General features: G+C 44.4%; 5 protein-coding genes across 5 annotated transcripts; 1 reads left to right on the plus strand and 4 right to left on the minus strand.

Moving 5' to 3' along the window:
• Positions 1–2,786: 2,786 nt before the first annotated feature.
• LOC112588173 (uncharacterized) lies at positions 2,787–14,136 on the minus strand. Its single transcript, XM_025297033.1, has 4 exons — positions 14,003–14,136; positions 5,225–5,433; positions 4,054–4,161; positions 2,787–3,902 (listed from the first exon to the last, which is right to left on the minus strand). The coding sequence occupies exons 1-4, from the start codon at positions 14,132–14,134 to the stop codon at positions 3,749–3,751; spliced, it is 603 nt and encodes a 200-aa protein (XP_025152818.1). The 5' UTR covers positions 14,135–14,136; the 3' UTR covers positions 2,787–3,748.
• Positions 14,137–21,624: 7,488 nt separating this feature from the next.
• Positions 21,625–28,669, minus strand: LOC112588175 (uncharacterized; the record flags this gene model as incomplete). The annotated part of the gene is made up of 3 exons (XM_025297037.1): positions 21,625–21,934; positions 25,611–25,730; positions 28,473–28,669. Coding segments are annotated over 3 exons (486 nt in total), but the record flags the coding sequence as incomplete, so codon positions are not given.
• Positions 28,670–34,940: 6,271 nt separating this feature from the next.
• Positions 34,941–47,548, minus strand: LOC105191792 (uncharacterized). Its single transcript, XM_025297038.1, has 5 exons — positions 47,177–47,548; positions 45,217–45,385; positions 44,245–44,397; positions 36,127–36,690; positions 34,941–35,789 (listed from the first exon to the last, which is right to left on the minus strand). The coding sequence occupies exons 1-5, from the start codon at positions 47,340–47,342 to the stop codon at positions 35,633–35,635; spliced, it is 1,209 nt and encodes a 402-aa protein (XP_025152823.1). The 5' UTR covers positions 47,343–47,548; the 3' UTR covers positions 34,941–35,632.
• Positions 47,549–50,337: 2,789 nt separating this feature from the next.
• Positions 50,338–51,736, minus strand: LOC105191788 (trypsin 5G1). The gene is made up of 6 exons (XM_011155442.3): positions 51,673–51,736; positions 51,525–51,610; positions 51,338–51,435; positions 51,003–51,258; positions 50,707–50,871; positions 50,338–50,579 (listed from the first exon to the last, which is right to left on the minus strand). Exons 1-6 carry the CDS (start codon positions 51,713–51,715, stop codon positions 50,430–50,432), a joined length of 798 nt encoding a protein of 265 aa, XP_011153744.1. The 5' UTR covers positions 51,716–51,736; the 3' UTR covers positions 50,338–50,429.
• Positions 51,737–61,672: 9,936 nt separating this feature from the next.
• Positions 61,673–70,898, plus strand: LOC105191787 (uncharacterized). Its single transcript, XM_011155441.3, has 4 exons — positions 61,673–61,787; positions 62,382–62,572; positions 65,204–65,311; positions 70,527–70,898. Exons 1-4 carry the CDS (start codon positions 61,686–61,688, stop codon positions 70,660–70,662), a joined length of 537 nt encoding a protein of 178 aa, XP_011153743.1. The 5' UTR covers positions 61,673–61,685; the 3' UTR covers positions 70,663–70,898.
• The last annotated feature ends 617 nt before the right edge of the window (positions 70,899–71,515 follow it).

Genomic DNA, 71,515 nt, shown 5'->3' on the forward strand with positions numbered 1-71,515 from the left:
TGATTTTCGACCGCGCGGATCTTTCGATTTTTCGGCTCCTACTCGCGTAGAAATGTCTCTGCACTTTCCCGAACACGGCGTATACTCCGATTAGAATTCTCAGATTTGTCTCTGGTTATCAGATTTCGATACCAATTGAGAACCCTATTCTTATTCTAAAAAGTAGCTTCTCTGCTTCTCCTGAAATCGGAGCAGAAATAGGCAAATTGTAGGCAATTTTTTCAGCGTTTTCTTCAGTACATTCGGGCTACATTTTATGATACAAAGGAAAATCCAATTTTGCACACAATTGAGAATTTAAGAGAATAAAAAATAAAAATTAAATTCTAGTGTGGTATAAAGATTAGAGAAGGAAAGTATCGGCAAAACTTGAAGCTTTTCTCTTAGAATCGTATGTTTGAAATGATACACCTCTAACTTGAATCTGTGTAAATTTCGGGAGAAAAATCGAGCTAAGTATCTGTTCTTTTTCGGCTGAACTAGACTACGTCTCTCAGCTTTACGGCAAGATAGTTGACGGCACGATAGATAGTGTGTAATCTAACACTGAAGGCAGAAGGAACGAGCAGTTCTAATCTACTTTTGTACTTCAACGATAACGAGCGTATTTCCTTATCGTTTTTATCGCAGTAATTGTATCTCGTTATACAGTAACTGCGTAGTATTGTTCCACGCGCAAATTATACATTATCAACGTACAGTTTGTTGCTTAATGTTTAAGAAGAGTTCCAAGTTATCATCACATATCTAAATTGCAGTAAGTAGTGCAGGCACGTGCGTAATGTGAGTCAGCACCGGAGTCAGCAATTTCGAGTGAACATGTTTGTTGATGTTTCGAAACCCATTTGTATTTTATCCATTTACTCATTTATATTATAAATTAATAAGTAATTATATGCTTACGTTTGATTACGTATAATTAAGGATATAATTAATGTATAATTAATTGTGTATAATTAAGTAATAACTTGCGTGAAGATTCAATGTAGATGTTTCGCACATTTTCTTTCACTTTCAATGAATTATATCTTATGTTATACATATATCTTAAGTATATTTTAAGAGGAAGAGAGTAAATGTTTCGTGGCGCGACTTTTCGTCGAGCGGTCATTACATCGTCGGATTCTGCGTGCACTCAAGCTTAAATGGGTTATGATTGCTTATACACCGCGTCCAATGCTCTGCGACGCTTCATGTTGCTTAGGACTTTAATTAAAAGAAGTAATTGAAGGAAATTCGTTACGCAAGTAACTCGCAGTCGTTGTAAGCACACCGTCTTTTGCCACCAATTAATTTGAACAACTTTTTTTTCGGACAAAACAACAGAACAACTTTTTTGTTTCGGACAAAAGTTGTTCAAATTAATTGCTAAAAAAGGATGATGTAATAAGAAATTGGGATATCCATTTAAGATTTTTATGTTGATCTTGACTGGACTTTTCAAAGTTATCCCAAGATCAAATTCATAGCGTCAGTAAATAGATCCTTTGAAGCCCAACAACTTTTGTCTGAAATATTTTTCTCTAAAATGTCGCGTTAACGAAAAAATCGGGTGACTCGAGTGGTCTGAAACATCCGTATAGTACAAAATTCATTTTTTTTTAATGATCTGTATATTCTCTTTTTATATTGAGATATCGTAAACTAAATCCTGAAAAAGTTGTTAAATTTTCTTTAAATATAATCCTTAAATATAATTAAAAAATATCTCAAAAAATATTAAGCAAATAAAAAATATTTTAGATAAAAGTTCTCCAAATTAATTGGTAGAAAAAGATGATATAAATATTGGGGTTCACACTTAAGAAAAGGAATGATCAGTGAATATCTCGAAAGTGGTGTCATCTGTAAATAAAATAATATTGTTGCTTTATGCCCCCCTTGAAACCATACAACTGTTGTGCGAAACAGTTGTTCTAAAATGCTTAGTTTTTGAGATCTTTCGCCGTCCCGATATTTTTATACCCTGTATAATATAATAGTAGAGAGAATATACTATATAACATTGAAATGGAGAATATATAATATAATACTGGAAATGGTGATACATCAACGTGTGATCACTCGAAATAAAATACAACGATACAGAATCGTAATAATATCCTATCGGTTATAACTTCATCACTTGCGAATACACACACATACACACAAATTATTGTAACAACAAAATAATTTGGTTAAAATATGTCCAACAAAATTGTTTAGTTCCTGTAAATAAACATCTCGTTTGGTTACGGTTTGTTCGTATAATGTAATACTTTTGTTATAGCAACCAAAAAGTTTTAACTATATGAATTGTGTTAAAAATACTATAATTTTTTCTTAATATATAAAATCTAAATTTTAGTGCACAGAAAGACAAAATAGTATCCATTGGACATTATTTTAGTTTATGTAAAATAATATTTCATTATGTAATTTTTACGGATAAAATAACTAAAATGCTTAATTTTTATATATAAAGTCTAATAACAAAATCATTTGGTCCAGACAACAAAGCAGAAAACTTAGTTGAGACAACTAAATATTTTGTTATACAAAACAAGATGTTTGGTTGCTATTAAAAAATGCCTCAACTACACAGTTTTGTTAAAGATACTAAATTCTTTTTCCTAGTGTATGTGATTTACCAAAGAGAATCGGTGCAAATGTTACAGATTGCGACGCCGTCGCTAATTGGGACATTTATCTTATCTATCTTGTATATATATATATATATTATAAAAGATAAAAATCGTTTGTTTCTTCATAATTTTATTATTATTTCTTCATAATTTTAGACGTCATATAAGTTTTATCGGTTCCCGTATAGCAAGGTAAACGTCAGATGACGTATTAATCACACATGACGTCTCTAATATCGATAAAATGTCATTAATGCGTTATTTGACGTCGTCACGTTTGCTGGACATCTTCTCAATATTAAGACTTATATATGTACATATATCATAAATCATATTTTAGCAGACAAATTTGTCGGAATGCTTCGTCCTGTATTAACGTCCTATATTAAAATATATATTAGTTTTTAACAGCATTATCGCGCGCTGACGATTTTATCCACTCATCCATCTCCATCTGTCCGTCTCCATCTACCTCTCTGATTGATTCTACTTGAATTTACCTGTCGAGATTATTAGAAGACTCGACGGACACGCGATTGTTTCAGGTATATCGAATTGTGCGTCCACGATTGCCGATCGTTTCGATGGTATCGCACGTACGCAGGCAGCTGGAGCTATCTCCAGCGAAAATAGCGCTTCCAGGTCCGCCTTGAATCGTTGCCGCTTCGACTATCCTCTTTATCAGCTTCCACCGTTCCGTGCCAATTAGTGGAAGTGCGGTTAACGCTAAATCCGCGAGATACACCGCTTGCTTAATTTAACTCGGGCGTAACTAAACGCGACAGTTTTCCTGTACGGGTTTTCCCGGAGCACGAGATCGATCGCTGGCTCCGCCCGTCGCGCGCTTCTTCTTCTTCTTCTTCTTCTTCTTCTTCTTCTTCTTCTTCTTTTTCTTCTTCTTCTTCTTCTTCTTCTCTTTCATTCGCGCCTCAGTTCCATTCGATAGCAGCTTCGTTTTCGACCGTTTACCAGCTCGGTAATATGCGACCAGTCGGCAAATCGTCGCTTTCTATTTATCGCTAATCAGTTGGGAAATGTTGGAACTAAACCGCCCCCGTTATTCTGTCGAGAGAAGCGAAACCGTCAACAAGATCAGCTTCCGCTTCAGCCGACGTTTTAACTTTTTACAATATCACGCTCGAGATTTGATCCAGGATCCCCTGACCCGGTAAACACGATCGGTAGATCCGCGAGCAGTCGTGATTACTTCGGCCGAACTCGAACGCTTCTAAATATTCGGAATCTACCGATGAATTCGCTGCTTCCTGGGCCTGAGGCCTGAAATTAACAAAGATTACGCCTCGGAACGAATAATATTTAAAATTGCGACATGATCGAGAGAGAAATGGAGAAAGAGAAAGAGAGAGAGAGCGAGAGAGAGAGAGAGAGAGAGAGAGAGAGAGAGAGAGAGAAATTCGATTTATCCTACGTGAGAAAAAGATGCAACAATTCCCCAACGAGACCTTCGTCCTCCAAAGGCGCCAATGCTGCTTCACAAATAGTCTTTTTCACGCACTCCTTTCCGTCTATTCCTCTCCTGCGAACAATAAAAGAGAAAAGGAACTTTTTTTTTCTTAACTTCAACTCTTTGAATGTGTCGTGCATTTGTGCGGAGCGCTTCAAAGCTGAAAAATCAGCGAGGAGGAGATACATTCTGAGTTTTCGTAAATGAATCGGCGAAAGAAGTAACTTTTTGAAAAGTCGAATGCAACGGACCAAATGAAAGCGAAATCTAATTCTTATTACGAAGATACGCAAACAAACGTGAATATTGTTAGCAATTGTTGCTTCTGTCGAGAGTATAGGCCCAAAAAAGTCATTAGACGTGTTAAAAAATATCCAATAGCCAGCACTCTGCGTATATCAAGAGAAAGGGAGATTTATCCATTATTTATCGATCACTCGTTAATTATTATTCATTTATTAGATATTTACTTATTTACTTTTTGTTACTTATTTTATTGCGTTATTTGCTTCACTTATTTATTTATGGGCGTGACGAAAGTAACAATTATTGTAGCTGAATTTTCCGTTAGCTGGCGAGAAAAAGGCCAACTTACTTTCGAAAATCTAATAGAAAATTCACAATCAGCTAGCCAAAAAAACCACAACATAACAGTTAATATATAGTATATAAATAAAAGTAAATGATTGCTTCGCTATGTGTGTCCGTCATGTTGCACCTGTCATCTTGAATTTTTTTAATCTGACATCAGATTCATAATCAGCAACTCAAAGAACCCTCATAGATACCGAATTTTGCAAAAATTCGTGCGATGAAGCGTTATTAGTGTCATACTTTCTTAGTAGATAGTGACCACTTTGACCCTCTACATCTTTGCAACCAATCGTATGACGTCAACGTAAAACTTTTCTTAGTAATTAATGTCTCATCATGAACTATCTTTTGACAAAATTAAAATTCGCTTCCAAAATCGAGGAAACCGAAAAACGGGCAGAAAATCGACCCTTTTTGCGGAAGTTCTTCCTGCGAGATACTCGCTTTGTCGAAACGCAGCTCTCGCAGACGTGCTACGTCTACGTCTACGAATAACGCGGCGATATCACTTTCGTCCGACATAGAGCTACGAGTTTCCTACCTCTCAAACTCTCCCTCTAACAGTCCGTAGACAGTCATCCTTTCGTCCCGGCTAACGCTCGCACGACGTCGCCGTGACGACGACGCGCCCTCGAAGAACTCCGTGAAGAACGTCGCGTTCGGCGGCAGGGCGTATTGGAACTGAAAGTTTTGCCCGTAAACCAGAATCCTGCCCGAGAGTTCCACCGGCACCGCAAATCCCACGACGAGCTTATCGCAAATTCACAGTAAATGAATACGAGAATATATTTGTCAGTTCCCGAGATTCCGCGGAGAGTAATCGCGTGGCATACACGGCGCCGACATTCACAGACCGATTTACGTTTGCGCCCCTGTCAAAGAGTCCGGCGAGTCTCGCGCTCGATTCGCCAATTAGCCCTTCCGCTGTGATGCGTCGCCATCATGGCTACCCCCTAACCGACTTTAGAACGGAACTGCACATATACATGTGTAGTTTAGTTTTAGTTATACAGTTCAGCTAGAGCGGCAATTTCCTGAAGCTCACAATCGAAAGATCAAAAAGACGAGTACAACAGCCAACGCTGACGCCTCAGCGAAAATAAAGGGAGTTGTTTATATGAACAAAAAACGATACAGATAAAAATAGAAAAAATAGAAAGATTCTCTCGGACATCAAACTTGGCTTTCAAAGCCAAGCCTTTTTTATTCCTCAAATGTCATTGTTTGCTTGGAGTCTTTTTATATTATACAGTTTTCTTGGAACTCTCGCGTTGTGAGAGGTAGTTTATTATTGTAAAATGATCGCTCGGTTTCCCTGACATTCTAGACACAAGTTTTATAAATCTATCGGCAATCATCTCATACCAACTCAGGGATACAATGGATTACAGAGTTTGAAGCTGGTTAACGCTGGTCGTGTGTGTTTTCCAAATGGAACTGTAACTGACCTGATTCGGAAGCTAAGAGCTACTTAACGTAGGAAAATTAAATTTTCTAGCTCGTTGCTATTCGTCAGTGGTTAATTATTCACTGAAATGTAGGATGAATTTCGCGAGAGATCTAGCCATCACATATCAAACGCGATAAAACAGATGGCGCTGTCCACTATCAAATACATGATCTACTTTGACTACCTTGGCGATATGAACCGGCGTTCTCTTTTTGGCGTAAAAAACCTAGCTGCTATAACTAACATTTAATAAAATCGGAGAACACAAATCAAAGTTGAAATTAGGTTACTTTGTAGAATTCTTACAGAGTCAAAAATGAGCATTACGCCATTGCACAATAGGGCGGCCAGATGACATTATTTGGTTGAAAATTCTCTAGAGACCTGAATTTCCAACCGATCATCGACAACAATGGATGAGGTTGATCCTGAATAAATTCCGAAGAGATCTGTCTTGCCAAAATAAAAAAAAAATGTTTTTCTCGAATTACTAGCCCCAAAAGAGGAAAAGTTATCGTTAAACGCGAGAAACTTGTGAAATACTCATTATTCGACACTTATTTCTATTTAATAGCGTATTTAGCGGATTGAAGCTATGAAACCAATCAACAGATACCTCGAGATTTATCGATCTTGAAGCAGAAACCCATTAATTAACCCAAAACTCATATGCCCAAAATGCAAAAACGTCAAATATAGACCCGTTAAGCACAAAACCGAGGGATTTTAATCCTTAATTCTTTCTTAATGTGGGCTGAAATGATGAGCTTTGAAATTCTTCGTTTTCTAAAAGGTGATTATACGTTCTTCTGGGGTCTTGCATTTAGTATCCATAGGCGAACCCATTGAGGTCGAACCCAAAACACTGTACTTTAAACGATAAACTTTTAAGACAAACCCTAAACCCCGGACCGATAATTTTTTTCAAAATTTCGGCTAGACAGATCACTTTGGAATTTATTCAGGATCAACCCCTCATCCATTGGTGTCGATGATCGGTTGGAAATTCAGGTCTCTAGAGAATTTTCAACCAAAAAATGTCATCTGGCCCCACTGTGCGTCGGCTGGCTTCCTCACGCATGAGTGCGGCTTTTCACCCCATGACTGTAGATTTCTTCCATCTAGCTATCAGTTGACTCACTTGTGTAGCCAATAGGGGAAGCGAACATCACGCTACTAACTGGCAGCGATGTTAGACACAAATTTACTGCCTTGTGGCTAAACAGTCAAGTTCAATTTCTATTTGGGTTATCCATTACGCGCGTTCAACGCGGGGAAGCTGTTCGTACGTCACAGCTTCAGGGAGCGGGTTAAGCTGCAGAAGGCGCCTTTATTATTTCAAGGACGTACGTAGGAGCTGCGATGAGCAATTCGCTGCCGGCTGGCCGGAAAAATATAGACCGGAGAGATGCCGGGGATTGATACCGCGCGATTGCCTCGGGAATAGTTCCGGTAAAGGCAAGGGCGAGAAACGGCCGAGGCGATCGCACGGCTGCGAAAGAAACTGATGCTGAGTAATGTCACCGTTGATGCGATCTCGGAGATGCGCGCGCGGTGGACATAAAAATTCATATCCGGCGGTATCTGGTCGTAAAGAAAAGAATCAGCCGCGTACATAGTGGAAGCCCGGCGGGGTAGAACTCGCGAATTCATTTCGGAGATTACGCGCGGCCTCGTAAATCACCCATGAAATGGCGGAAGAAGCGCGGATCCGGCACCAAGCACGGAGGAGCGCCGCGGAGGAGAGGATAGAGCGCGCAAAGTATCAATAATGATATCGACGGCTATATTGAGTGCAAAAATGCGCGTTCGACCAGCCGATGGCCGCCGCAGCCGTCGTGAGCGCGGCGCGTTTAAGGAAAGATTGATGAGTGACGGTTGGAAACGCGAGAGACGAGACAACCAGCCGTTCTAGGGAGTGCTCTCTCTTTTAGGGGAGGCTTCTTTCAGAGGGAAAGTTGATGATATTTATTATGCTGCTCGGGACATTGTTCCCTAAAGCGCGATGATAAAGAGCAAAATGTAGACAAGAGAAATTCAGTGATATTTACATCGTCACCCGGCATGTGAGAAATTAAAATGACGATGAACATGCATAATGAAGAGGAGAGTGGAAATGCAATCAGTGAATGTCTTTTTTAAAAATGGGGAAAAGGAAGGAGATAAAGCGATATTTATTATGTGCTTTGGAAGCGCTTATAGTCCTCTATAAGGGGCGGAGAGAAAAATATATGACACGTAAGAGAAGTCAAGTATCATTTACATAATTTTCCAATATGTGATAAATACAAATGATAATGGAAATTCTTGGTAAAAATGACGATGAACATACAACGAAGGGATGTTCCGGGAAGAGAGATAGCGATATTTTATTATGCGCTGCGGGACATATATATAATCCGCAAGAAGCCAAAAGTGCTAATGAGGAAGATATATACGAAAGAAGTGCCATAAAATTTACATAATTACTCAATATGTGATAAATATAAATGATAGTCTAGAACTACATGATGCAAATAACAATGAAAATATAATTAAGGGAGTGTTTCTGGAAGAGAGATCACGACATTTATGATGCGCTCCAGGACATTGTATCCCCAAAATGCAGAAATAAAAAGAAAGATGTGTACATAATTATCCAATATATAGTAAATAAAAATTATAATCGAAATACATAATACATAATGAAGATTTAATAAAAATTATAATCGAAATATATAATACGCAGAGAGAACGATTTAGTTGAATTGAACAGACGCTTATTTGGAATAGTCCAAATAAATTTTTTGATTGATCGAACGAAGTTTTGTTTGAATATTTTGTCGCGGCTTAGTTCCAACGAAATGTTTTTGTTGCGTCAAACGAAACCTTGTTCGATCAATCAAAAAATTTATTTGGACTATTCCAAATAAGCATTTGTTAGATTCAACTAAATCGTTCTCTCTGTGTACATAGCGAAGATTTAATAAAAGGATGCTGTTTGGAATAGTCCAAATAAATTTTTTGATTGATCGAACGAAGTTTTGTTTGAATATTTTGTCGCGGCTTAGTTCCAACGAAATGTTTTTGTTGCGTCAAACGAAACCTTGTTCGATCAATCAAAAAATTTATTTGGACTATTCCAAATAAGCATTTGTTAGATTCAACTAAATCGTTCTCTCTGTGTACATAGCGAAGATTTAATAAAAGGATGCTGTTTTAGGAAGAGAGGTAGCCTGCCTTGAAGCGCAACAACGAAAGAAAAAAGCGAGTGAGCGATCGCGTGAGTCGAAGGCGTCGTCGTCGAACAGCGAATAGACTTTTTGCGCCTCAGATTGCGCGTCTCATCGGAGGACCTAGGGCTACGCGCGAATCGATGCCGCCACGCCCGTTTCACTAAATTGTTTCCGCGGTTCTCCGTTATTTTCCTTCGCAATTCGCGCAAAATTAATTCGCGCGAGAAAACCCGACGAAAGAAGGAATTAAACGACCGCCGCCCGCGCGCGTTGCTCGCCGTGCCGAGATTCATACGCGCGCCGGAATGCCGTCTCGACCTCGAGGAATCGCGTGTAAGAATCGAGCTAAAAATTCATCACGAAGAGTACGCAAGCTCGTAAAACATCCGCAGGATGAAAGCTCGCAAAACCTGGTCCCGGGAAAATGGAAGCGTTGGCCGCGGCCAAAGGAAGGAAGGAAGGATGATGACGTCGACGGGGTGACGAAAGGGATTGCTTCTTCCTCGAGTCTCCTCGTGTCCGTGTCCAGAGAAATACACACAATGAAGGAGCAATAAGAACATGGCGAACTCTCACGCATCGAAATGCAAGCTCTACACCAATAGAACGATGGACGCGACGGCAAAGCGCGACGGACATGAGCGTCGTGAGGGTTCCGTTTGTGAGAGAGAGAGAGAGAGAGAGAGAAAGAGAGAAAGAAAATTTGCACGAATTAACTTCATATCACTTCGCCGCGATTCAACTAGAATTAAAAGGAAAACGGTATTCAAGAGGAGGTATCCAATCGTCTCGGTGTCAAATTAAATGATTGAGCCAGCCAAAAACACAAGTTAGATACACGCGCGCGTTAAAATACAAAATGAGACGTATAAAACGTGATAGACGAATAAATAGATATTTCTGCGAAGAGACTTGCACGAATTAACTTGCGCGGAGTGGACAATTATTTTCGTGCGCCAATTACGAGATATTTGTATTCGACAGTCAATATAATAAAAAATGTGGTAGGTTTTTCAATCAGAGTAGAGAAACTCTACTGACGATCTATCTCTGCACTGTTGGAAAAGTTCATGGCTGGATAATAACTAATTAATTGGAGAAAAGTTAAAAAATGAAAAAATTAATCGATACAAGTAACTTTCGACTTGGTTTAATTAATTTTAAGAAAGTTAACTGTTTTAACGTAAACACGCCAACGTTAACTTGTTAATTTGCTTGCTAATTGTTTTTTACACGAGTTAAAATAATGGTCAATATTGGAATTATTGCAAGTGTTGCTCGGATTGTACAATAAAAAAAATCAATAATAATTCCAGCAACAATTTTTTCCTCTCTCTCTCTGAACACCAGCGTTCTTCTCTTGGATGGAATTCTAAGCATAAAACAGTGAAGTACGAGTGAGTACTGCTTCGCGCAATAAAATTTTGACTTTTGCACATGTCAACTTAATTGTAAGTTAACCTTCAATTCAGCTAGTTTTCGTTTGTTCAAGTTAATGCTACGGATCCTTAATTTTAAATTTAATTCGGATAAAAAGATAGTAATTTATCCAAGCCTGTATTATTATAAGGAGTGTTAAAAGGAATTAAAAGGAATTTGAGAATGAAGGAAAATTAATATTCGGCGTGCGTGCGTGCATTGTATCCGACAAAAAATATCGAAATTTAAAAAATAGGACCATTTTCTGAAAAGTCGTAATACCGAAATCCCCGAATAGCGCGGCAATCTCCCGACATAGAATTTTACCGAAATATCAGAATTGTGCCATGGCGCTGCCGAGTGCATTGGCATCTTCTCATCCGAGTGCAGCAAGAGTGCACTCGGATGAACAGATATTAATGTGCGTGTGCTGTTTTCGCGACGTTTTAGCCCCTCCTCTCGAAACGTTGTACGCTTCGGGAAAAATGTATCTCCTAGTATCGCCTGGATTTTGGCTCTCAGTATCGCGACATTTCGGAAAATTGCCGCAGTTTACGAACTTACTCATTCTAATTTCTCGCGACACAATGCACACATCCGCCTAATATCCTTCCCGCGCGCGCAAACGTGTCCCCGTTGCGGCGCGACGCGACTGAAAGATTAAGACCGGCTCGTGGCGATTAATGGCAGCCGCTAAAAGTTAATCGAGCACGCGGCGAATCTGCGCAGAATGTCGAGCGCAGCGAGAGGAGACCTCGGAGAGTGTGTTTGCTCGGGGCTGCTGCTCTTTTGTCCTCCTGCCTCTTGAGTCTCTGTAAATTATTTTCACTTTGTTTCTCCGGGCGGCGCGGAAGAGGGGGGGGGAGAGGACCGCCCGGGTTCGCGAATTTACACGTGCAGTGACCCGTACGTGCCCAATCCGTTTTCCCCTTTGCTTGCCTCCGTTTTGAGGCAAACATTCAAATATTTACAATCTCCCCGTCGCTCTTTGGATTAAAGAATCTCTCTGGCTTCCGTGGGAGGGCAATAGACTGCTACGTCGCTATGTTTTAACGCGAACAATCGATGCCTCGCAATTTGCCTCGCCGTGCACATCCGGCGTGCACAGCCGCGCCCCCCGATGCTTTTTCACGGCGCCCGACGCTTTGACCCGGATACATCGAATTTGTCTCCCGCGAAAAGCCGTTTGCAGTCTTAGCTCCACCGCTGCACTTTCGGGCGCGCGGAACTTTTCCATTTTGCATTTTCGCCGGAGCAACGCGCGTAAAAGCGACGGCTCCTTCGTATCGTATCAAATTCACGTCGCGATCGCTCCGCCAAACGCCCCGCCGTACCGTCACGTTCGCAACCGCATTTTGCGACGTAATTTGCGACCGTTAATTAATTACGAACACGGAGAGAGAGAGAGAGAGAGAGAGAGGGAGGGGGGAGGGGGGAATATATGTTACGGCTTTTTTTTTACATAAATTCTTGTCAACTTTTTACCGTGTTTTCTAATACCGATGGACTGTCGCGACTGTCTTGCCGGGGAACATTATGAATATTGTTAAGCGACGCGGTAAGTGAATTGTTTAAAACATCAATATAATGTGTGAGAAACGGCATATTGAAATAGGTTAACTTCTCGATGGCATCGCACAAATATAATTAACGAGCGTGATTAATTAACGCATTAAAATGGCACGTTGATTCTTAAATGGCTTCGCACAAATGTAGTTAATGAATGTAATTAATTAGCATCCTAATATAACACTCCGATAACACACAGACACACACACACTCTCAACGTGTTAATGGTAGATCTCAGTTTCTAAAGTATAAATAGCACGTACGGAACGGAAAGATAATAAATTAAAGCGGGTCGTCGACTAATACCGCTCAGTTACAAAGCTAATAATAAAAAAAAAATTCCAAAATAATAAATGAGGGACATTTTTCTACGATAACTTTTACCGCAAAATGATCTCCGTGTATGATAACGATCCGATATTGACCCACTCGCGTCTCGGCTGATTTGTTTTTCACACAAAACCGGGACATCTCGTTCTCCGAAACGATCGTATCTTAAAATCAAGGGGCATAACGATCGCGGAAGCGATAATGTTATTTATACAAGTGGAGAATAAAGATCACGATCGTAATCCCGACGACGGACGATCGCGCGCGTGCGCGCGAGGGAGAAAAGGGAGAGGAGGCCGCCGATATTCCTCACCATCCTCCGGTTATTGCCACAAACACTTTTAAAAGCGTTTTATTTACACTCCGGTCAGATATCCCGTGAAGTTTTCGTTTAATTTCCCCCTAAGTTTTCCTGCCTTCCGAGAGGGAGTACTAATAACCGAGAATCTCGCTGAGGCAGGCAAAAACCAAGACAAACAACCTATCACGACATCGTCTCATCTGCCGCTCGCGAGCGAGAGCGAGAGCTAGACTAAGAGTTTCCCCGATTTAATTAAAGAATTTCGACGCGACACGGTGGATAAAGCTGCGGTTAATTATCAATCGCGTGTCGCCGGCGAATACCGGGCTGATATACGTCCTCGCCGGTCCAATTCATCTTTTTCGTCTTTTCCGCTCTCTGTTCCCGCGCTGCCGAGAACGTTAACGGCGTTATTTCATTCTGGCTGTAAAAATGTCCCTCGAGAGGGAGGGACGGAGGGAGGGAGAATGAACTCGATGCCTTCTTTGCAAATCGAACCGCACCGAGAAATCTCAAGACTTAATTGCCCCAAGCACCCACGAGGTCAAAGTAAAGACCGTCAGCTTTGTGTTGAATTTAGTGTACGCGGAAAATGTCGCTGTTCAATAAACGCACTTTCACGATTGAGATGTAAACATTGCGATGCCGTGGAAATATCTGATACACTTCGTTGCACATCTATACACGGAGAAAATCGCGTTGCAAAAATTGCGTTAAAATTGCATTTCTTCTTACGATACCTTTCGTCAAATCGGACATTGCTCACCAGACTGACAACAAAAATTTCGCTGTAATCTCAACTATGATATTTTCTCCATGTCCACACGTATCGAAAATTCATTAAGGTAATCGCAAATTATAAAATTATAAAATGTTTATTTCATTCCGAGTACATCCAGATACTCACAAAGGATGACTAAAATGCTCGATGACGTCACTTTCTTTCTATCATCCCTGGCTGTCCAGGTGCAGGTTTTTAACTGAGAGCGAGAACTCGGCCAACGCTGACGGGATTGAACGATATTCAGTCGTTACCTTGAATGTCCCTCCGAACGGGTAGACGATCGGCGGCGGAAGCAGTCCCTGCCTCTTCACTCTGGACGCGCAACTTCCGTCGGCCCGGCAATACAACACGAGACAGATCAGCGTGAGCACCTTGCCCGTCATCGCAGGAATCTAACGAGAGACTAACGATAGAATAAATCTCGAGATCGCGAGGAATTAAACTCTCCGCTTGTTTATCTCGCAAGGACGCGAAGGGCACGAACGAGAGCAAGCCGGCCGAGCGTGTAAACAAAGCGCGAGCGGTTTTACCACAGACATAGTATATCTAGACTGCGCGTTCTCCCAAATTTCGAAAGTGGGGGTATAACTCTCATAGAAAAGGAAGCACTCTGTTTTTACTGTTCGTTCTCTCTCGCACAGCCCCGACGGAAAGGGAATAGGGGCGGTGGTTACTGTACAGCACTGTACAGCAACTGCCTCCTCTATACCCTTTCCATCGGGACTGTGCGAGAGAGAACGAACAGTAGAAACAGAGTATATCCTTTTCTACGTGGAGCTATACCCCCACTCCTCGAACACGCAGTCTAGATATACTATGTCTATGGGTTTTACCTTCGATTTTATGTTAGGAAACGCGGCAATGGACTCGCAGCGGCAACAGGACGCGCGCTCGTCTGGACTCTAACGGTCCACTTCTACTTACGCCTTTTTACAACTTTCCGCGGCCCGGCACGTCTCGCCAGCCTTGTGGGAATTAGCGTGAATTCGTAAAACCACGCTCGAGATCGCTTGCTCAGCGTGTTGACACCCGATAAATTACGGCCGGACTCGCTCGAGTAATTTTTCGCACGTGCACGAAAAAACGGAGTGCGAACGAACGAGCGAGCGGACAGACGAGCCGACGCGGTCGCGACCATAAGTGGGATCGGCAGGGTTATTCTTAACTTAACTTTTAACGACAGCGTTATTATTGTTGCGCAATTTCACTCTGTACTATACTCTTAAAGTACTACGCAAACCGTGCGTTCTTCAGCATTGAATAATTTTCAATATAAAGGACACTCTGTTACTCTGAAATGCTGTAACTATAGCTGGTGTTTCTCAGTTATAAGTTGGATTTCTCGCAGCGTATACAATAAATTTGTCCACAGATTTTGCAGTAAAATTCTACTTGCACTGACCAAGATCGGTGAGATGTAAGACGGAGCAGTAAAATTTGAAAATGTTTTCACTGAAAATCAATGCAAACTGCTTGTCGGCGATATCATTCTTTACTGATTGAATGAAAAAATTTTTACCAATTCACTTTGATTCGGCACTAAACTCTTTGTTGTCGGAAGTTAAATCGACCTGGATGAAAGATTTAAGTGCTCGTACTTTAGCGATTGCTCAATTTCAAATTGATTTCTCGCTGATTGTCGCTGAAAAACTCCTTTTATCGATTCAATCAGAAACACGTTTACCGATCGACTTGAAGAATGCGCGAGTTAACTTGTTAGTTAATGCATGAAACGAAGAATTCGCATGCGAACTACGAAAGACAAATCTCCCTTTTTCTCTATCCTTCTCTCTCTTTCTCTAATATAACAATGTGTCAAGGAGTATTTCAGTAAATTGTTTTACCTAGTAATTGCTACTCTCGAAAAATCGAGTACGTTGTGAGAAAAAAAATGGTTAACGTTACTAAAATTAAAGTTATTTTTATCCCGAGCTATATCTCTTACTATTCTAATAAAAAAAAATAATAATAGTTGTAATATACATGTCTAGTTATTATCGGTAACTTTGTAGTGATATTTGTGACAAAAAACGATTATTATCTTCTATAATTCTATCATTATACGATTATACCTACAAATACCAAGCAATTTGTTTCTCAGTGCGCTTCTTGAGGCGCAGAATCAATGAGCACCCACTGATTGTCCGGGTGAAACACCTCTCGCCAATTCAATCCGGCGACATTTATACTGATTCACTTGAAAAAAGTGCATTAACCCGGTGTAACGGCGACGTAACGATAACAAAACTGTCGTTAAAACTTACAGGATAGGTTTACGAGTGTTTCTCCGAACGAACGCGCGGCCCGATTTGTCGCCAAGTTAGAAAGCGAAACCGAAAGCTTCCGTTAGAAATACCCTGTAAAATTGCGACTGCCCGCCCCCTCGAGATATATTAGAGAGATCTGGGCTATTTGTCTACGGAGGCTATGTGTCCACATTATTGCCATCTCAAGTGTTAAAAAGTAGATGTCTCTACCATCCCAGCGAGCAGTTGAAAACACTGTGCATAGCGACGTTTATCGCTCAACGCCGAAGAAGAAAACGACCACTAACACATTTTGTGACGGTATCAAGGATACGATGAGCGACGACAATTTAATAATTTACAACCTTATTAATTAATACATATTTATCAGACGTGAGAAGCGTCAGATGTTAATTCCGCGTAACCTAAACTCCGCAGCATGCTGAAGACTGAGAAATGTAGTCGGGACTGTCTTATTTTCAAGGGGACAATGCGCCTACACATTTTAATAACGGGTTTTTTCTCTAGACAATAGTGCGTAACTACAAAAGGAAGAGAGACGGGTAAGGCAGACGTATCTGCAATGAATAGGCAGCGCTGGCGGCGCAGACCCTGGCGCTCGGATGAAGAAGGATGTCTTCATGGAATTTCTCAAGCACTTTGCCGGATACGGTAGATGCTCGAAGGAGAGGCTCGTCCTTTCGCTCTTAGACAATCAGTCATCGCACGTAAGTGCTGCAGCAATACATGTTGCATGTCGTGGAAACGACATGATAATGTTGTCTCTTCCGTCGCGCTGTAGTAACGGAATGCAGCCGTTGACGTGTCCTGCCTTGACGCGCCTCGGGCCTTCGAAGAAAGCTCGCAATATCGAGAGCGTGATAATTGGACCGCAAATAGTTTGATCCTGGAAAAATGATGGCGTGCCACAATATCCCGGGGATCGTCGACACGGCTGTTTCAATATCAATTGGATCACCGAGAAACATCGTTCGGGCTTCGGCGGGAAGACAGGAATCCAGCCGCTTGATTAAAAAATATTCGACGAATCGGACTTCTCGCCAACCGGCGCAACTGACAGGCCTGTAGCCGTCGGTGAAACAGATTCATCAGTCATTGAAAGTGTCAATAAGTCGATTACTGACGACATCGGGGATCGCATGCTCTTGCAAAATTGCTGCCGCTCCCTGACTGGCAGCACGAACCGGATCAGCACCGCCAGCAGCTACACCAGGACCAAGCTTGCGACCCTCCGCTAGTAAAGAGTCACCTGTTGACCTACTTCGCCCTCTTCAAAAGGCACCGTCGCGCAAAAACATTAAGAAAAAATCCTGCGCGGTGGTGAGCGCTGAGCGCCTAACTACGTCGCCTTCAGAAACGCTGCTGAGGAAAAAGCACTCGCAGGCCTTAAATCTCAAAGAAAGGTTGAGAAAATGAGGGAACAAAAGAAACTCACCCCCCCATATTGATCCTGCAAGAGGCTCCAAATCGGTCCGGTGCTACCGTAAGATGTCCGCCCCTTGCAGAAATCCCGGTGGGAAATCTACACAAATCACCTGCTACCGCTTTGACCCCGACGACTAGGTCGAATTTTCTCCGTGTTATACGTCAGTAATAATAAATAGCGTAAATAAATATGAAAATTATAATACAGTGACGTCTTTCTTATTGACCAGACTGCCTTGCGTACGAAATCGTCGTTTACTCTCGACTTGCCCACTTGACAAAATTCACCTCTTTAAAATGTCGAAAGATTAACGATTCTGACCTTTTAGAATAGAAAACTTAAAACAAAGTTACATCGTTAAAATTTTCAGCCAAATATCTGTATTGGTTTTTTTCTTTTTTTTTTTTTTTTTTTATTAAATGTGTGGAAAACGCGTAAATCGTGCGCAGCATGCCGGCTAACGCGAACAATCGCAGCGCGGCTGCACGAGGTATTTCACGATATACGCGGGACATTTAATCACGATATCGCGCTCTCTTAACAATCACTCGTGCTTCGAAATGCAAGATGCATTAATTCGAGCGCGCTGGATATTATATTTCATCGTTAAACCAGGATTACCACGCTCGCCGTGCCGGCCGAGAATAAATCTTGCACTTGAATTATATTTTATCCGCTTACGCTGGATTTGGCTCCGTCGCTCGTCTCGCGTGTGTACACAAACGACGCGCGAAACGGCGCGTCGCGTCGCGTCGCGTCGCGTAATGACCGGATTCGATTAATCATCGTTACACCGATTATTTTCAGATCTCGCCGCCGAATCTGTCCCGTCCGCGGCCGCGCGATAAACGGAAATCGCACTTCGAGAACGCCGGCGTCGCGTGGAATATGTGCCGCCGGGTGTAACACGCGAGAGAGAGAGAGAGAGAGAGAGAGAGAGAGGTTAAAGTTAACGAGAAGTTTCGCGCGCGCTGCGGACAATGGCGGGGCGAAAATGTGCGGAAAGTGCCGCGGCGACGCGGATAACGTCGCGAGATAGATGGCTATCTACTGTTCTTCAGCCCGTCGTCGCTTCAAATGTTTGTCAGTTCTGCCTTTGTAATCACTGTTTGCAGAAAGTTGTCATCACCTTTCACCCTGCCGCCCCCCCTCTTCTCAAGTGGGTGCGCCCACGACGAGTTCCGGTTAAAAGATGGCGCGTGGGGAACAAGTTTTAGAACGAGAAGATTACACGTTCGAGCTTTAAAACCCGGAGAAACGCGCCGGTGAAGTTGATGGCAGGACGAAGAGGAGGAGGGACGACGGGAGATAATACACAGCGTGGAAGGAAAGAAAAAGACAGTATGAACGAGGATGGACGACGATGAGAGAAAGAAGACGGCCACGCGAACGGCAACCTTTGGGGGTGTGGAGCAATAAACAGAGAAAGGGGCCGCTAATCTCTATATCGGGGGAGCGGAGGGGGGAAGGGGGAAGGCGAATGTACGAGTTTACAATGACTCGGCGAGTGTCGATCGACGCGCGCGAGAGTGACGAAAGAACGCGACGTATCGCGCAAAATAACCGCGAATAATCTCGCCCGTCCCGAGATACGTCACACTCGGGCGCGCTTCCTCCGGCAAGAACGCGCGCGCGCGAACACGCGGAGACGCGGGGCGAAAATTGAAAAGAAAAACGGAGGGGAGATAAATGAAGATGGAAGCGGGGGACAATAAAGTGGTTGAACCAAATTGGATAGTAAACGGAGAAAAAGTCTATTGTTTTCCGCCGGGGAAACACATCGGCCAAGATGAATGTGCAGTTTAGAAGCCAGCCTTTCCCGGGAAATTGCACATACCGCTATGTGCAAATAATTAATTATTTAATTAATTATCTACTCGATACACACGTATACGGGGTGTCCGCAAAGGTCGGCGCCAAACTTGTGCTATACGTTATTCGAGGTCAAGCAGATGGAGAAAGTTTACTTAGGTCCGAAAATGCTTTATTGTGAAAAGTTGCAGAAACGCTCGGAGATTCGCGAGCAAAATTCTTCCCCATAACTCGTTACACGCAAATCGCTGATTCAGAACAATTTACACAATTTCAGTTTTATTTACAACATTTACAATAAATACTCGTAAATTCTTCTTTCTGCAAAACGGCGGGCTTCGATTCGTAAAACTGTCGAGGTCTCTCGAAAATATTTCTACTAAATAATACTAAAAATATAGCAATAATTGAATTTGGAATGCGTTCCACAGGCTGGTCTTCTATTTCTATTAGATGCTTACAAACCAACTGTGTGTGTGTGTGTGTGTGTGTGTTTCACGTGCCCCATAAATAAAAATAAAGAGGCGTTAAATCTGACAGAGAACAATTCTGCTCGTGCGTTTATAACATTTTAATAAAGCATTTTCGTATGTACAAACTTTTATCACCTACTCGACCTCAATGATACATTATAAAAATTTAGCTCCGGCCTTTACGGACACTCTGCGTGTATGTAAAAAAATTGGCGGATGGTCACGTGCGCGATAAAATATCAATGTCCTTTAATTAATAACCGAAAGCTTACACGATTATTTGCAAAATAGCACAGAACTTTTTCGTTCAGTTGGATCTAATTTACAAGCGTACAAAAATCGCAATCACAGCTGATCCGCCGTGCCACTCGTGATCACTCGTCAACCCCCTTCAGTCGATGACTCAAAATTCTACGTGGCCGTTCGCAGACAACGGGGGGAGGGGAGGGGGAGTTTTTCCTTCAATTTAATCGAATCTACACGCACGCGAGAAATTTATATGTATCAAACACCCCGTATATTATGCAGTACTACGTAATACCATCGCGCGCAATTTTGTTTTAACATTATGGTATCGTCACACGCGCATGTAGAACGACAATCCCGCGGGTGCGATACGTTAAACCTCAACGCCGGAAACGCCCCGAGACGCGCGAAACGCGCCGTTACACACACACAAAATTATACATCGCACGCAAAATATCGACGAAGCTCCACCGCGCAGAACGAGGGTCTGCGCTCTCGCCCTCGTTCTCTCTCAGGCAGACGTAAGAAATCGCGGAGCCCGAGCGTTCTCGCACGAGATAACCGAACTTGCGAAAACGTTCGTTCGTCGCCATTCGTCGATACCGGATCGCCGCGCCGATGTGCGAGCGACACGCGAAAACGCGTGACTCCGCGCGCTACATCATCGCCCGGCGCAGGAACCGGAAGCCCCCAAGCAGCCGAAAGTAGATCGTCGCTTTCGCAAGTGCCTCTGTACCTGAACTTTCCTGGTAACCTTCGACCTGCTAAGCTTCGATGGCGCGAGACACGCGGAAGGAAAAGACGGTGAAAGATAGGAGGTGCGAGAACGAGCGAGCAAGGTTGCGGAAGACCAGATAATAAAGACGGAGGAAGAGGAAGGGATGCAGAGAGAGAGAGAGAGAGAGAGAGAGAGAGAGAGAGAGAGAGAGAGAGAGACAGAGAGAGAGGAGCGTGGAGGTGTGGATGCGGTATATTTACGAATCGAGATAAAAAGCCCGGCACAGACACGTCGGAGAAAAGAAATCGGCAGTCGTATATCGCTTCCCCGTAAGGTATCTTAGCGACGGGGGCGAGACTCGACAGCGAAATTTACTTAGTACCTGTTCCATTTCTCGTTTCGCGTTCACGACGGAGCACAGTCACTCGATCGACGCTACGAACGAAATCAATGTTGGTATAGCGGATTATAGTTAAGACCCTCTCGTGGCTACTTCAGCGTCCTTACGTTACTGTGGTAGAGAGAAGCAAGGAGAGAGAGAGAGAGAAAGAGAGAGAGAGAGAAAGGGAGGGAAGGAAAGCAGAAGAAGACAGGAGGAAGGGTAAAAGCGGCGGAGTGGATGCGATATATTTGCGAGTTCAAATAAAAGAAACACGGTAGAAAAATTGCGAAGAGAGGAGATCGGGATTATTAATCGGAACGCCGATCTCGTTATCGTCGCGCGATGAAATTCGAGTGTTCCGCGCGCGAGAAGTTGAACGCTGAACCGAATTTAATTTCACCGACGAGGCGGTGTCTTGGAAATACGATAATTCTGTTTATCGACACGCGCATTTTCGGCGATATCGAAGCGTAATCGAATAAACTCTCTCTCGCGCGCGTTCCGCGCGTAATATTGTATAATCAAATATTGTATATTTATTGTCTCATATTTTATCACCGCACAAGTGCGCGCGTAAATACGCGCAGTGTGTGTGTGTGTGTGTGTGTGTGTGTGTCTGTCTATTTGTGCACAAATGAATTTATATTTCAAGCGATACAGAAAACAAGATCGAGCTCCGCTCTCGATTCTCTAAGGAAATATAATCTCCGTAAACGATTCCAACGGCGACTCGATGCAATCGGGATACGTTAGGATGCAATCGCCACCAGACCTACCCAATCGTTCGGCTTCCTGATACAATTTCTTGGCGCTCGGGTGACTGGAATTAATCGCCACCGACGAGCCTTCTTCCGTGGGTCTGTGGAGGAGATTCAAATTAAATCGTCTCGAGCTCTTCCCGTCGAGCCTCAGGTTGCTCGACCGCATCGAAGATTACCATCCGATGACCCTCGCGCGGGGCAACCTCGAATACGGGCGAACTCGGAAACCTTCATTTTGGATTTGCCTTGAGAGATATCAGGCGGGCGTATGCCGTCTTGCGTGTATACAGAGTGTCCGGTAAATCGAGCTCATTATTTATACAGCGGGTTAATCCTCCTGAAGATATTTTCGATGATTTTTCCTCGGCAAAAAGATGTCGAGGATAGTCGTTGTTTGCGGCGAAATTGATCGAAGACGGTAACTTTGTTGGCCGTTGCCCGAAGCCCAGCTCGCGAAAAGTCTCTCTCTCTCTCTCTCTCTCTTTCGATCGCTTCTATTCGTGCCCCGATATTTTTGCCAGGAAACAAATGCCAAATCTTCACCAAAAAGTACCGCTAAGTATGCGGTAAGCGCGAATTATTGGACATCGTGTACACTGCATGATTAAATAATCGTGCGCATTGATGATGTAATAATTAACAAATAAATAATTGAAGAATAGGGAATAAACATTATCTCCCACGTATCTCTCATGTGAAAATGGATAGAGGGAGAGGAAGAGAGAGAGAGAGAGAGAGAGAGAGAGAGAGAGAGAGAGAGAGAGAGAGAGAAAGAGAGAGAGAGAGAGAGAGAGAGAAAGAGAGAGGCAAAACAACGGCGCATAATTATCGTATTAAAATTACGGTCGCCGCCGCGCTGTAAAATTCGATGCGATCTGTGTCAATATTTATCAAATGCAATTATTTACGCCCCGGAACTTGCTCGCGTGCGCGCGTTTCCGATAAATTTCAACAATTTACATGACTGGTCATATTCATTTCCGAAGCATAAATACCGGATAACGCCCACACACGCGCGCGCGCGCGCGCACGTGCAGCGCATACGGTAGGACCTCGAAGGATCGCGGGCACGCAATTACACGCATTGGCATTTCGTCGGGATTATTTCGGAAGAGAAATTCCGGGAGCAACTTCCGAACGCGAAAGGATAGCGAACGCGGGGAAGCGCGCTGGCGGAAAAGCCCGGGCGAAACACTTTCATTAGAACTTAACGTACGCGCGCCTAACTTTGTCGCAATTAGCGCACCGCTGTTAGCCCGGGCGCAATTTCCTTCGAACACACGCGGGCGTGGACGCGTTTGGAATAGCAAATTCGTAGCTCCGGCTAACGGGGATCGAGCTGGCTACGAGCGATATTTTACACGGTGTAATAGTCATCCGCACGCCCTCCACCTCACTATCCCTTCGATTCGGTTCGCCCTGGACCCTTCGTAGGATGTTGCCGAACGTCGGACGTTAGATTGCGATGAATTTTACCGAATCGCGCCATTTCGCCGCGATCACTCAATGATTTTCGAGACTCTGAGCCTAGGGTGTGCTTGCCTCCCTTCACCCCCTAGCCCCGCAATACCCGGTATCGTTACGACGCACTGAGAGAAAAAAAGTAAATGGTCGAAGATTCGCAAAAATTCTAGTCCTTCCCGGTGTCGCGCGAGCGTGTATTTCATTTGCATTTTATCGTTATCTTCTTCATGCTCATTTTCGTCTTGTCGTTTTCATACTGTTTTAATAAAAAAGGCAATGGCAATGCGCATATAAGATTATTGTTATCAGGAGTAGAATAGCACTCGTTACACAAGAATGGTTCTCTTGACTATAATTATTTTACCGTGCGATTGTACAGGATATTGTAGAAGAAAAAAGGTTCGAGACTTCAAGGATATAGATAAGTCGAAAAATTAATATTGTCAGAGTTACGGACAATTATTTGTTCTTTCTTTTAATTAATTTTTTTAATTAAAGCGAGCGACTCTTGATTAGAGTAATCGATGTCATTCTTGCCATAAAACTTTGTAATAGCTCTCTGCAAATATTCACGAGAATATGTGACTAACAATTGCTCGGTGCAACGTGTATATAATGGGAAAATGGGGTGTATATAATGGCAAATGGGAAAAACAGAAATGTTTATTTGCACTCCGAGCAAGAGCGAAAAGACTTTTTTTTAGGGATTCTTTTAAAGCACGGTACTCTCTCTTCACCGATAAATGACGTAGACAAATTACATGAGGGAATGCAAAAGCACCAGAGGCGAGCAAGTCATTTGCTTCAATTAAGATAAATAATTGTTCAACAATAACTTTCATAATAACAACATTCAACAGTAACTTCAACAATATTAACTTTTCGACTCACGTCTATCAAGACTTTTTTCCTCCATTTTGTGAGCAGTATCCGCCCTTAAAAAAAAACTTTAAGACACGGTAAAATAATTATAGATATCGAACACTTTTCTCAGATACGATCAATCCGCAATGATTTGCATCAATCGAAACATCGACGTACGGGTATCATTCTACGCGAAAATGAAATAAGTTACGGTACTTCGAGTAATTCCGTCGCGGGGTTTTCTAGGATATACTCGGTTCCCTACCGGCTCAAGTTGGAACTATGATGTTTACAACAAACTGAAGTAGCATTTTTGAGAGGATTTGCTAAGTCAGTGTATTGTACGGCGTCAGTATATTGTAAGATTTACACAAAGTAAATAAGCGCGAAACGAGTAGCGACGAATCGAGTCGAATCGAGCCGAAACGCCAAGCAACTTTTTTCTTACCGAAAATTGACACTCTTACGAGCGTAAATCCGAAAAAAACTTTGATTTCAATCAAACCTGCCATAATCGGGGTAAATAGATAAAATTTTAAATTTATAAATTTTATTAAATTTATAATTTAATAAAATTATCAAGTTCGTATTGAAAAAGGACCAAAGAATTAAGATCACTCTCCGAAAGAGAAGCTCTCGTCTTTTTTTCACGTACTTTGTAAATTATTCAGGATATCAACAAATATGATACAAATTTTATAATAAAATTTACCTCTGTTTAACTATTCGTGACTATTCCTCGTTTTTTTTCTTTTTTTTTTTTTCAGAAAAGTGCTTTATAGTGAAAATATCCATTTAGTTGCTCCATTCATTTTTCGGAACATTTTTTATGCAAAAGTTTGATGATAACAAAATTTCTAGCTATCTAGCCATTTTCAAAGGAAAATTATTTTCAAAAACTCATATCCTCCGTGTGCGTGTGTGTGTGTGTCATCTGATAAAAGGTATGTCCAAATTATATTGAAATCAACTGTATAATTCCCTTGCTTTAATTAACGGTGTACGTAACAGATATTTTCTACGTGCTCAAATATTCATATGCCGATACTACAAATATCCCGTAGGAAAATAGACAACGTCCGTGCTTCGGTTTTGTTTTCGCTTACGCAGATCTTCGAGTCCGCGCGAGCAATCGAAAATCACGCGCGTCACTCGTGCCTCGCTGACCCGAATTTCGCGAGCTCTTTATTGCCGTACGAATTTCTCGCCAATTTTTTATTATTACTCATGGCGAACGTAACAATGGGGCGTTGACTCAGAAGAAAGAAAGAGAGACAGACGTGGAGAGTGCGAGGGAGAGAGAGAGAGAGAGAGAGAGGGGAGAGAGGAGGAAATTCATTACTCGCGACTTTTCCGCTAATAAATCTCGTTTCCGAAAGTGCGCGAATACATCGATCCAACTCGGTAGGTCAAAGAGCGAGCACCGAAACGTCGGAATTGACTTACGTTAAAATTAAGTGAATCATTTCCTCGAGAATGTCCTCCCGGTGAGTTCTGCGGAGAGGCGTCTCCGCGAGCTCGCAAATGGTCCTCAGAAGGCACTGCCTGCCGTCCCGCCAGCCGTGTCTAAAGAGTCAACATTAAATCTTATTTCACAGTCCCGGGTTTTGCGCTTCACCGTCGACAATTCGCGGCGGCGGAGGCGACGGCGACGATGGTGTAGCGCGCGTTCCTCTTTCTTCCTCCCTTCCCTTCTCCTTCTCATCCCTCTTTAATTCTTCGGGTTTTTTTTTTACTTTGATCCGACGTCGAGAGATTAATTTTATTAGAGCGACCCGTGCCAGCGAAATTTTTGGCAAGCAGTCGGGAGGGTGGAAATCCTCTCGCGCGTCGGTCTCCCGCGAAACAAAATCGCTCTCAGCAGAACGTCGTCGCGAATCACGCTGCAAAGGTGAATTTATTTATCTACCGTGTCAATAGATTTCCGATCGAGATAGATAAAGAAGCGACTTGCGCACTTCGCCACCAAAGGAGCGACGACGAGATTTTAAAAATGTCGATAAAATAGAGGCGCTCGTTAAAACGTTACGTCGAATAAGTATTAACACGCTCACGCTACTTTTTTCTTATATATTTCTTGTGTATAAATTTCACATAAATGTGTGTGCCGATGTTTTATCATATTTTTAGAGAAGAACCTAACTGACATAACCACGCGTAAGAGTAATGGTCCTTCTGCAAACTTCTCGTATAATTTTGAACTCCTTAAACGAGTTACAAAAGGGTTGATGCAATGTTCTTTGGAATATACCGGGTGGAACAAACACATTTTTTACATGTACAAATTGAAGAACTTTTGTATCAGGCAAATTTTTACGCTAACTGACAGCTCGACAAATCAACTTTCAAATTTTTATCGCTTTCGTCAAGTGTCGAGCAATGTTCCAATTTGTTTTTGTACATTTCTTTTCATTGTACAAAACCACTCGTAATTCTGCACGGCCACTATATGATGTAAACTTTGCAGAAAAAAACAATTTTATGTCAATAAAATTTTCAAGTATTTACGGTAATCTTTCATTTAAGAAATTGCGATAAATGGCGGCAATTTCTTGTCATTCGTTTGAAACGCACATTTTCTAATCTACTGGTTAATTTCGTTAGACCAAATTTGGTTGGATTAAATGAATTATGTCCGGTGTCAGGGCTGGTTAGGGTTGAAAAATGGATTTTGGGTCGCATGGAAATTTGCAAACTTGCGATGTAAGACAGTATAGTTATCAATTTAGCGCAGAAAGCACCACAGCAATGTAGGACCAATATTTTTGACTTCTCTCCTACGGCAAGTCTCCGCTTAAACCTTGCACCCGTTTGTGATTAGCACGAGAAAAAAAGGAAACAGCGCTTCCCGGTGCGGTATTTCTAAACATCCACCTTCGGTGGATCGTCATCCGTCTTAGCATCCCCTTATTGCGCGTAATTGCCGTCGTATCTCTCTTCCTGTCTCACCGATCGAGCGTTTCGATCGCGGAAAACGCCTTTCGGGCTCCCCGTTCGTCACGTACGCCCCTGCATTGTGCTATCTAACGTCCCGGAGGAGTAATTGCCTTATGTCCCAATTAATTTATGTTCTAGTCGCCGTCTTTACCCCGGCTACCCTTTGATCCCGCGAGTAGCAATACTCGCTTGTGCGGTGCGAAGGGGCGGGGGGGATGGGGGAGGAAGGGAAGACGCACACGCGAATGATACGAATCGAAGGGAGGCGCCCTTTGTCGTCGGGCGGCAGTTGCGCTCGCGACTCTCGGCATCGCACGCTCCGCATCGATCGTCGTCGCTTTCGTACTTTCGCAAACAACATTCTCGGCGCGCCAGAGTCCCGTCTCGAATACGCGTCGACGACGTCAGAGAGGCTGCGAGGAAAAGGGAAACGAAGAAGGGCGGCGGTACGAACGTATCGTCGCGCGGCGGAAATATGATTTCGATGAGCGGCCATCGCCGCGCCGGAGTTGAGTTAATTACGAATTTACCCGCTCGCTCCTCCGCCCGTGTTTACTGATTCATCGGGCAATTTCGCTCGGTAATGCGCGGCGTTTGTTCTTCCGATTCGAAATTCAAATCGCCTCTCGACTACCGCCCATTGTGCGGCGGTTGAGCCCGGCGCGCGAGGGCGCGCGAGGGGGTGGTGAGTAAAATTGCGCGCTTGTTCGCGGAATTCGCGTGTATGAGAGTGGACAAAAGAGACGCGGCGGATATGAGAGAATAACGAGGCTCTCGCTCGTTCGCAGCCGATCTCGATGGACACCCCGCGTTTTTCTTGCCCCCACCCCTCCCCTGTCTCTCTCTCTCTCTCTCTCTTTCTCTCTCTCGCGCCCGCTTTGCAACGTGAAATTATTCTTTCCTCGGGAGCTCTGCAACGCGAATCATCATCGAGCGTGTATCTTTCGGATAAATGCTGAATTTCCAAATAGCGCGCGATCAATGACACACCGAGGGAGGGGGGAGAAGAAATTATTTATCGAGCGTTATGTGATAGATCCTCTCGGGCGCGCGAAGGAAACATGAAATTACAAAGTATAACGGCAGTTTTATGCCGTTATAAATCCCCCTCTTACAGGAACGCAAAATGAAAAAAGACAATAATAACAACGCAATCAATGACGATGGGAACGCGAACTCGATAATGGGGTATGGATTGTAATTGCAGCAATTGCAATATCATGGGAGAAGCATGATACGAGCGGAGAGATATGAACTGACAAGCCAGAGAGAAGTACAATGTATGTACAAAGCGAACGGGAGAGAGAGAGAGAGAGAGAGGGAGGAAAGGGGGCGGGGGAGAAAAGGAGAAACTAGGCACTAAGAACTCACTCGTTCAACAGATCCTCGATGGCGACGTAAGTGTCCCACAACTCGAGATCCCTAATATGCCTCGCGGGGATCACCGTCGGCTCGAACTGCGTCAGATTCCACGGTAAGACGAAGTTGAGCTGAAAGCCCGCATTGAAGGCGAGACCGCCCCGCTTTGTCATTGCCACCGGCACTGTGATGCCCAGGGTGAACTGTCGGCAGAATTTGGCCGGAGATTATATCGCCAGACGCGGACGGCAAGTTGGAGCTTGGTCGCGCGAAACGATCTTCCACGATTAGGGGGAGGAGCCGGGACACGTATCGAATGCTAAACATGCCCTTCCGATTTTCCAGCCGGGGGACAACGTTATTTTAGACGCGACGCGCCGTGTGAGAACGAAACGGAACTTGCGAGAATGAAAATTGGAAACGCGTGACGATTATAACGCGACCGATTTGATCACACCGGCGCGATCGAAATGAGACTTTGGTGGAGAAAGGAAAAAACGCGATGCGAAAATGTTTGTTTATTTAGTCATAAAATCAAAATGGCACGATACTCTCCTTTCAATCTACTTACTTCGTCATACAACTTTGTTGTTTGTTTTACGGTGATTTATTGATTGTGTTGAAGCAAAGAGAAAGCTCCCGGAATATTTTGAAAATATGTTCAGTCGACCACAATTGCCATTGCAGTTGCAAACCTTTTTCTTTTGACGTTATTAATTCATACGGTCGTGGTCGTTGAAGAAACAGAGATCTTAGCCTTCGCTATGCGTCTAAAATTAGTTGATACTAGTTGCCCTCGGACGAGGCGAGACGAGGACTCGCCAATTATTCCGCGGTCGGCGAATAAATATTTAATGCGACGAGGCCAGCATTTTGTCGCGCGCAGCGAAAATTCCCGCGACGACGAGTACGTGCGCGTGGCTAAATATCATTTTAATGACCTATTATCGGCGCGCGATGTTCGATTGGCACGCGATTTCTTCCCGCCCGCCCGAGCGCGCGAATATCTTTTTTTCCTTTTTTCGCCGTAATCAAAATCGGACCGAATTGAAAACACGTCCGCGAGCCGTGTAAAAAGGAATTCGACGCTGGCTGGAAATTTCAGTGAATTCCCGCGATCGCGCTTCATGACGATATTGCATTCGCGTTAAGCGATACGATTTGCGAAGCGTCCGAAATTTTTTCCCTTTTTTTTTTTTCCATAGTTCATTTTGTATTTCGACGCTAACGGGGGAATTATTCTGTCGTTAATAAAGCGGAATTGAATCGAATTGCGTCGGGAGAGAGACTACCGTCCAGTTTAAACAACAGATTTCGCGCGTAGCAGTAAACACAACACCAGTAGCAACACTACAGCCGAAACGTGAAAACAAAAAGAACGGGAGAGAGAGAGAGAGAGAGAGAGAGAGAGAGGGAGAAATGGCGAGAAATGTTCAAAATACCTGATACAAGGTATTTTCAGGATACAGCAGTATCGCTCCGCACCGGCAAAAATTCGTCCACAGGCCAAGGCACGAGAACAGGTAAAAAAGCAATCGCGACATGGGGCGTTACACGTGTCGTTACGGTGGTCGTCCGACAGAAACGTTGCGAAAGCGCGCGGCTCGCCGCGCGGCGGATGGCCGTTCCCCATTCTGTGCCCAAGTAATTCGCACGGACTATTGGATCACTGGTCAACGAACCGCAGGCGAACGGCCCCTTATTTCTCACGGCGTATACGTATCGGCGAGGACACGAGGAGGTGAGGACACGATAATGAGGGCCCGGGCGAGTTTACGCGCTCGAGGAGACGCGCGGCCGCTATTTGCGCGCGTCATTGGTGACAGAGGAGAAACTCGACGTACATTTCATTCGCGGTGGTCGTCCTCGCCACGAGCAGCGAGATATTTACCCTGCAGATTCCTGCGCTTATCTCTCTCTCTCTCTCTCTCTCTCTCTCTCTCTCGGCATTTCTTATACGCTCGCGAATAAATTTATAACACAGCTGCGGGCGGGCGCGCACGTCCCGGCAGAGTGTAAGTGGAACGAGTCGATATTTCGTCCGACGTCCGAAAAATAATCGACCTTTTATTCGCCGCACACAGCTGCGAACATACGCCCCGCGGGGCGGAGGGAGAGGAAGGGTAAGAGGGGAGGGAAAGGAAAGAAAAATCCGGTTAAACGCGCGGTGGACGCGCGTGCTCGCGATGCATGAAAAGAAAGGAATTTTTAGAGGCGAGAGCGACAGAGCGAGAGCGAAAGCGCAGCAACACATAACGATGCATCAAGCCGGCGACATCGAACGATTCATCGGGCGTATCAGTTTAATCCCGGCCGGGGGGCGATAGCGTTGTAAATCCAATAATTGCCCGTCTTACCCGTTAAGCAGCTTTAATTAATTCCGTTTCCGTAGCGGCGTGATTAACGGCCGAAGTTGAATTAAAATCTCATCTAGAGCAAAAGTCCGCCTGGCTGTTACGCCGTCGTCGTCGTCGTCGTCGTCGTCGTCGTCGTCGTTGCCGCGCGCGCGCGCGTCGCCTCGCCAATTCCGTTCCCGTTATCGTATTTACATCGTCGCTGTCGTTAGTTGCACACCGCTCGGACCATTTACGTGATTAGCGTTGCCGTTGTTGCCGCCATCAGATGGGGAATTTCAACGTCGTCTTCATTTGAAGCTCGATCGTCCCGATAGCGCTTACTTTCTTAATGATTCAGTCGTGATCGTTTTCCCTTCCTATTTGCTCGTTTCCCGATAATCGAGAAATTTCACGCTGAGATTAATCGTAGGCCTCGTCTTTTGGGAAAGCAAGCATCGAGAATCTTTGCTTGAAACTCGCGGCAGGTTTTCATTTGAATCGCACATGACGTGTGTGACGTTGCATTCATATTCACGAGGCATAGTGGCCTGTATTAATTTGATAGTTGTTATACTTGAAATGTTTGTGAGTGCGAGACATTCAAGTTTGAATTTAGAGCTAGATTCGAGTTTTTGCAGTTTAATCGCGACTACAAGTGTTAAAAAACAAGTCGCACGTGTATCGTACAACTTGACTGAAAAATTTAGATCCAGCAGCTCTCACACACCGAGAGAAAAAATATCTGAGAAATAAAAACTATTTTTCCGACAAATAATTATAATATATTTGCGTAGATCTGAATTTTCTTATTTAAATAGAAAAAACGAAAAAAAAAACAACTTTTGTGAGCAGTTTCTGTTTTAAGAAATTGTAAGAAAATATACTTTTGCGTTTGAAAATAATTTTTCTCAGCGTAAAAATATGTACACTATACATATAATCCATACTCATCGAAATAAATATTTCCTTATCTCTTATTTATTTCTTTTCAGCACAAACACACATATATGTACATACAGGTCTGAATTCTCTTGGCTTAATATAGTTGTTACTTGCCTCAAGTGAGATATATCCGGATACATAAAATTTCGAGTTGGACCTGACTTTTCCAGTTCAATCGCATTTACAAATTTGATGCCACAGGTGTGTGTCGTGCGCTTTAACCACACACGTCAGATTGAACCTTCAATTCGCACACAAGTTTCCAGTCACAGCCACCAATACCCCGGTCTCACTCGCTCCATTTAAATTTCTACTTGACACAGTGATCCGCGGTTGATCGTTTGTCGAGCGATCATGTGAAAGCGATCGGCAAGCGTTGACGTAACACGGACACCATTAAACGCACACGGTCCGATAACGGAAGACACACACACACATACGCATGTTTAATATTAGTTATCGCGGAACAATAATACATAATAAATATGGCCGGCACTATTGATCACTCGATCTCGCGTTTGCAGGAGCACGCACGCTCGTCGGCACTTACTCAGCGATATTCCGCGATCCCAGGTATGTGTGTATGTATCTACGTATGTACCACGTATGCCGCCGCCACGTTATTTAGTTTGCGCCTTTATATGCGGCGTGCACCATGTGCAATCTGCAAAGCCCCTCAAAATGTGTCGGGCGGACGACATGCGACAACTTCGTTTCGGCAACAATATATAACCCTTTGTAAACGCGAAAAACACGCGAGAGCGCGCGAGCGATATATACATTCCAGCGCTCTCTCAGCGCGCGCTGGGCGAAATGGCAAGGGAAAATTAACCGAGTAAAGGGATAAGCAATATCCCCCTCGACTCGTTTGCTTCCTTCACTACCGCCGCCGCCGACAACAGAAACAGAGATTTCTGTCAGCGGAAATTCACCCCTTCCTCCCTCCCCCCCCTCCTCTCTCTCTCTCTCTCTCTCTCTCTCTCTCCGTAATTGATTTTCGGGTTCTAAAGAGTTTCTTTGCTGCACGTCGGAAAACAATGTCGGACAAATGCGACACAAAGTCCTCCGAATTTCCGCTTCCTTACATCAGCATGTGGAAAACGCGGCGCCCCTCGCACCAAGGCAAACGGGATCCCCGAGGAGATCTCGCGGTCTCGATAGTGAAATTTCAATTTCGGACATCCCGCAGACGAGAATTCGCCAACACCGTGCAGAGCGAGTAATTCGGACAACTCGACGGCAGGAGAAAAATGAAACGGAAAAGCCACTTTTCATGACCGATATGAACGAGATACGCCACGTAACTTTATGTCCGCGCGGCTACGCGCTCGCACATGTATGTGTGTGTGTGTGTGTGTGTATGTCGAGGTAAGACTCTGTCCGCCTTTCCCGTCCGTTCTCTCCTCCTCCCTTGCTGCTGAAATTGATTCTCCGCAAAAGGTCGCGAGGTCGCCCTCGAATGGTCCAGAAGATAGCTGGAACAAGGAAAACCCGAGGTTTTCCCGACGTTTCTTCTCCCCCCTCTCTCTCTCTCTCTCTCTCTCGCTCTCGACGGCTTCCCAGCGACTCCGAAGAGAGAATCTCGTGGGCGAAACGCCGATGACGAGGAGGATACATACAATTAGGACGGAACGAAACGGAATTGGATGCGCGGCAATTAATTTATACGGCCCGCGTTCTAATCTCCAACGAGGCCAAAAGCCGAGCAGAACGCGGACGAGTCGATAGGATCGTTCGCGTCTCGTCTCGCGTGGTCACCGAGCGGCAAGAATTACATTGCTTCGACAATTTCATGTTATACGCGCGTTGTACAGTTCCTGCCGGGGGAGAAAATATGGGCGCCGAAGGGCGGATATCGCGGCAGTAAATCGTTTTTATTCACCGCGAGCGTTTCCAGGGGCTAGCGTATCCTGCCGAATGAGAAGCGCGAGAACAGTCCGGAAAGTCCCACAAGAGGGCCGAAAAATTCGATGCAGAAAGCCGGATCGAGCGTAACGGCCGGCGCGGCGGAGGAAGGAAGGAAGTGTCGCGGTGTTGTCTCGGTGTCGCTGAGAAAAAATGGACGGGAAGCTAAATAAAAAGTGCTCCGTGTGTAGAAATCGCAGGAGGACACGCGGAAAATCTTCGAGCAGAAGCGAGTGGGGTCACTTTTGTCACTCGATCAAAATAAATAATTCTCTCGCAACTTCGGCAACATTAATTTTCCAAATGTTTGTCTGGACGTTTTACCTGACTGATTTTGTAGCTCCTATCTGCCCTGAACCTTTTCTCCTGGACACCCGGTGTACCATCCTCGTCTTCTTCAGGTACACAGTGTGTTCGGGTGGAACAAAAAGACGCCCCTCGGACGCGATCGCGGTCTCAAGCGGTCTCAAGCGCCTGCGCGTCGCCGGCGCGGACGGCAAAGCCGGCTATATCTTAGCTAATTATCTGCACGATATAACGTATAATATTATATGTATAACCTATCACATATCTCGGCCTGTAATTAACTATGTAACACGCCCATTATCTAATAATTAACCAGCGACCGCGGGCACCGCGCATGGATGCGGATGCGGTTACAATGCGCATCATTACCTGCAACGTGTGTGCGTACGCGATGCGCGCACGTGAGCGCGAACAGGCGCACAAATTAAATTAACCCTTTGCGTCGGAGTCACGTCTGCCAGACATTCTGCTGTTTACAAGCCGAAATCAGCGCGTCTCAGACCCGCAATGTAATGTATGTGCTTTTGTGCCCATCGAGCGTCAAAATTAAGCAGACTTGCGCGCGCCTCGCGCGCGGCCGTCAATGGCGGTATAAATGCGAAGAGTTTAAGACCGACGGTTTCGCGGGGTCCAAAGCGCCCTCATTTTGCGGACTTCACAAAGGAACAGTACATTAGTTACGGCCGCCGCGCGTTACGAAGTCGACAATATACTAGATAAATTAAATATACTGCGATATACTACATCAATTAAATTCAATGATTAATATTGTAGAATAATTTTAATTAACTTTGTGAGTAATTTGTAATAATTTTAATTAACTTTGTAAAAATATCTGCTGTTGCAAAATTCGACAATATTTCCTAGACATTTCCCAGACAAAAATAGATTAATTAAATAATAGTTCGTGGCAATGGCCCTGGAATTACTTGATGCTGGGAAGAAAAAGAGAGAGAGAGAGAGAGAGAGAGAGAGAGAGAGGTGAGGGGAGGGAGGGGGGGGAGAAGAGAAAAAGCCCGGTTTCCTCAGTCGGAAAAAGGAACGTCGGAAAAAGGGAGCGTTATCTTAGCATGCAGCTCCGAATGGGGATGGCATGAAAAAGGAAACAAGAAGAAGAAAAAAAAACAGCGATAGTCGCCTCTCGCGAAAGCGGCGAACTTTCGGCGAGCTCCTCCTTCGGCTGATTATTCGGGAATCCCGAAGTAACGGAAAAACCGCGATAAACTTGAGCCGGCCGGCCCGGCGAATGCCGAAGATTCTTTAATATCGAATGCCGGCATTCCGACCGGCGAAACTCCGTGTTTCTTCGGCGCACTTTTAGGAAGATGAAACTCGGAATCGGGAGGGAAAGGAATGCCAATAGGAAACGAAATGAATGAATGAATGAACGAACGAACGAACGAACGACGGAGAAGGGAGCGTCGCAAGGGACGATTTCGCCCGGAACGACGACACGAAACGTCAGGGCGCGGGTGGATTATTCCTGGATCGTTCTCCCGCGAGGAGGCCGAGACGGTGTCTCAAAGTTCAACAGCTGCGACAGTCCCTCCCCCGCTGAAGGAATCGCCGGAGACCGACGCGACGTATCGCTCGCGAATTCTTCGTGCTCGACGCCGAATTCCTCGTGCTTGACGTATTTATCGGGACTCATTGGGTTGGTCGATCCACACCCGGCCGATGTCCTCACGCCATCAACGTGGAGAACACGTCCAGCACACTTCCGCGGCATTCCGGATAAAGGGCGTGGCAGTGCTCGCCCTCTGCCTGCTCACCCAGCCGCTCGGCCGCCTGATAGTCCCGATCGCCGTACTCGTCGTGCTCCTCCTGCGTACTGGAAGGCCTGGAATCCCACGGAGTCTCTCGATATACGTGCGCCTCGCGCGAAAAATTACAGCGATATGCATGTCCGTAGGCGGCGGAAATATCGGAGCGGTCGCGCGGGGGTATTATCGAGAAATTTGCCGAGGGTGCGATCGGCGAATCGAAAGAAGTAAATGCCTCCACGCGCGCGTCTACGGTAACGTTATACTCTCGCTCGTTCTAATTGGCGCTACGTGACGCGCGCCCTAGACTAGAAACTCTGCTTCCTCTCTCTCTCTCTCTCCAGCAAACAAACAAAAAGTCAAACACAAAAGTAAAAAGCTCAAATACAATATCCGCGCGTTGTCTTCGTTTACCTGAGGAAAGTCTGCACCAACTGGCCCAGCAAACCGTGGCGGACGTCGAATGGCACATGGGCGACCTCGCAGATGGCCCTCAGCAAGCACTCCTTGCCGCCGAAGCCGTACATGGCCATTACTTTCTCGAACATTTTGTAAAGACTCCATCTGCTGCCGCCCGCCCGCGTGTAATACACCCCCGGCTCCGTGAAATCTGTAGCGTTGCTCGGCAGGGTGTACTGCATTTTTGTAAACACGCCCACGATCACGCTCTCGCGATCCAGCTGCAGCGGAGTGCCCAGACCGAAAATCAGCTGTAAAAGCGCGAGATAGCGTAGCTGAGCGCCGGCAAATGCAATAACGCGCGAGCGCGCGCGCGCGCTTAAGAGAGAAACGTTTTCGAGGTAGCTCCCGAAAAACGAGAGAGAGAGAGAGAGAGAGAGAGAGAGGGACACCTGCGCTGTGTGATCCGCGGACTCTCCGCGCATTTTTACTTTTTTTGCTTCTCCTCCTGGTCCGCCCTGCCGACTCGCCCGGAGGGTTGGAGGGGAAGGTCGAATTTCCAGTGTCGAATTAATAATACTTTCGAGACGACCCGGGCGTGATCGAATTCGAACGAGCGACGCGCGCGAGTCGGCGCCTGCCTTTCCGCGACGGATACACACCCCTGCGATGGACCGGGCGCCGGTGGATTCCGGATGATCGCACGACGAAGTTGATCCAATTTCCGCGCCGGGCTCATGCGGAGCGCACGCGACCCGCCTCTCTCGTACGAATTTCCGATAAAACCGCAAATTTCCGCGTAGAATCGTTGCCGGAGAATCTGGATGGCGGTGGAGCGGTGGCGGTGCGCTCTCTCTCTCTCTCTCTCTCTCTCTCTCTCTCTCCCCCTTCCTCTCTCCCTTTCTCTCTCACTCGATCTCCCGTGAGATAGATGGGCAGATAGGGACACGGGAGAGAGGAGGGTAGGGCTGCGCTGGAGCGAAAATACATGCTGGCGAAAAAAGGAGCCGACACACGCCCGGTATATTTCTTTCTCAATGCCGGCTGACCGGCCGACGTACCTGCCTGCAAACAATACGAGCGCGCCAACGGCTGACATTATGCGCGAATAATTGATCGCGAGAGTAATACCTCTGCCTCTCTCTCTCTCTCTCTCAGAGAAAAAATGATTGTGAAAAAATGACAGGCATCTGTCGTATGTATACAATTATATAAAACTTGAAATTCGACCATAACGAATTATATATATATGTATATATATTGTATGTGTATGTGTGTGTGTGTATGTGTGTGTGTGTGTGTGTGTGTGTGTGTGTGTGTGTGTGTGTGTGTGTACTCACGAAAATCTACGTGCGTCTCTCTAATAAAAATATATATTTACTCGCCGCGCGCGCGCGTGCGGAAACTTCCGAAACGTGACGCTATCGAAACTCCATTTTTCGACTTAAGTCCCAGATTAGACGTACACTTTATCTCCCCCCCCTCTCTCTCCCTCTCTCTCTCTCTCTCTCTCTCTCTGTCGTTTGTCACAGAAAACAGCGTGTGATCTGTCAGCGGTCCATGGAATGTATCGATTTCGTCGGTCGGCGAGGCTTCGCGTCGCGACGTAAAAACGTTTTTCATCTCGTTTCACAAAACCCACGGCGAATCTCGTTAAACTGTCCTCACCAGACACCGGCAGACACCGCGCCGCTCCCTCAGCTCGGGAACGATTCTCCGTTGGAAATTCGCGGTTTTATCGAAATTCATACGCGCGCCGGCACATGTCGTGTCCGCGGCGCTCTCAGCGTCTCGGCTGTTGTGCGCAAATAAAATGAGCCCCGAAAGAACGCGTTGTTGCACCGCATGCTCGTGTCCGGCCGTGTCGAGACGAGAATCTAATAATTTCACGCCGAGCACGCCGGCTCGCGGCAGCGATGTAATTAAGCGCGTTGCCGAAAAACACAAAACACGCGGCTCTCGTTGTCTCGAGAATTGCGGCCGGTCGCAGCGAGCGACGAACCTTCCGCTCGCTCGATTTTCTTCACGCTCCTCAGTCAAAGGACGAAATGTCGGGAACTACGGCGATGCGCCCCCCCCCCCCCCGCGCCGTGAGGCGCGCACGAAAACGCGGAACTGTCGCGGAAAATTGGACGGACGACGTAGGAAGACACGATCGTGCGCTCGGAATTATGTACAGGTGAGAATGTCACGGCGAAACCCTGCTATAACCCCCCCCCGCCCGTAAATTGCGAAACGAATAAAAATAAAATTTTCATAAGCAGTTCTTAAACGTAAACGTAAAGGGCGAGACGAAGCAATTGTGACCAATTAGCTAGTACATGAGGCACCATGAATAGCTCTGCCAATTTTCGACGAATTTGCATTGAATTTGATACACCCAGGTTAGGTTTTTTTTTTTTCTTTACATTGAGTCGCTGGCTATGAATCTGGAATCAAGGAGAAATTCGTAATGGCGGATCCAATATGGCAGCGCTTAAGCACCTTTGCAATTTTGTCAGTTTTGACGAATATTCATCAAGATTAACATCCCCCCGTTTGATTTTGTGTGAAATCTTTTTTGCGAATCGCGGAGCTCTTTGTGTTATAATGTAGAATATGTTACAATGTAGAATAGAATTCGCCGGTTCTCAACCGGCTACATACCAGAAGCATCGACGTGTCGGGGAAAGTGAGGCTTCTTTTCAGCTTGTGTCGTGAGGTCATGTCGTCCGTGCAATTCAAGTTCGCGCGAGTGTCGCCCGCCCGCGGGCATCCCCCGACGTTGATCGATAAACGAAGCAGGAACAAAGCAAGAACAATCGATCTGATCATCTTCCGCAGAGTGGAGAGCCGTGACGCGCGACGCGACGCGACGCGACGACGACGACGACGACGACGACGACGACGACGACGACAAGGGTTCCCCGGCCGATTAAACGACGCCGAACTACGTGAAGTAGCAAACTGGATTGGTTTGAGGCGTCGCGTTTCGTGTGTCGCGGGGAACCGTTAAACACCCCAGCGCAAATGTTTGCGCCATTCCCGAAGTCGCAGCCGAATTGCACGACGGGTTCGAAGACCCGTGACGCCGTTTATATAACGGCGACGAGCGATTCCCACCGCCGACAACGCATACATAATGACCGCGTTTCACAGTGCGTTTCGTCGCATCGACGACAGCGAGAGCGCGCGCGAGCATGCTCACAGTTTGGACAAATATTTGAAATCCTGCGATAACGTCCGTTATGTAACACGCACACGGATCGCATGAAAATGCATAAGCACGACACATGTCTCGGTCAATAAGTCTCGTTCTTTCTCTCTCGGGCTTGTAACCTCCTCACGTGCGATTTAATTAAAAATAACTTTTCATGTAAACATTTATTTAATTTAACACTAGTATCATCTCGGAGGAAAGGAAGAGCGTATGTTTCAGTTGATAGTTTCTAGCAAAATATTTCAGCAAAATAAAAGATACATAATTGTACGTAATTTTATATAGTCAAATATGACAAAATGTATCGAAAACACACGCACGTGATTCTTCGTGACTTTCGATTCATCTCTCTTCACGAAAAAATCGCGATTATAAAAATCCCCTGATGTATATCGTCGGATGAAACGAACAGATGTTTCTATTTCTGTTTCTGATGCAAATTTGCGTTGAAGGGTTGAGGGAATAAGCGTGGTTTTTCGCTCAATGCTCTCTCAAGTTCCGCAAGACGGAGGGGTAAGATTGTGTCCCGCGAAAGAATCAGTGTCGACGCGGGCTCGTATAATCTTGAAGCATTCTCGAATCTTCGTAAACCGGCGCGAGTCCGCAATGTCGGCGTTAAATTGAATTACAGCGGCCGAACGACCCCATAAAACTCACCCTCGTTACGTACACGGAATCCTCTCCTCGGCTACCGCGACCACTTCGGACGACCAAATGCAAAGCGAAACACGTGTTTGCGCTCGTCGCGTGGTTAATCAGCAGTCGGTTTGCTCGCGACTATTTAGCTGAGGATGAAGATACATCTCAAAGAAGGGGGTTTACGCAAAGCTTCTACGGTCTCTAATTAAGAGGACGCCATATTTCCAAATTTTATCGACAGGATACCAACTGGCTCCTTCATCGCAAAATTTACGTTTATGTTCATGTTTGGATAATTAACAAATTTCAAATAATAATAATATTGTGCGGTGAGACATCAAACACGCATGATATTTTTAAACAAATTTGTTGTGGTTACAGCCTCTTTTCATAAGGCTCAAGAAAATTACAAATTTTTTTTATAATTTCCATTACAATATTTCTCTCGTGTATTTAAACAAATCTGTGGAATGAAATTCATACTTTTGGAATACGTCATTCACATCGGCCGTTCCCTTGAAAGATTGCAATACAGAAGCAAGGATCTCAGACGATGAACTTTTACTTCTCTGACGATTGCTGGGAAAATAATTAATAGGCGGTATAATAAATTGATGCGATCGAACAATCGAAACGATCGAATGCTTGCTTATTCGACGACGCAACGGGTGACACTTCTGCCGCGGTCACACAATCGTTTCTCCCTGCAGCGGGAAAAGTCGGATCACGGGATACAATGCGCGAAATCGATGTCGGACTAAAAAATAAATGGTTACGTAACAGCACACGGAGCATTTCTGAAACAAAAGAAGACGCATGCAGGGTCAGTTTATCACGCCGGCCAACAATGGCGGTATCGGAGAATTCATTATCCGCAGCGGCCCGATTGTACGTGCCACTTAAAGGAAAAAATTGGAGAAAAAGGAAAACGAGTCGAAACGAAAACGAAAACAAGGAGGAAGAGGCGAAAAAACGATATACCATTTTCTTCCTTTTCCTCTTCGTGTTTGTTTTCCTTCAATATATATTACATATAGAACATAATGACGGCAAAATCCGATCAAGAAACCTCAGCGTGATGGCTAAACCCTTCCAACTCCTGACCTAAAAATCCGAATCTAACATTATAGCGTTGCGGAAAGTCTCGACGTCAGTTATCCTGTCCATAAAAATGCAGCTACCCATTTAAATTTCTTAGGTCACCTTGACAGGTCATTCCAAGGTTGCTTCAAGGACACAGAGACATCGCCAATAATTTAATCATTTCTGGATTTTTCAACCAGCCTGCATGTTCATTGCCTATCAGCGCTTTAGATGCGCTCAAGATGAATGATTAACGGTTGCTTCTGGCTCTCGATCGAGCGCGGTAAACATAGCCCATATTTCCACCGCGCTGATCACGCTCTGTTTCTCTGCGGATCAATAGAGCTAGAGAGCGAGTGTGCAGAAGCTCTCGCCGAAAGCGCCTAGAGAAAGTAGCCTAGAGGATCGTTTCGCTCCTCCTTTTTCTTCCTCTTCGTGCTGTCGCGCGAGAAACCTCCATGACAAGAAGCTCGGCGAGCGCGACGGAGGATACGCGCGTGACAAAGGCGAGGAGTTTTATTACGTCGTTCCGAAGTTGTAATTCAATTTCCATGGCGGATCCATCTCCAAGAACAATATATTCTGCGGCGGCGCGTATGCGCAAAGTAGAACTAACAATAAGGCAATTCCTCCCCGTGCCCATACACTCTCCCCGATAAGGCAAAACAATCCTCCGAGCGGCAGGAATCCGCATATCCTCCTGCATACTAAAGACCCTCTTCCTCATCAGACTAGATTCTCGGTGGTTGCCGCGTAGGCGATAGACAGGCACTTACGCAAAGCTTCAGATTAAGCGACTTATCGTTAAAATATTCCTCTATAAATTTCGCTGCACGCATCTCTCTAAGCTCACAAACTTTGCACAAGGACCTTCTCGCTTTGCACAAGGTCCCTCTGTTTAGGATTTGTTATTTTAATATAGTAAGGCGAAAGATTTGTGGAATATTTTCACAGAAACTAACCCGTGTCAACAAAGAAGAGCAACGCGAGAGTAGCATGTTTGGAATGACAGCAACTCACAACATAATAAAGGATAAAACCACGATGCTTCGAGGTATTATAAACGATATGCGAGCCCCACGTAGTTTAAAATATAAATAACTCAGAACTTCTCTCTTATCCTTTGTAACATGCAGGATTGGACGAGTTAGTATATTTGTTTAATTAAGTTACGTTCAAAGTTAAGAATATTTGGAATTAACTTGGTTAAGTTTAGAATTACTTAAAACGAGACTGACTTAAACGTTAAATTAAAACTAAATTAACTAATTAAAGTTAAAATTTAATTACGCAAACCAATGTCTATGTATTCTTCGTATAAATAATTTACTAAGGTGTGAAATTTATACGAAGTGATGGAAAAGGGTCTTCTCCACAAGAAAATATCGATTGTTTTACGCTCAGGTTTCTATTAAAGGCAAAAAATGTGCTTGCGCTTCGGTCTTACTCTTGTTACTTTCAGGACATTTCCGCGGAAATGGATCCGAGATACACGGAGCTCCTTCTCGTGAAAAGTGAATTACGAGCTAGGACGATCGCGCGAATTGTCAAAGCTGATATTACAAATGTTAAGGTGCCAAGAAAGGAGCAAACGGATGCGCGAGCGGGCACGACGGAGGATGCATGCCGAATGAAGAAACGCAAAGGATGTCGGCGACAGGACGTGACGCAGTTATATTGGACGTTATTGCCAATACTCGCGTTCTCGATAACAGCTGCGTGCGATAAGAAAATGGCCCGCTCGAAAGGAGAAAGATCAATAAAGGCGTTTTTCCGCCTCCCCTGCTACTGGATTGTCAAAGAACAATTTTTTTTGCATTGTACGGTCATTAAAAAGATGTCGAAAATATGATCGTAATGTTTGGTACATCAAAAAAATAAAACAGAAAATAAGAAAAACGAGAAAGAAAGAAATAAAATGAACAAGAAGAGGCAAAGATTTGAGCAACGAAACTTTTAAAACTTTTGTCTTGAGAAAAATGTCCTTATTGATCCTTCTCCTTTGTAGAAGCCGAAACGAGGACTGGGCATTTATAATTACCGTACGGCTGTTATTAAAAAGAATACTGCGGTTGTACCCGCATCTTCCTAACGTAATTTCTTTCCCGCGGTGTCGCGCATTAACCTTGATCCAAATCAAGCTAGGGTGAGTCACTTTTGAGAAGTGACCAGTTATTAAACGAGCCCAACAATTACTCGTTATCGTTACTCATTTGAAATGATAGCTCTACAATTAACGTTACCGTTATTCACTTTGAAAAAAGTACCTCATTACCGTTACATGAGTTGCTCATTTTGAAATGTCAATGTTTTGAAATGTTCATGTCAAAAAATAACTCGTAGCCGTTATCGTTTCTTATTTCTAATAATAACTCGTTGCCATTATCGTTAACTCACGAAGCAACATGAGACATTACTTTCCTCGTTACATTTCGAAGAAACTTCTTTACGACGCTCGTCGCCATCCATCCCGTGCACGCGTATTCCGCACGTGAAAAGTAACGGTAAAGGCAACGACTACACTACACCCGTCCCCTTCGCTCCAAAAATGTAATTACATTAGCTTTGCTAATGGAGAAAACACGTCGTTTTCACCACCGTTGAAAAAGAAAAAAAAAACAGCAGTAGCTCCTGGCGGTAATGAGGCGTTCTCTGCAATCCAGCACTACTCTTCGACCCACTTCGACAATCACGATAAAGAGTGAACATTCGTGAACAGGTGTCGCGTCAATTATCATAAATCTTCAAGCACAGCAACGAGACGTGCTAATTAATATCCGCAGCGCGTACATCGGCTTCGGCTCCTACACGTTCCATTCGTGTGTTCCGTCGCAGCGTCAATTTTTCTATAAATCTCTATCGCGCGCTGCCGCGGACGACGTCGTTATTGCTCTTCTGAGACTTCCGCCGTGAGATAGAAAACGCCGTGGAGGAAGAGGTTACGCGAAAATTAACGAACTTTCAGCCGGGGCGAGCCCACCTGTGATAATTTGCTAATTAACCTTTTGTTTTCCCCGACGGGATATTAAGCAACTTCCCGAGCGAACGTTCGGATCTTTAATGCCGCGACGCTTATTATTACGGGGGACAATAGGGGTCTCTGATAATGGGAAAAAAAAAAAAAAAGAAAAAAGGAAGAAAGAAAAGGAGAAATTAATTCCAGAGCGCGTCGCCGAAAGAGAATAATAACGTCGCCGGCGGGCCGATACGATCACTCGGTTATTTCGGTGAAGTATTCCAAAAGACTCTCCGGGCATTCCGTGAATAAGCGCTCGCAACTCCCGCGATCCCGTCGCCCTGCAACTTCAGCGGCTCGATACTCTTGATCGAAGGCGTGTCTGAACGGCTCGGATGTGGTCGAGGGCCTAAAATGTAAGCAGATTATTTCCCCGATCGAGTCAGTGGACGTAATCTCTGGACGTAAAGTGCGGAATTGTGCGGACATCGCGCGGAGAGAGACGAGACAAATGTCGATCAATTAACGATCAAGCAAGCTCTCCAACTAAGTCCTTGCTTTTCTCGCACTGACTTGTAAATTTTAACCATTACTCGCGTACTTGTTGCGCTTCCCTTGTGAGTTTAATAATTTATCACAGTCCTGTAATGTTTCCCTGCGACCTTAATCTTATAAGATTTCGCTTCTCATATCGATGCCGTTGAGAACGATTCGAGAATAAGTCCGAAACGTCCGGGCATTCCGCTTTTGTTTTTTGCTTCTGTGCTATTTATGTTTATAATTCATTGCGCTGCTCTCGATAATCCTGCACTGATTCCCACCGATCCTTCACTTATTTTGCATTGAATCGAATATCAACAAAGCCTCACGGAGACTTGGTTCGTTCGTTTCTCTTTTCTCTTCTCGACGCGAGCGATTGCCGTGACACGAAAGTATTTTGCACAAAATATCGCAGCGTCGTTAACACGATGTGTGCTCTACCTTCTCCTTTTTCTCCCTCGGAACAAATGTTTCGCAAGCTGATCGCAGGTGCGCTGGTCGCAGGTACGCCGCCGCGTAACACGGCCGCGCGCGCACGTGTAACGTAAACCGTTCACGTTTCCCTAAGCCGTAACAATGGCACGGCAAACGTAACGTAACGTAACGTAACGTAATTCCTTAATCGCGGGCGCTACACGAGACTTAGCAAAGATTATTCTAAGAGACTACTCGGCGGATTAACACTTACGTGAGGAAAGCGTGGACGAGCTGCGCAGTCAGACTGCGGCTTCGCCCGAAAGGCACCGCCGCGGCCTCGCAAATGCTTTTTAAAAGGCAGGCTTTGCCCGAACGCATCGGCTCGAAAATCGATTCAAGGATCTCGTAATACTCCCATCTGGATATCAAGGCCGCCTCGTCTGCGAAAGAGCGATGATTAGGCGCGGATCAAACGATCAAAGCGCGCGCTGGACAGAGACGTTCTCGTGCCGAACGAACATTTTTATTCGTCCTGCACAAATACATATATTGTTCCTTCAACTGCTCTTCGCCTCTTATCGTCGACTGAATCTTGTCATTCAAATTCCTACGTTACGATCTTTGTTCCATTTGCCTCGAGATTACAGTCCGTGCAGTAAAATTTGCCTAGACCTTGCCTCTTCTTACCCGACTTGTTTTCAGTGTACGTCACGCGTTATCTATCCAAGATAAGCTTGAACGAGAAAGAGAGAGAGAGAGAGAGAGAGAACGTGAAACTTTTATCATTTCTTCCCGCTTCCACGAACGATTAATGTCATGATAGCCGAATGTCCGAAAGAGGGTGAGACGTGTCATAATTTATTACGTATCCGATATTACGTGTGATGTAGCGTAAGTAGGAAGAAAGGAAGAAAGAGAAAAGGGAAGAAATGAGCGAAATTTCGGCCGGGATTAATAAGAGATCAAAGCGAATGGGAGAGAGAGAGAGAGAGAGAGAGAGAGAGAGAGAGAGGGCTTCGGATGCAGAAGCGGGATTAACATCCATGGTAAGCGGGGCGGAAAAGCAGAGGGTGCGAGGGAGAGGGAGGGTGAGTAGGCACGGGGCTACGCAACCAATTGAAGTAGCCTTATTAATGTCCAAAGGGAAAGGATCCTAGCCTTATCCCGAGCATCGAGCCTCCTTCCTCGGTCCTCGAGTGCCGAGTGTACTCGTCAGATATCGAGGGGCAAAGATTCACTCGAGCTTCCTCTCGATGCATCTTGCAACGCTACTTCTTATATAATCTCGCGTTTCTTCCCCGACACCTAACCGTCCTCCTCTCGTTCGAGGGTATTGACAATTTTCTACCTGAGAGGAGCGTGTGAGCGCGTAAGCGCGCGGAAAGCTCATCTCCCGCGGAAGCTCGCGGGGAACGGCGCGGGCAGGCGTGATGTAAGCAGACTGGAGTTCCAATAATGAGAGTTGCGACATCGCGCGGGGCTGATGATTTCCGATCGGTTGACCTGTTTCTCACACGGCGAGTTGGCGCGAGTTCTGAATGTGAAGTTTAAGCGTGAGGAAGGGCACACGCCAAGGGGAAAGGTAAGACGAAAATTCGTTAACGAGAAATGATAGAGGTTCGTTACCGCGACCGAAGACATTTTCCGAACACTCGGCTGAATTAGGATTCGATCGGGATAACGGAAAAGAATTATTTAATTGATTAGAAATCTGCCTCTGTGTCCCAACAACCGGCCTTGCGTCTGCTCTCTCGGACAACGGCAAATTCGAATTTTTCCATGCAAATATGTTCAGTTATTGTAATATATTGATTGGTAATAATAATAATATAAGAAATTAATATATCTGAGATATATATATTGTGCAAAATCACGACAGATATTTATCGTAAGCAACGAAAATAATCAACAACGGAAGCAACTTTCTGCTTCGTAATTGGACAGCCGACAGTCTGACGTGGAAGAACAATGAAGTGTACATCCAATTGAAATCTCAAGAAATTAATACCGCTATCGCACCTGAGTGAAGAGTTTATCGCAGATTTGTCATAGGAACTCCAGCGCGGACGAGAGAGAGAGAGAGAGAGAGAGAGAGTGTGTGTGTGTGTGTGTGTAAATTCATCCGAATAAAAACATCGGGACGCGTGCTCGCTGATTCGAATCATCGACGAGGGTGTTGAGAACGTGAGTTATTTGTCAGCTGAATGAAAGAAAAGAAGAACGTGCGATACCTTTCGCGCCCGGCGGTGATGAAGCGTCATTTCCATCAGGCTGTACAGGGCCGTTGATCGATCTGTCATAGCGGACGTATGGATCCGTCAAGTACGAGGCGTTATGCGGCAGGGCGTAATTAAATTTGAACACATAGCCGATAATCATGCTGACGTCAACTTCCATGGGTATACCGAGGCCGAAGATTAACTGGAACGGTTTTCAAATATAGGAAGGTGTCATCGCGCGCGCGCGCTCGATCGCGTTTGCCCTGGCCGGAGAGATCGAGTCACCCACTCACCGACGACGTTGCCAGCGATCGACGTTTCGAACGCGCGAAATTAGATTGGAAAATAAATGCCCCGATCCCCGATCCCCGATAATTCGAACGGACCGGCGCGCGATCGGAGCGCGCGCCGTGACGAACGTTTCACGAGCGATCATATATGCGCGCGGAGCGACACCGAGCGACACAATTCTTGCTCGACGCGCGCAATTTTCACCTCGTCTCTCCCTCCGTTTATTACCGGGGCGCTACGTTTCTCATTATCAACCAACTCTCATTGTCTAACCGGTAACTCCCGTATCGACATAATTGGGAAAGTTGTCTTTGAAAAGCAACTCGCATCGTCATTATTCGTTATCCACCCGATAAAACGGCAGCTCGTTCGCGTTAGCGTTGCTCCAGATAATAACGAATCGCTACAACACCCGTTACGTTATTCTTTTTTTTTTTTCATAAATTTCGAAGAACTTCTTTTTAGGCTTCAACGCTGTCCCGGTTTTCCATATTCCTTCGTCCGATTTTTCTTTCGTATTTCTCTTATACGAAGCAACGGTCTATTTACGCGTCACTCGTCCGCGACGAAACGACTCTGTTATTTATTATGTGATTACATGTACATTTTCTATATCTGCAAAATAACGATAAGAGCGACGATTATTTTTATACTGCGCGTTACCCGGAAGAGTGCGTTATCGCGTTATCGCTGCCGCTACTTAACGCGAAAAAATAACGTCGTCACTGAAAGAAGTAACTTATAACGGCAGAACGACATTGTACAAGCAAAGCTACTTCCCAACATTGTACATCAATTCTTGTGTTGACTATAACTCTTATATTACAACTCCTAACATCAAGCAACTTCCCTCGACAAGATCCACAACGTTCGACAAATACGAATCTCCCGCGACACCGCCGAGATCGAGAAGCAACCTGCTCGCTCATTTCAGAGCGCGTTCCCTGGCGTTTTACCTGAACTCTCGACTTCGCATATGTTTCGCCGGGCCGCGGGTACACCAGGTATCTCTTATCGCGCGCGAGCTCGCCGTTGGCCTGATATAAAGCGGCCTTATAAATATCGCGCAGAAGCACATAGAAGCACAAGAGAGCCAGCAAGAATTCGCGGCGGAGTCGCATTCTTCCAACTTCGCCGGGACTGGCGCGACCTCGCGCCACCGTGAGGGTCGTCGCGCTCGAGAACGCGCCAATTATCGCGATTAATAGCGTCAATTAGTCGGCCACCGCGAGTTAAGCGGATAATGAACGGCACGGTGATGGCCGTGGCGAAGTCCCCGGCCCGAAAACGATTCGACGAGAACAAGCATGCGAGTCGTTTTGAGCATTACTCGAGAGTCTTGAGCGAAAGACTTCGCTTAAGAGAGTTCAAAAGAAAATTGCTTGGGATTCATCCCGATTTCACGGAGAAACGTGGATCCTGATCGGGAAGTTTATGCAAATTCGGATCAAAAGTGTTATGTTTTTTGAAAAATGTGATTCGAAACGAGAAAGCCCTAAATAAGATTCTATCAAATGGAAAACAAATCCCATTTGTTTCTTTCAAACATTTTGCCAAAACTCTCTCTCTCTCTCTCTCTCTCTCTATATATATATATATATATATATATATGTGTGTGTGTGTGTGTATATATATATATATATTCTATTCTATTCTTATATTAAAGAAAATATTTCAGTATTTACGCAACACTTTGAGTATTTACGAATATTTTATGAGTATAAATACTTAAAAAACGTAAATGTACTCAAACTGTCTCACGTATTCTGCTCAATCTCTTTTTTTAAATAAATTATAAATGCCTTTTCACAAAAATACATATTATATATCATTTTAAATAGAAAACTATTTTAACATTTACATTAAACAAAAAAGAATCAAAATTTTCTCAATATTCTTTCTGATCTTCATTTTACATTAAAATTCTATTTTTTTATTTTTTATTCTACTAAACACAATATTATAAAAATTGGTATCTTATTTGATACCATAAAGGTATATCGACGTTACCGACTGAAAAAAGGGCGGATTCCAGTGGTGTTTCTCTGTCTTTCGATTGCAGACAGAGGAGCCGTATTTGAATTTTACTCCAAATCTGGGAATTCTAATGGAATCTCTGCTCTAATGGAATCTGGGAAGACGCTAATAAATTTCTATGAGAAGGATTGCAATTAATACACCATCGCGCCATCGCGAACATTGGGATTTATGCTGCGACGCGCAGCTGGGTATGATTATAACAACGACATATTTGGATATATATTTCCGTCGATGGTAGGTATCGAAAAGCGCTCGAGATTAAAGTCGCTCGAAATCATGGGAGGCAGCTATTTAAAAAGCTGCGCTCGTTGACCCACTTTCCAAGTATCCTCTTGCCACGCCTCGCGAAAGGTCGGGTCGATGATCGCTCTATCGTTAATATCGAAGCAGCTAGTAATAATAAGTGGCCGACAATACTCTCTCTCTCTCTCTCTCTCTCTCTCTCGCAGATTTTTGTTCAATATTAGAAACGGACGATAAGCTAATAATGTGCGATTTCCGTGACACAGTAAAGTGTCTAAAATGACAAATAAAATAAGCACGAACAAGAACAAAAATCCGATACTTGTTAATTGACGATATCGTAGTTCATAGTTTTCATATATAAAATGGTAGATATTGCAGATAAGTGGATCTCATATAAAAAATATATCTCATTTATGAAGAATATTAATCTCAACTAATATCATGATAATCCAGAATTACATTTTCTAGAAGAATAAGCCTAATTAAGTTAGAACTTATTATTTGCTTCATGTCCGCATGGTATCAACAATGTAAATTGTACAAAAGAATGTATAGTTTTATTTAAGGAAACACATCGATAATAATTAAATCTTGAAGAAGATAATTATATTACATTATATTTCACACACACAGTATTATTTTTTGCGCATGTACCTACGATAATAAATTTTTACATTCATTTATATATTCAATTTTCAGTTTTATATTTAATCCAATTTTGAAGAAATATGACATCAGTATATACACCGGGTGAATACGGCATACCACATTTATATCCCCACGAAGTTATACCAAGCAAAATGTTGTCTTTGTTAACTAATGCTGCGCCGGAATCACCCTGGTTATATGAAGAATAAAAAATATTAAAAACGCACACGCGCGCGCGCGCTATATCGTAAATTATTCTTTTTCAGAGTCCTTTTTTGTCCTTTTTTGAATGAAGTCACTTTGTATTCACACGTTACCTGACAAGTATCGAATACACCCTCCTGAAATCCGTAACATGTCATTCGAGGTGTTAAATTATGGTAGAATTTGTAATATTCGCTGCATAGCTTCTTTCCTACCAGCGGCAATAGGACACACCGCAGTTCCTCCGAAGAAGTATTATCGATGCTATCGTCTACCTCCTGCATATATCGCAAAAGTTTAACCTCTCTCGCACAGATATCGCGACGCGAAGTAAAAATAACGTCAGTTGTTTCATTCTTGACATTGTGCGTTGGGGATACATTGTATTGTGTATAACAACAATACTTACTCTATACAACCCCCAACCGCAGACGTTACCCCAATTCTTACAGATAGATTCAGCATCTCCTTGTGGTAAGCCAACAGCTTTGGTGGAACTTCCGTACGTGAACGCAGGTGTTACTTTGATCAGGGCGATGTCGTAGTCAAATGTCACGTTATCAAAATTTTCGTGTACAATAACATCAGTCACCTTATGGACGGTACCACCTTCGTATAAGAAAGACGTTCCGCTGCGTACGCTAAATATATTACGTTGAGTCCTACTACGATACAAAGCATACTGTCTAGCAAACATTAACCGAATCCATTTCTGCAAATTTATTTCGTCCTTTTTCCACTTACGCATCTCTAGCCTTTACGCAGTGAGCTGCTGTTACAGCCCAACGTCTGTTGATTATAATAGCACTGCATGTGTATTTATCATTTATCATCAACACCAACTAAGCATAAAAATATTATTCGTCGATAATATTGAGCATAAAAAATTATTATCGAGGTGTGATTTTAGAGAACGTAACAGTTTGCTTACTGCATAAGGTGCTACTTCGATACTCGTGATTGAACCACCGAGAATTCTTGCTACTGAATTTGTCGACAATCCATGTAAATGCACTGCTAAACATTTCAAACAAGTTCAGGCAACAATTGTGAGATCAACGTATAGTATCAATATTTACCTGCAAAATGGAGAAGAGTGAACGCGAAGAAATGAATGTACATTTTTCGACACTGGAAACTTCACTACTTCGTTACACTGCTGCACGGTTGAAATTATTCATAAAATTTATCAAAGGCCAAAGCACTTATAACCATTAGACTGCAGAAAATAAGTTTTATCTGTCGAACACTTATCGAACAATTTACGGTGTTATTATTGAAAATGAGCCGTGAAGGCCTATGGCATTTTAAAAGCGTTTTCATACCTGAAGTAAACTCTATAAATTATACATTTGTTTGAATTTAGTTCTAAACATTCAATTTATGTACAAATTGGCGAGCATGAATGTATATAATATGCATCGATAAACTATTATGCTACTATGAACCAATTCAAATTTCTGTATAGTAGAGGAAGAGAAGATGCAGGATTTTTCCTTCTTTGCTATATATCTCAACATTTATAATATAACGCAATAATTTTGAATGCAACTTAACGTAAGATTTCTCATAAAATTTCTCACTTATATTTATAAGATAATTTTCAATACGATTTGTAACGCTACTTAACTTGCTACTTAATCCACATAAATTTATCTTCTGACCGTATAGAGAAACAGATGAGTCGTCGCATTTGTAGCAACTGCAACAATTTTCTCGGTACACACAGAGTGAGAGATGGCTCTTTGAGAGATGAGATGACGCTTGACGGGAAATCGTCGCGTTTGTCGCACGTTCGTTAGCGGCTTTTGTTTGCGATTGGCGAAAGGAGCACGATAAATATAATATATTACGCGAGATGTTCCGCCTCGCCGTCGCATTTTCCCGACGGGGTTGATCATACCGTGCCGCGGTACGGCACGACGACGACGAGATATCGGCTCGAACGACGGCGGCCCGTCGGGGATGGTCGGCGATGTTCCAAGCGGAACAAGGGATATGGAAAGAATAACTGAGGAAACGTGGTTATGAAAGGTGATTATCGAAAAACTCGGCATGCAGGCTCGATGAACTTGTCGCAGAACTGTCTTCGATCCCTCTACTTCTACTCACAATCCCTGGCCTTCCACCTCCACCCCCTCTCTCTCTCTCTCTCTCTTACCTACTCTACTCGGTCGCCGTTCGGAAACCGAGCGGAAGGGTAGTTTAATGCGGTGCATTTCACAGACAGCGGATAGCTGACGTCGGGAAATCTCATAATGGTAAAGGAAAGGTAAAGGCTCGATTCCATAACCACGGCAAACGACGTCGACGGAGATTATCCCGGCTTATTTTTCTTGCCAGGAACCGAAGGCGCGTTTTGTTCTCTCGTTCGCCGCCGCCGCCGCCGCCGCCGCCGCGCCGCGTCTCTTCGCGGCGCGTTTCTTCCGCGCTGGGTGCGCGGGGCACCTTGATTTTAATACGTTAATCGAATAAAATCCGCGTTAACCGGCCTACTTCCGCACAATGTACCCTTAGGTAATGCCACGGGAACGAGAAGGAGCACTTCCGCGTGCGCGCGCGATATCCACCCCAAATAACGTCACGAATTCCGTTCAATGGCTCATCCACGCCGTAAAGAAGATTTACCCCGGCGGCGGGGAGTTTATTCGCCGTGCCAAATACGCCCGAGCGAAGAAACGCCTAATATTTCCTCATAAGTAATCGCATAAAATCCCATAATCGTGCGCGAGGGGGTGGGAAAACCAGCTCGGTAAATACTCAGCCGCGCGCGCGCACGTCGAATGAAAGAGAACGAATGGCAAGAAAAACGATTGAAACTTTTCCCAGCTTGAAACGTTTCCAGCTACGCGAGCTACCGAGAATCATTTATCTTTTCCCGATACAACACATTATATTCCCGACACTCAGCCCGAACATAAGCGGAACGCGAGACATGGCTTTAAACGTAGTTTCGGACGAAATTTTAAGCGAAAGAGAGGCGGAGTGAGCTTTCTTAAACTTTTCGTGAGAGCATCGCGTACGAGAGAGAGAGAGAGAGAGAGAGAGAGAGAGAGAGAGAGAGAGAGAGAGAGAGAGAGAGAGAGAGAGGGAGGGATTATACTGCTTTGAGTAATCGCGACTACTGCGAGAGAAAGAGAGCTTTCCGTGTAGCATTCCCTTACGAGAATATAATTAGCAAAGCATGCTGATTCGTGCAACAACTGCTGGTTACTCCGCGAGATAACTAAATTACACGCTCCAACGCTGAGACGCGCAAAATTCCCGACGCGAGGAGAACAACCCGTTTACACGGAGAAAATATCATGGCTCTTTTACGTAAATTCCTCCTTCTTTCCTTTCTCTTTTCACGTTCTCCGGTAGCGCAGGGATATCAGTAAACATGTACAGCAACGCAAAGATTATCAGCAGTTCGCAGTAAATTTTCCACTGGTTCTGGACTTCAATCTTTGACGTGTATAAATAGCACCTGAATGAAACGGAAGAACTTGTTTTCGAGAAATTGTCGGAGAACGTGAATTCTACCATGGGACGTAGTAAACTTTTCAACAGTGGACTCCAATTCCTGAATAAATATAAATAGCGCGTGTGGGAAGGATAATAAATCGAGAGCGAAATCGTCGTTCCTGAATTAGAAAATTGTGCGTAGTAATTTTTACTATAAAATCCTGCCCGTGTACAAATCCGAGGAGCGATTTGTTACGTCGACATTTTCCACCTCGTACTGTCATTTGTTATTGATTTGTTGCGTAGGAGAAAATATTACGGGCGTTAGCGCGGGAAAAATATAACTTCTTTCATATAAATTCTTCTCGACGTCACCATGTTTTCTAGTAGCGCGGGAATAGACTGGCAGCAGAATTTGTTTTCGCTAAGAAGCATAGCGGAAATTGTTTTAACAGGAGAGTCCAGCATTTCTAAAGCATAAATAGCACGTACGAAACGGGGGAGGGAGTAGACTTTGTAAAGTTTCCCGGGGAACGCGAAAATTTTGCCAAGGAACATATTAAATGTTCTCTCAATACAGCAGACTCCAGTTCCCGAAATATGAATAGAACCTATGAAACGGAAGGACGATAAATTAAAGCGAAACGTCGATATGCGTTCCCGGGTCACAAAATTCTACGGTAACTTTTACTGTAAATTTCTCTGCGCGTGTACAAATTCCGGGAGCGACTCTCGTTACGTCGATCCCAATTTGCGCCGCGACTTTTCATCGATTTGTCGCGTAGAACTCGGCGCGGATATCACGATTTCAATTCCCTCCTCTTTCTCCCACTTAACGCGCGGCTCTCCTTCGACCCCTTCCGCCGCGGCGGAACACGCGTGCAACATCGTCAAAGTCGCGCGATTAAAATTACAGCGCTCTGCGGCGGTCATCTCTGGGGGATGATACAGGGCTTGGGCTTTTATTCCGTGACATTTCTGCCGCGGAAAATGGCCAGTTTAAACGACTCGGGGCTCATCGCATCAGAAATAACATCGGATTAACTCCGCAGGTCGCAGGTCGCTTTTTTCAGAAATGAGCTGCATAACTAGATCCTCCGAGCACTATCGAGTTTACACGCCGTTGACGTAAAAGTATCATTCGGCAAATATTCTTACGGGGAAACAGGAATATTCATGTGCGTGTGTAGGCGATTTTAATTAAAAAGCTACCCCTCCGCTAATTTTATAACGCTAAGGTGAAAATAATCTGAGATTGCGTGGAATATATATACTTCATTCTGTAAAATAAAAAAATCAAATAAAATTGATGTGACAAAATCATATAAAAAGGAGGAACGCGTCATATTAATTGTGTCGTTTTATAAACACATCCCTTTACTTCGCAAGAAATTCGGGGCGTGCGTTTCCCTCGCTCTTCCAACGCTCGCCAAACACAGCAGGACAACTTCCCGCTTTTTTTCACGCCTTCTCCCCTTTTCTCTCCCGCTCACGAACTTCACCCGAATCGATCGCCCTTCACAACGGAGAATCCCCCCACGATCCCCGGGACCCGCGCGAGAAGCGTGCGAAATTTTATCGAAGCATGATTCCAACGTAATTTACGGCCTGCTTATCTACGACGACGAAGAAAAGCAAGGAAGATAGAGCGCAAGCTCGCTGGAGATGATGCATCATTGTCTTCATTTGCGAAAGTGGATCGTCCGCTTTTCCATGTTATCGCGGTCGGGAGAGGGGGAGGGAGACGCGGGCGGGCGAGGCCGCGAGAACTCGGCCGTCCGCGCGAAAATTTCGCCGAGAATCGCAGCCACGGCTGGGGACGGCGGAGTACTCTCTCCGGGCCTCCCGGTGGCCGACGGTTCACCGAAATTGCTCGGATGGATGTGTGGATACGCAGCTGCCCAAAGCTCCGACAAGTTCGCGGATTTATATCGCGGAATCGAGAGCCTCGCGGCGGCAAACCGCGCTCCGACTCTCCGAGTATAATCGAGCGACTCGCAGGCTCGCGTTCCGGATAAAGGCGCGTCGCGTCTCCCGCGTGCATTCGCCGGCGATCTCGTCGCGCGATTCCAAGAGATTTCGTATTCTTCACAGGTCGTCGGCGGCATCGGGAAGGCAGCTCCCCCAGGAGCTCATGTCCCCCGTTGAAAGGGATTTGGAAAGGGATCCGCGGGCGGAACGAGAGCGGACTGGCGTGTTCACGAGTCGATGATCGAATCGATACCGACGCTGATTTTACGGGCCGTTCGATTTCGTAGAGACTAGTTTCTTTATCGATATCGACGCCGCATGGCACTTTGTCGATATCGCGGCCAATGTACAGTCGATATCCACATGTCGGCTTGATATCTACAAGATATCATACAGACGACCGATTACCGATCATCCGCTCGGTATGTAGTTGGTGGTATCGCAGCCGATATATGAATATATATCTGTCCGACTTGAGTGTAAGCTGAACGACTATAGATCATCGATGGCTACACAATGCCTTCCGGATATCGCGCTGAAATATCTTAGGAATATCAAATCGATCGTTGACTTCCACGCGATCTCAATTGGATTCCCAACATGTTACTGACCGAATTCTTTGTCGACTTGTGAAGCACCCGACCGACTCGACGGCGCGTTTTGTTGTGTCCGCGATGAAGTTAAGCGATCATGAGGTAGTATAATGACCGGAACGGGTCCGGACGAAAAAAAAGAAAAGAACGCGGCGAGAGGAAAGAGTTCCCAGCGGAAATCCGACGAGCGCTGTGCTCTTGAGGAAAACGCGCGTTTACGATGATTGATGTACCGCGAAGAGTCTGAATATTTCGCAGATATTTTTTTTTATATAAATCTTTATTATAAATCTCACGCGCGCGTGAGAGAAATAGGGGAGGGGCGGGGAGAATTTCTGCGTTTCTGCGCCGCCCGTTTGTGATTCGGTCTTTAGGAGGGAACGACGAGTGTCAAACTTATTAGCCATCGCGCTAAATTAATTAACTCGTCGCAGGAAAATCCCAATTATCAGTTTAATCGCCCTTTGACCCGGATTCGTCTCCTTCCCTTCCCGAAGTACGTATAATTGTTAAGTCTCGCGTGGAACATTTCTTAGTATCTAATTGGTTTCCAGTCTGATTTCTCGTAGAAATTTACACAGATTCAAGCCACACAAAGAAGATTTTCCGGGATCTAACTGGGATCCATTTTCCGATTTCTCAACGATGGATTCTGATTCGGGAATCTACGGAGATCCGGATTAGAAGCGTAATGCCTCAAACTTGCGGTCCTAAGCGAGAAATTCGAACCGATCTCATCTTCCCCGGATATTTTATCAAAGCTGTCTTTTCTCTTCGATTCCCATTTTATATATTTATGTTGAGCAAAGTATAATATATGAAATGTTCTGAGATTGTTTATGCATACTTGACAAGTACAAATACTTAAGTACGCCATTCCAAACCGAAATTTCCCCAACCTCTTTTATAGTCTTTATTTTACACCGGAATTTTATTTTCTGTCGATTTTTCATTCCATTGAATATAGCAACGAGTGTGAAAATATGGGATGAAGATATGTTTGATGTTTGATGAAGATATACCGACTGAAGGAAAAGATCGCGAATTCCCATTATATTTTTCTATCTATAGACAAAAATCCATGTTTGATACGAGGAATGGAATTCTCAATTGACGTGAAAATCGGATAACCAAAGGTTTTTCGGAGGGGACAAACATTGAAATTCTAATGAAAATCTGTGCTAGTCAGAAAATTCTATTCTAGATTCTTTCTCTTTCCTCCTCTCTTCCTTTCTCACCTTGCTGTGTTCGCAATCCAATGTCTCCTCTGCCGAATCTCCCGGCTCGTGAAAAAAAAGAACCGATCTCGTTCGGCGGTGACAACGACACCGAATGCGCGTGCAGTGTTATCGGGATCGTAAAAGAAGCGCGCGCCACGACAATATGTGTGTGTGTGTGTGTGTGCCCGCACGTGCTGCGTGATCTTCCGAAATGTGTACGTCTGTGTAGGCGAGCGAGGCACCGACTGACCCGTCGGACATTAGCGGCACAACAGCACGTTTCTATTGACTTCCACGGGACACCTAAACCACCCGTCGCGCCACCGATAGGACTTCCTTCCGGGCGAAAATAGGGAAGAAGATCCGAGACGCTAGGAGAGTTTCACCTCGTAAAAAGGGGGAAAAACATCTGCGGTAAACAGCTATTCGGTCGTCGCCGCTGGAAACACCGGGGTGGGCCGTCGTTAGCGAGCGGCCGAGAAGGAAAGCGGCTTTTGGCGGCAAGGGAGGAGGAGGAGGAGGAAGGGGAAAGGGGGGAGGGGGAGGAGACGAAGAGGATCGCGCTTGCGAACGTAACGCGAGGGAGAAGAAATCTTACTCTACCCTTTTTCTCGAAAAACCTAAGAAACGCCAACAGAGAGCTCGAGGATGGGGCAAAGGGGAAGAGGATAGGGTAGGAGGGAGAGATCGGTCGTTGATTAATCCAGACTGTATACATAGAGCGGTGACGCGTCGCGCCGCACCACGCCATGTCGACGAGGGAGAGCGCGAGAGGGCGAATTAAAAACGGGAATAATATCTGTGGGTTCAGAACTGGAAGAACGCGGCAGCTCATTTGCACACGCGCGGTTAAGCCGCGGCTATTCCGCTTCACGCGCGCGCTCTGCGAAAGCGCTAATGCGAAGTCGCTCTCGAATCTTTTTTTCATCGCGAGGCCGCCGCCGCCGCCGTTATACCGCCGCATGGACTCTCTGACGCATTGTAGGCAAGATCATAATTGCGTTTTAGCGCGTAACCGAGAGCTCCGGCTACATGGAGCGCACCATGTGCCCCCCCCCACCCACCTCCGGTCCGAGGCTGAACCTCCCGAGCGCGGCACCTATGCAAATTTAATTAAACGCTCGGTGCGAGAGCTCGCGGGATTTTTTTTCGGCGCATAGAGACGTCGCGCTGATATTTACAACGGAGGCGATAACACACCGATAATCTCGACGTGCAATATACTCGGCGATTCTCTCTTGTTTTCTTCGTTTCTCCTCCGCTTCCTCCGCCGGTGAATCTCTGCCGAAGGTTCGTTAATGCGAGACGAGATAATGAAATATAAAGGATAGATAACGCACGGATACAGCGCGAGATACGTCGAGACGGCTCCTGCAGCGCATTCTCCGCGCTCTCGAGTGCCTTTTGTCCGTTCTCTCGCTCTATCTTTCTGGTATTTTTTGTAAATTTTCTTCACTGAAACTTCGCTCGGAAGCTAAAGCCAGCGTCATCACTCGCATTCGAGTGATCCTTCGCTCGTGTACAGGGAGTCGCCTCTGTCGTGTGCTCCTCCTCTTTTTCATATTTTCTAAATTTCCTCGAATGAAACTTCGCTCGGGAAGTAAAATTGATACCGCGCATTTGCATTCGAGCGATTCTTCGCCATACACAGGGAGAGTCCCCTCCGTCTTCCTCTCTCGCTTCCTCACGTTTCCTAAATTTCTTCGAGTGAAATTTCGTTCGGAAAGCGGGACTTTTCTAAGCTGAATGAAGCTTTGATCGAATGAATAATAAAATTATTTTTTTCGATCAATTTAAAAAATAGACCAACAGAGTTGTGTTATCTGACTCTTAATTCTTCTCAAAGATATTTTATGTTGAAAATTCGCTCAATATTGAATGTTTAAATTGTTTAATCGATTGTCTCTTATTGAAAACTTATAATAATTCATTAGATATTTATTACGTATCCATTATCTAGCTTAAGACCTGTCGTAAAATCTTGTTAGACTTTTTATGATTTGCCTTTTTCCTCTTTTGGCATTATAATTGTTAACTTTATTGTTATATTTTGTCTCTTTTCGTATGTTATCAGTTTGGAAATAAGATATTATACTGAGAGAGGACACAAAATGATTTCTCATACAATAATTGATACATAAATAAATAAAATAAATGATATTAAAAAATCAACTATAGAAATCATGCCCTATCTCGATATTTGCGCTAAGGAAAATTTGTCCAGAATTTCCATGGGGAATAGCTCTGTAAATAACAGGTGCGAATTACGGACTACCCTGTGGAGCGAATTCCCCACTCTGAGTCGCGGAGTGAATACTTTCACTCAAAATTGAAGAGTGAGGCTGATGTATCTCATCGTCGCAGGAACATAGTCACTCAAATCTGTCGAAACATTCATACGCTCATATTACGGAATCCAGAATCCTCACCTCAGACTTGAGGTTGAATGAAACATTCGCCTGTGCGAGGAACGAGGTAATTTCATCGTTTCGACTGAAAATACCGTCGCTTCCCGCTCGTTTCGAGCGAGCTTCGCCCCAAGAAATTTAAGGAACCGGAGACATCGCTGTACTCGTCGGATGTCGGATCATATGTATTTTAATATCGCACATTCTTTTTCTATGCGGCTGTAACGCGCGCCGTGAAATATTGAATGTATAATACACCGCGGAATAATACACCGCGAAGTATTACACGAGAAAAGAGAGAGAGAAAGCGAGAGAGAGAGAGAGAGAGAGAGAGAGAGAGAAGTAATCCGCGGGTATGGGACCTTAGTATCGCTGCTTTGCAATTTTGCAAAATACATTCAACCTCTATCCCCGCTAAATGTATAATGTATGAGATGGAATATGTATAAAAAGATATTAAAAGCTTAATTAGCATTTCAAACGCACGGAAATGTAATATAAGAGCGAAACTATGAAATGTCCGGTTCACCTCAGAATCCTCCTCATATATCGCTCGAGCAAAGGGATTAAAATTATCGCATTTCGACACACACGAGCGGCGCGGGAATTCGCCACCGAGGGCGAGGAACTCTCTCTCTCTTTCTCTCTCGTCGCTTTGTCAATTCGCGCCTTCGCGAATTCTGGCATGGTCGCAGGACCACCGTCGCGACGTTTCCGACCGTCCGATAATGCGTTCGCAAAGGACTAATTATCGCGAGAACGTCTTCGTCGTATGCGCGTCATATTAACGCTCATTACCGTGGCGGACTCGCAGACCGGTTTTTACGTGTCGAAACGTCGCGAAAACGACAATCTTTTTCGCTCTCTTTCAATCGATGTCCGCAAGTTCCGGAGTCTGCTGATCGAAACGGCTCCTCAGCAAACGCGAGTCAGCCGCCATGTCTTGCCGGTTACGAGAGATCTTGTAAGCTCACGAACACGCGCGCCGTTTCCCGTGTGGACCTCGTCGCCTTTTTTGCTACTTACTAACCGAAATCGCACAGTGTAAAACATTATTGTCGGGAGAACCATTGTCTTTTTAATGAGTGCTACTGTAGTGTTAACGACGATAGTCTCACGTATGCATATTGCCTGGTATTACTCTTTACGTACCAGCAAGAATATATATAATTAACACCGAAAATAATCTTAGTTTTTGATTATATATCTTAGGTTAATAGTCTTAGATAAGCGTTCTTCTCTTTCAATATACAATCGCGAACGAATTGTGTTTCGACTGTACTGTCGTTTCTGATTGACGCTTCTCGGAATCTCAAGATTACCGTGTGAATTTATACGTCGCGTGTGATCCGTTTTTCAATGACATGTAATAAACCAGATATTCTACATTTTCGGTTTAACCTCTCTCGCTGCTTTATTAATTTATAGATTTTCTGTATTGAGCTCGACGTTGATGTACCATCATGTGCTGTCGAAGACGGCGAGTTCGAATATCGCACAAATTCTGCACAGGCCTATCAGAGAGCTGGCGTTTCCGGAATACAGCAATATGGGCGTGAGTACATCGAAATAATAATACATAACCAGAATAACCAAGTAACATATTGATATTCCGCCTCAATTTTTATTGTCTTTCTGTTTCGTGCGTGCTACCATTTATTTTAGAAACTAAAGGAAACCGTTGAAAATTAAAATTACTATCAAGAAATTTACTATATGTATTCCTTAGGAAAATAGACTCTCTCTCTCTCTCTCTCTCTCTCAAAAATAATTAAGTATTTTAAAATCAAACGCATTTAAAAGTCTATAGACAACGATTTTATCTTTCAAGCAATAATCTAACAAGTCGAACCTATACAGACAAATAGCACAGCAAGAAAATATTATTTATACACCACACAGCGCTCAAAGATTTAGCAATGGAAAAGAAAAGAATCGCAAAATATTTGATGGTTTCTTACAGATCTTTAAACGTTTGGTTTTTTAGACGATCTTGATAATAAAGTCGAAAAGAGAGAATTTGTACGGTGAGAAAGCTACAATATCCTTCCCACGCTGAAAGTTTTCCAATAGCAGACCTCCTCCCTCCCCCCCTCCCCGTAACGCGGAGATGAAATCGCTAATCAGGTGATTAACGTTCCCCCCGCAGATCTTTGTCGCTCTCTCGGTGCCGCTCGAAGATCCGCTAAGTTCGATCTCTCTATCGTACTTCTTCGAGGCCAACTACGTTTTACCGCCGAACGTAACGTTCTTCGAGCCGTGGAACGTCGGGGCTAAAAGAAGGAGACGAAGTATCGACAGATCCGCGATCTATAGAGTTCTGGAAAATAAATTCGAGAGGTAAAGTTCGCGAGCAAATACGTAATCGCCGTTTACGCGATTGGTTGGTTAACGCGGTTTCTTCTGCCGTGTCAAAAGCCCCGATATAATCCCTTCACAGTGTCTCTCTGTTTCCCGTCCGATCAATTTGCCAGTTGGCAAACTACCTGTAAATATTTAGCTCGCACGGCATTCGGCATTTTTCAGGTGGTCGAATAATTCGAACAGTCCTGTCATTCGCTACACAGTTAAAAACATCTCGTACTTTTGTTAAAACTATTTGTGTGTAGAAAGTTTTGTGTTAAATTTTCCTACACAGTCGTGTGTTAATTTAACATATCGTTGTTGTGTTACCTAGACTGTCCTTGTGTTAAATTAAGATTATCTATTTTCAAGTGTTAAAATGACATTTCCAAGTATTAAAGCAACACAATTTATATGTAAATGCATGAATTCTTGCCATGACATGTTTTATATGTTGAAGTCAACACCTAAAATGTGTTACTTTCCTCATTATAGTAGTTATCGTGTGTTAAATGTATATAATGTTAACATTTCTGGCATGTGAAGATTGGATTTTTAACACATAGATTATGTCAATCTAACATTTTCATTTCATTAAATCAGAGATCATTACTTTTCCCAAATGTTGAAGTAACATTCATTGTATGTCAATTTAACACAAACTGTGATTCTTGACGGCGTTCAAATGTTAAATTTTTGTGTTAACTTTTTACGTATTATGTGTGTTATTTTTTAACATATTTGCTGTATGTTAAATTAACACATAAATGAGAGTGGATGATTTGAGACACATGAGATATGTTAAATTTAACACATCATTTCTTACAGTGTAATTGAACGGAATTCCCTCTCGTTTCGCGTTGCACGATATTTTCACGAGATCTCGTGAAACCGTCGTGTCTCATACATTGCTGTGACAAACTGTTTGGATAATTCGATCGTGAGATTATCACCGGAATCTCATTCCAGCGCTTGACGCGATTGAAAATGTAAAAAGTTCGGAAAAGCCTCTCACCAGTTTTGATAAGCTTGGAATTGAAATACTTTGTGGAAAGGCTAGAAGTAAGAAACACGTGTTTCTTTTTATAGGTGATTTCTCGCACGCGCGCGCGCGCGTCGAGCTTGAAACAACAACTGGTGGGCGCCGCGCTGTAAGTAGTTACGGACGCACATAGGGTCAGACCGGCGTCCCCTCCGGTCCGGACGCGACGCGTCTGCATCTACTTATAGCACGACCTTTACATCTCATACATCCCAAAAATAGCGACTCAGAAAATAATGTCGTTTTGCACGGGATTCTCTTTAATTTTCACCTTTGTAATAATCCTGAAGCTGGCAGAAGCAATAATGAGACATTTTGTTAAAAGAAATAAAATTTAGAATTGTAATGATTTTCAAATTTATGTAAAACTTAAAGTCATGGCTATAAAGTATATACCACGCCATGTAATCTCATTTGAAACCTCTCTCCTCATATACAATAATTCATTTTGAAAAAATATTCGCTCACAATGGAATATGTATCAAAATATTTTTACAAAAAAAGTGTTGCGAAATATAAATTTCTTGTTATGAAATATTGCATTATACACACGACACAATTTTTTCCGACATTTTCTCGTAAACCTCACATTTTCTCGTAAACCTCACATTTTCCAAGAAATTCACTCGTGATCAAAAATGTGTTTATGGAATAAACTTCGTGCGAGCGGTTCTCTCAACCTCTATAAAACGCCTGAAAAAAACACTCAAGGAAAAAAGTGTTGCGAAATCTAAAAAAGTTCACAGTTTTAAGGTATATCTTATATCATTATATTTTTCTGAAACACGTTCTCAGAAGTCTCACATTTTCAAAGACATACATCTCGACTCCCAAAAACCCGGAAAACGTTTATAAAAAAAAATATTGCGAAATTCATAGCTGTAAAACGCAAAGACATTTTCTCCAGTTCCCAAAGATATCGCGATCAGATATGTATTATGAAATTAGCACTGAGGGACTGAATCAGTCCTGAACGCCCGAGAGCTTCCCCTCTCTCTCTCTCTCTCTCTCTCTCTCTCTCTCTCTCTCTCTCTCTCTCTCTCTCTCTCTCTCTCTCTCTCTCCTGGGGAGAAAAATACGTATCTCTTATTTTTAGCTTGTCTACAGTATATCCGACTTTCGTCAGAATCGGTGAGTGACACTTCCAGACTTTCCCTAGTGAAATAAACAACGACGGGATCGATCGCTGCGGTCTATTATCGCGGGTATCAGCGCCGTGCTGCGCTCGGCAGAAGTTTTATCGCGACGCTCTCTCGGAACAGAAGGGAAATCAGCGAGGCTTCTCCAGGCAAATGCACCGCCAGCTCCACCGTTTTACGAGCAGCCGGGGCACCTGGGAATTGCATTACACATCGCCCGACTCGGTCGCGATGCCGCCGCCGCCGCCGCCGCTATTGTACGTAGGCAGGAATTACGTATGTGCGCACGAGTCTTCGATCTCGGTATTTAGAGAATCGTAAAACGCGAGACACACGCGACGATGAAACGACGAACCCGCCTCCCCCCCGCGACTCCTTCGCTCGTGTCCCTCAATTCTGCGGAGTTTCACGTGACTTTCCTCCAATGTTTCTTCCTTCGTGTCGCAGCTCCGGATATTCCGGGCGAGAGTGTCTGCTGAGAGCAATCTGCGAGACCTCGGAATTCCCGCTGCGGCACAACGGAGTGATCGGCGACATCGTGCACGTGCTTTTCACGTAAGTTCTACACAATACACACCTCGAGTACGACACTCTCGACATTCGGAATCTTGCAACATTTGCCGATGAAGATGTCGGTAATTGCTGAGAAATTAAACAGTCGAAATTGATATCTTCACACGGCGGTGTTGCGAAAAGAAATTCGGCGCGGAATTGGTTCCAAGTGAAACGTCTCTGAAAGATTTCTAGGTTCAATCGAAAATTAACTGCGAGATATTGTTAAAATAACTAATGCACTGTTATTTCCGAAAGCTTACACGTTACTAGTATTAAAAATATTTTTTTACGTCACATTAGATGACATCGAAAATAAAAAAAAAAAAGGAGCGGAAAATATATAGGGTAATCTGTGGCGGACAGTTTCCCAGATGAATGCCTGTCGCGTCAAGATAGCTCGGCCACATATCGTATACGTAATCGACCTCACCGACCTCGACGAGGTAAAAGCCGTTCAGCTTTACCGGACTTAGCGCGTGTACGGGAAATTTCGTTATTTAATAACCTCCCGCCGGGGGCAAGAAATTTTGTGTTAAGCCGGTGGAGAGAAAATTCGGCCGCTTTTGCAATTGCATCTTGCAAAATTTGCAGAATGCAATTTTAATATAAGAAAATATTCGACATACTTCATTGCAGGTTTGTGTATGGAGATGGCTGTAAACTGCAAAATTAATTCTTATCGGATCGCTTAATAAGAAGCAGTTTCAGATTTTTTCGGGTAAAATGAAACGATCGTACTTGCACGTCGTTATATTCTTATGAGGCCCTGTCCGAAACGTCTGGGTTTACACAATCCAACATTACAAAATGTCCAAGTAATTATATCGGGTGACTAAAAAGTACCAATGCTGCGGAAAGAACTATCATTTTTTTTCCAAAGCGACTCGATCGCGCTCTTAAAAACAGAGACTGACGAAATATCAGCCTTCTTCAATTACTTCCGGACCCTTCCGAGCGGTTTGGGCGGTCGCGAGAAATTTACGCAGGGCTGCCGGTCTTTAAGAGTACTTCATCGCTACCGACCCTCTCTTCCTCTTCCGCGACGCAAGCGAGATACGCGCGCGATCCTCGGTTAATAACTCGACTCCGCCTCGGCGGACTATCGTTCGGTCGAGCGACGCATAAAACACGCCGAAGGATGCAGACGCGAATTTCCTCCCGTTGCTCTTGTGAAAAAAGGATAGGAGCGCCGGCGGCGGTCTCTTTTTTTCCGGGAGTGCTACGTTCCAAGGCGCTGCAAATTGGAGTAGATACGCGCCGTGGAAAAGCAAATTTGGCTTCCTCGCAGCAACCCTCCCAACCCATAGACGTGCATCCGCTTCGTTCCGCTTCGACTGGCTCTCGCGGACGAATAAGCTCTCCAGTCAGGGACGTATGAATAAAGGACGCGAACCCGCGGGCGAAAACGACATTGTCGTCTTCGTCGTCGTCGTCGTCGTCGTCGTCGCCGTCGCCGTCGTCGTTGTCGTCGTCGTAGTGGTAGTTGTCATTGGCAGCCTTCTCGCCCGTTGCCACGACGAATAAAAGTTTCTTCCGTATAACACACAACTACGTAACGCTCAACGGCCTGGGGAGGGGGGAGGGGAGCAGGTCGCGCAAAACAGGTGACTCGAACGCTAATTTGGCGATAATTAACTTCATTTAGACCCCTTCAATAACGATCATTTCAGGATCCTTAAACAATACAGACGACCGATATAAAGAGCAGTATCAATAGTCGTTACTTGAAACTCGTCTCGAGTCAGACACGTGGGTGTGCATTCAAAGCTCAAATACGAATTCTACATTTGAATAATCACGTTTATAAACATGATTATAACATGGTTTATTATAATTGATTGATTACACCCCCCCAAAAAAAAAGAAGTGGTCGGTGCCTAAAACCGGGCAAGTATATTCTTATGTATTTTGACCCGCTGAATCCGAATCCGAGGTCAGAATCGCACAATTGTTAGCTTTATCGTCCTTAACATCAAAAAACTGATCATAACTTCACTTAACAAAATTAAGCTGCATATGGTTGAATTCAGCTTAAAAAATGCTACAATTCTTGTCATTGGAAAAATTTTCAATTTGCAAGAATAAAGATGGTGGGAGGGGGATATAAAAGAATATAATATTTTTAAGAAATCTAACTACACAGTCGTAAGGAGCGTCAGAAACCATACAACTTTTATCTGAAACATTTTTTTGTATCTTTTATAGTTTTTGAAATATACTCTCCGAAAACCAGGTATACTGATATACCTTGTAAGGGTGATTTTAGCCCCTAAATATGAAATTGGGCACATATAAAAAAATACATGTCTCTTATTATATTATATATTATATGTTGTGGAGTAGCTAAAAATAAGAGACACGTATTTTTTTATACGTGCCCAATTTCATATTTAGGGGTTAAAATCACCCTTACAAGGTATATCAAGGTACCTGGTTTTGAGAGAGTATATTTCAAAAACTATAAAGAATACAAAAAAATGTCTCAGATAAAAGTTGTATGGTTTTTGACGCTCCTTACAACTGTGTAGTTAAATTTCTTAAAAATATTATATTTTTTAATATCCCCCTCCCACCATCTTTATTCTTGCAAATTGAAAATTTTTGTAATGACCAGAATTGTAGCATTTTTTAAGCTGAATTCAACCATATACAGCTCAATTTTGTTGAGTGAAGTTATGATCAGTTTTTTGAGGTTAGAGACGATAAAGCTAGCAATTGTCCAATTCTGACCTCGAATTCGGATTCAGCGGATCAAAATACATAAGAATATACTTGTCCGGTTTTAGGCACCGACCACTTTCTTTTTTTGTGGGGCTGTGTTATTACAACTGAAAAAAATTTAAATCCAACTCCAAGGCTCTTAAAGTTTTAGCAGCCATTTCTCGCAACCACACAGTGTTCTGTTTTATGTAATTTAACAATTAACTAAATAAGAGAAGGGATAAGACGAAATATGTAAATTCACCTTATTGTTAGTGCTTCGTCCTGATTATAGATAAATCTCGAAGTTTCAATACCGTTTGATATATTTCATAAAAACATGTTTCAATGTTTTACACATTTGTGCAGCAATGTAGACCGAATTATCTGCGGACATAATCTGAGATGATTTTGTAAAGATGACACTTTTTTCAATTTTAAATGCGAATAAGCGATAATATATATCTATGGTATATTATCCAGATGAAAAGATCGATCGATGCCAGTATTTTATCTGAATGAAATCGCCATACATAATTTTATATGGACAACAGCAAACACTGCTTGCAACTTGTCTCACACTCAGATTGGCAGATCTGGACTTCAAGTTGGACCCAGATTTTTCTCTCGAATCATACGATGCAACACGTGACGGCGTCATATTCGCAGTCGCAATACCATTAAAAGCTCACCTCCAATTGTAAACTCAGATCTGACCATCTCGCCTGAGACAAGTTTCACCGTTGCAACGACCGTTGACACAGACTTGCGAGTCAGACTCGAGTGCGGCTCAACATATGAGACAAGTTTCAGACCACGACTGTTTTCGCGGTGACCGGCGATTATCAACGCCATGACAAATGACGAAAGGATACAGGCGTGACGAGGGCGAAGGGAGGAAGGAAGAAGACGTTTCTCATCTTAAGGAGAAAACTTTCCTTCTCAGGCGCGATGCCCGCGCGAAGTACAAATGACGGGAAAGTGACGGTTGCAGTCAGTCTCTTGAAGATTCTTGTATTTCGGCCCAAGGCACGCGCACGGGCCGAAGGGGGGAGGGAGGGGGGTCGAGGTGGGACGCCTTCGCGCATTGTCGTTTTCATCGTCGCGACAATGCGCGGCTCCTCCTTCTCCCCCCGCCGCCGCCGCCGCTGCCGCCTCCGCCCACCGTTCTTCTCTTTCTCTTCCCGGGCGAAGCCGGAGAATGTTCCGCGCAGGAGAACAGCGGGGAAAAGAACACAAAGGAAGCTCGTTTCGCCTCTTCTTTCTTAGCGCCGCACGCCGACTCTAGTACGTTGATGCATTATTACACCCGGCCCCGGATGCATCTTCATCTTTTTGACTACCAGAAGAAACGTGAAATTATAACGGCGGACGACCCTCCGTCTCTGCCCGCAAACTGTCGCGACCGAGGGGTCGCGAGAGAAAGAGAGACAGACAGACGGACGGTGAGAAAAAGGGGGAAGGGGGGAGGGGGCCGGGGGAGATGACGCAAAGGGAAGGAAAGAGCATCTCTCTTGGCGAGTCGCCGATCGCTGCAAGCCAGAAATAAGCGGCCGCCCCGAATCTCGCCGCTTCTTCACCTCGGAGAGCTCGCGCCCTTCGCGCCCTTCGCGCCCTTCGTGAATCGCTCCATGTCGCGTCGTTATCACAAAAGATCCCGACCGCGCGCCGTTAAAGTCGCCCGCGCCGCAACGTTCCGCGCGCGAAACTATTTTTTCATTATTCCCCAAGCCGAGTCGAGAGTCGCTCTGTTTCGCACGAAGCGAGTTATGCGCGCGTCGCTCCTAAATTTTAATAAAGCTCATGATGAACTTTCGAAACGCCCCTCCCCCAGTCCCAGTGGCCGACGCGGACGACGGTGCACCAACCTTTGGATATTCCGCGGGATTACCGAGGGATGCGTCCTCCTATTCTGCCGTCCGCTCGAGCGAGCCCCGGAAGACCCGGGGGATATCACCGCGAGCGCCGACCGAGGAAAAAAATGTTTCTCTCTCGGCTTGTCCCCAGCGTGCGAGATTTTTCGCTACCCTCCCCCTTCCCCCCTCTTTGGTGGAGGATGCGCGAATCTCCGCCGTGAAAGTCAAGGGAGAGCGGAAAAAAAACAGATCGGCGGAAGGTGGTGAGAAACAGAGAAAAGCGACAGAGGGTGATGAGAGGAAGGGAAGGGGCAGCGAGGGGGAGGGGTGGCAAAACTTCAACAAATCGATCGTATCGCCGTGAAACGATGTAACAAAAGCCAGTCCATGCATGCATACATTGTATAAAAAATTCGGTTTCGCCGCCGGCGGAATCGTTCTCCACGGGATTTCGACGATTTTCCGATTTCTCTCTCTCTCTCTCTCTCTCTCTCTCTCTCTCTCGTTCCTTCTCCTTTTCTTTTTTCTTTCTTCTTTCCGACGAGATACTGTTTCCTCCGGCTATTGCCCCGCCTGAGACGCGACGTTTCCCCCGATGTCTCGTTGTGCGCGATCGCGACTCGATTACACGACTCGGAATTATCCGCCGCGATTTTCAGGCCGAGCACCTCGAGACGCGAGGAATCGCCGCGAGACGTCCTGCAGGCTGAGCTGGCAGGTCGTAACGGAAGCTGCTCAGAGTACCAACCGCGATGCCCAGTGGGACTTTTAGATCTGATCGGAGTTGTAGCGTAATAGCGGAAGAATCATCGCTGTTTGCCGTGTCACCCCCGCGAAGCAAACATCCTAATTGCGCGCCGTTGTTTGAGGTCGCCCTTGGGTTGGCTGAATGTGGAACGGTCTGACGGGCAGCGCACGGACGCAACAGGAAATTCCAGCGAGACGAAACGTCGGAGGGAAAACTCGGACATCGAACGGCGGAAAATCGAAGATCACGCGCACCGTGCGTGATGCAGGAGGGGAAGTTGATGAATGGAAATAAATTATCGTTCGAATGGAATGCTTGTCCTATATAATGATTGCATCTCTCATAAATCCTCGCTGAGATATGAGCGCTCGGGTTCACAAGCCGGTAAAGAATGCAATTGAAGTCAGGTTGAAAGCACGTAGGGGGATCAGTTTCATATTTTTCATCGGAAAATTTGGGAGATATCGCATGGATGTCGATGATATCTAATCGACGTTATTCATCATCAAAATTGAATAAATTAATTTGTCTTTTAAACTAAAGTAAATTAAGTTAATTTTAAAGTTAATATGAGTCGAATTAACCAAGCTTCCGTTGAAAGGAAGCTCGAACAAACTCGAACAAACAACTCGACTAAAAGTTGACTTAGAAAATTAAATTAACGTATTAAAGTTAAAGCTTAATCATCGAGGAAACAAAGTCTGGAAAGAGAGAAACGACGAACGCCGTATTATCGAATTATCGTGGGCAAACGTATTTATATACTCGCTCGTAATTGCCGTGTGATCGTAAATCTCAAATGGACGGAGGATAAGAATTATCGCCATATTTCCCCGCCTCAGCCTTCGTATCTGCTTCTGAACGGGGGACCACGTTAGAGTTATTTCCGTGTTAGCCGGG

Source organism: Harpegnathos saltator, unplaced genomic scaffold, assembly GCF_003227715.2.
Source record: "Harpegnathos saltator strain DR-91 unplaced genomic scaffold, Hsal_v8.6 scaffold167, whole genome shotgun sequence".
Taxonomy (NCBI): Eukaryota; Metazoa; Arthropoda; class Insecta; order Hymenoptera; family Formicidae; genus Harpegnathos; species Harpegnathos saltator.

Coding starts and splice junctions, on each gene's coding strand:
- LOC112588173 (XM_025297033.1), bottom strand. CDS start 14,134: ATGACGGGCAAGGTGCTCACGCTGATCTGTCTCGTGTTGTATTGCCGG. Junction 5,434..14,002: donor CGTTCGGAGGGACATTCAAG/GTAACGACTGAA, acceptor ATTTGCGATAAG/CTCGTCGTGGGATTTGCGGT. Junction 4,162..5,224: donor TTAGAGGGAGAGTTTGAGAG/GTAGGAAACTCG, acceptor TATTGTTCGCAG/GAGAGGAATAGACGGAAAGG.
- LOC105191788 (XM_011155442.3), bottom strand. CDS start 51,715: ATGTACATTCATTTCTTCGCGTTCACTCTTCTCCATTTTGCAG. Junction 51,611..51,672: donor CACTCTTCTCCATTTTGCAG/GTAAATATTGAT, acceptor TGAAATGTTTAG/CAGTGCATTTACATGGATTG. Junction 51,436..51,524: donor TCGAAGTAGCACCTTATGCA/GTAAGCAAACTG, acceptor TTTTATGCTTAG/TTGGTGTTGATGATAAATGA.
- LOC105191787 (XM_011155441.3), top strand. CDS start 61,686: ATGTACCATCATGTGCTGTCGAAGACGGCGAGTTCGAATATCGCACAA. Junction 61,788..62,381: donor CGGAATACAGCAATATGGGC/GTGAGTACATCG, acceptor TTCCCCCCGCAG/ATCTTTGTCGCTCTCTCGGT. Junction 65,312..70,526: donor ATCGTGCACGTGCTTTTCAC/GTAAGTTCTACA, acceptor CGCGATTTTCAG/GCCGAGCACCTCGAGACGCG.
- LOC105191792 (XM_025297038.1), bottom strand. CDS start 47,342: ATGGAAGTTGACGTCAGCATGATTATCGGCTATGTGTTCAAATTTAAT. Junction 45,386..47,176: donor ATCACCGCCGGGCGCGAAAG/GTATCGCACGTT, acceptor GCTCTTTCGCAG/ACGAGGCGGCCTTGATATCC. Junction 35,790..36,126: donor TTGGTGCAGACTTTCCTCAG/GTAAACGAAGAC, acceptor GTGGGATTCCAG/GCCTTCCAGTACGCAGGAGG.